Genomic DNA, 72,089 nt, shown 5'->3' with positions numbered 1-72,089 from the left:
AAATGCATTTGAATGAAAAAAAGTTCTCTGTTAAATGCCCCTATAGAAGAACTGGACCTACTAAATTAGAAATGTCAATTCCAAAAGGTTGGGGCAGTATGCAAAGTGCTAATGAAGAAAAAAGGTGATTATTTAATTACTTTTTAAATGTTATGCGTAATACACGCCCAAACGTTAGGACAAGAGCATGGTTATCACTGTATTACATCACTTTTCCTTGTGAAAGCAGTTAATAATAATTTAGGGACTGAAGATACAAACTGATTGTTTTGAAAGCCAGATTGTTTTCTGATATGTACAAGTTCACCTGCGCAAAACTGTATTTTGTGCTTCATAATGCGCCACATGTGGTGCGGACCAATTGTACGTACATTATATGTACCGACAGGTCACTTTGTTACGTCCACCTCCTTGCATGTACACTCACTGTCCATCGACTTACCTTTTACGTACCATTTAATCCATCTGTTTCTCTGCATACTTTGTTAGCCACCTTTCCTCCTGTTCTTAAGTGATCAGAACCCTCACAGGACCACCACAGAGCAGGTATTATTTGGGTGGTGGATCCTTCTCAGCACTGCACTGACATGGTGGTGGCATGTTGGTGGCTATTGTGCTGGTATGTTTGAACCCGACAGCAGTTCTGCTGGGGTTTTTTAACACTGTGACCACTCAAAACGATGCCCACAGGATGCTGTTAGCTGGATATTTTTGGTTCGTGGACTGTTCTTATTACACTGGGACACTGCCTGATCCATTCATAGCAGTGGAACACACACTAACACGCCATCACCACACCAAGGGAGCATCTTAGCATGTTACCTGTGTAAGCTATCTGCCACGCTACGCAGACTATGATTAGAATGGTTATGTGGATTCCTGCATTCACTGCGATTCTAGCTTGCCCCATCCAAGCCTATTTAAAAATGACTTAAGCAATAGAAAAGAAGAAGGAGTGTGTTGTCGTGAAATAACATCACAGCCGTGATGTTTTATGCAGGGTTGGGATAGCTACTGATTCAAGATTCAAGAGTTTTATTGTCATATGCACAGCAGAACAGGCAGTTACACGGTACAATGAAATTCTTACTTTGCTGTTCCTCCTTTCACCAAATATAATCTTAAGAGGATAAAAAAAGAAAATATAAGAATAACTCTAAAAACAGTAGTAAAAAGTAAAAGTAAGTTACACATGCATATTTATACATAAACAATATTGTTCTGTGCAGGTAATAGATGTAAACAGTGTTGTTCTAATAGCAGCAGTACAGTGTAGGTTAGGTGCAGTTATTGAGTGCAAGGTTAAAACAGTTCAGAATGGGAGAGGGGAAGAGGTAGTAAGTGAGGTATTCACCAGCCTGATGGCCTGTGAATAGAAACTGTTGGTGAGTCTTGTAGTCCTGGACTTCCTGTGACGAGGTGTGTGTTGTGAGAGCAGGTGAGATCCTCACTGATGTGGATGCTGAGGAATTTGAAGGTTTTCACCCTCTCCACCTCTGTCTCACCTATGTAGAGAGGTGTGTGTAGCTCCCGCTTCCTCCTTGGATCAACAATCATTTCCTTGGTTTTGTCTGCATTCAAGGAAAGATTGTTGTTATGACACCAGGCCACCAACTCAGCCATCTCCTTCCTGTACGCTGTTTCATCCCCACCAGTCCAACGACTGTAGTATCATCAGCAAACTTGATGCTGGTGTTGTTCTAGGAGGCCACACAGTCATAAGTGAAGAGTGTGTACAGAAGGGGGCTCAGCACACAGCCCTGGGGGACCACTGTGCTCACTGTTCTTGTGCTGGATGTGCGGCTGCCGACTCTGACTGACTGGGGTCTGTCTCTCAGAAAATTCAGCACCCAGTTACAGAGGGCGGGTGTCAGTCTGAGGGTGAGGAGCTTTTCTGAGAGTTTATGTGGGATGAGCGTGTTAAATGCTGAGCTGTAGTTGATGAAGAGCATTCCAACATACGTGTCCTTGCCCTCCAGGTGTGTGAAGGGCCGTGTTCACTGCGTTGTCTGTGGACCTGTTCCAACGGTATGCAAACTGAAGAGGGTCTATAGTGTTCAGAATGGTCTCTGGATGTGAGTTATGACAATTCTTTCGAAGCACTTCATCGCAATTGGGGTGAGTGCAACAGGGCGATAGTCATTTAGGCAGGTCACAATGCTTTTCTTTGGGAGGGGTACGGTGGTGGTGGACTTGAAGCAGGATGGCACAAAAGCTTGCACGAGAGACAAATTGAATATGTCTACAAACACGTCAGCCAGTTCTGATGAGCAAACCCTGAGTTCATGCCTAGGGATGTTATCTGGGCTGGCTGCTCTTCATGGGTTTATTCTCTTCAAGGTCCTGTACGCATGCACTGATTTCACAGCGAGTGACGTGTTCTGTGTGGCCATAATATCTCTTGGTTGGCCAGGGTTGAGGGCCTCAAAGCGAGCATAAAACTCATTTAGCTCATTAGGCAGTGTAGTGTGGCTGGTTGTGACCGCCCTGCTCATCTGTTGGTAGTTGGTGATGTGCTGTAGTCCTTGCCATATGTGCCGGGAGTCTGCGGTGGTGTAGTAGCCTTCCAACTTCAGCCTATACTGTCTCTTGGCCTCTCTGATAGATCTACACATGTCATACCTTTTGTAATCTTCAGTGTTGCCTGAGAAAAATGCAGCATGGCCAGCATGTAGCGTGGACCGAACTTCACTGTTTATCCAGGCTTTCTGGTTGGGATATTTTCTGCAGCGCCTTGTAGGGACAACGCTTTCAATGCAGCTGCTGATGTAGCCCATTAGCCGAGAAGCTAATAGATCAACAGCACAGTCCTCTCTCACAGCAGCAGTTCTGAACACATCCCAGTCTGTACTGTCAAAGTAGTTCTGAAGCACTGTCAGTTTCTTCATTCCAAACTTTGATAGTCTGAAGTGCTTACTTGAGGAGTTGTCTGTATGCTGGGTAGAGGAACACGGAGATGTGGTCGGACTGTCTGAAGTGTGGCCGAGGCATGGCCCTGTAGGCCCCCCTCACGATGCTGTAAACTTGGTTGAGTATGTTACTCTCCCTCGTCGGAAAGCTCACATGCTGATGGTACTTGAGGAGGACAGTCCTCAGGATGCAGTGGTTGAAGTTGCCGGCAACAATGAACACGGCATCCGGGCGTGTGGACTCTTGTTTACTAATGCCGTCATGCAGCAGCACCGTGGCCGAGTTTGCACGTGGCAGGATGCAAGTAGCCAGAATAAACACAGAGCTGAACTCTCTTGGGAGATAAAAGGCTCTGCACTTCACCATCAGCAGTTTTAAGTCAGCTGAATAGTGTTTTTCAACAGTCTTTACGTCCGTACACCACCTGTTGTTCACATAGATGCAGACACCGCCACCTTTGTTGTTCCCCGACGCTGCCGTGCAGTCCCCACGGTGGACGGAGTGCGTTTCCAACTGGATTGCCGAGTCTGGCGTGCTGTCTGAGAGCCAGGTTTCCGTGAGATTAAGAGCACAGCACTCTCTGATCTCCCGCTGAGTTGTTATTCTGGTCTTCAGCTCATCCAGCTTGTTTTCGAGGGAGCAAACATTATCTAGCAGCAGGCTAGGTAGCGTGGCCGTGTAGCCCTAGCCTTTAGCCTAGCATGTAGCCCACCTCTCTTGCCCCACTTCTGCTTTGGCCGCTCTGTTCGTCGGCTGGACCGCTCACCTGAGGCCGGTGCTGCTGGGCCTTGCCGGTTGGTGCCGGTGGAGTGCTTTTTAGTGCTGCTTTTTAGCTACTTTCAAAGCATGATTGTCAGAACGTTTGTGAATCTCCACCTGACACACCAAACAAGTCCAAATGACAGCGTGAACAAGACATTGCATTTAATCCTGTGCCAGAAAGAAACACACAACTGAAAAGCTGCAAACCAAACATTTCAACCAACAATCAAACTTATGCAACCAAAGGCATGATATCCAACAAAAATTAAGACTAAAGGCAAAGTCAATCATTCCAGGTTTTTCCTAGTAAATTCAACAAAAATAACCGAATACAAACCGGAGAATTTTGTGCAAAGTGTTGTAACTGTTGAAATAAAACTGTTTCAATTTAAACATTTCAGCAAGATACACCAGTCAGGCATTCACATTCAGAACAACACACACTAACACACCACCACCACGTCACTGTTACTGCAGTGCTGAGAATGATCCACCACCCAAATAGAACCTGCTCTGTGAGGGTCCATGGGGGTCCTGACCACTGAAGAACAGGGTAACAGAGTATCAGAGAAACAGATGGACTACAGTCTGTCACTGTAGAACTACAGAGCGCAGCTATACAGTAAGTATAGCTGTATAGGTGTATATACAGGTGTATATACAGACAGACATTCACATTCAGAGTCTTTATTAAACTTCAACACTTTATCCTCAAAATCCTCATCATTGACTCTGGCTCTGTTTGGGGTGAGAATCAGGCCCGAATAATCTTTCCACTGCTGCAGAGCTGCTGCAGCTCCACAGCAGAGCTAGATTTCTAGGTAAAATGACACAATAATCCTCCTTTGCTGTAAAATCGCTATAACACACAGTTTTCGCAATAAATGGTCTTAAACGCTGGAGTTAACGCTGAAGACTGACTCGCAGACTGTTGGACACACAGCAACGCAGAGAAGGAAATGGAAAAGAGAGAGATTTGAGAAGAACATCAATAATTTGGAGATGAATGGTCTTTATTATGCTGTAATTTACATTCATAATCACTCTGGCTTCCTGATATGTTTAATTTGCAGCAACTTGCAAAACTGAAATCAGTTTCTCTTTCTCCTGCTTCTTATTTAAATTCTCCTGTTCCACCTTAAATGGTGCAGCAGGACAATCTGGCGCCTCAGATACCATTTAAGGTGGAACGGGACAATTTGACGAGGATCTGGAGGATGAGAAGTGACATCAACCTCGTAAAAAGTCAGACGTTGAGAGACATTGTACAAGAAACTCGTGAAGAAGTTTCCTCAGAAGCGAGAAAAGTGGCTGCAGCTGAGCTAAAGGTTAAAGCAAAGTGAGTCTGAGTTTGGGTTTAGATTTTCAGCCTGTATATCAGCACATACTGAGACACACTTACAGCCGAGAGGGTAAAATGGACAAAAAAATGTTGTGGCTCCCAAGGTGGTTTGATTATTGCTGAAAGGACAAAACGGCTCTTCTTAACATTTCGTTTATGACCCCTGATTCAAGCCTGCTAGTAAGGGGTGATCAGTGCATGGGGCGAGTGCGTACCCACGTGCCCGCGTGCCCGTGTGCCCCAACTGTCTGTGGCTCAGTCAGGTTTGCAGAGTTGACACCAGGCCAGTGAACGACCGTGCTCTGTGGTTCATTTCGCGCAGATTAATTGAATCCTGTAGTGAAATTTAAGCTAAACTTTTCACTATAGCTGCAGAAAAATTTGTAGGCGCTACAGCTACTAGCTACTAATATTTGTAGCTAACTACAAAAAGTAGCACACTACTAGAGCAGCTTGTCGCTACGAGCAGCTTGTCGCTACGTCAGAGTATATAGGGTTCCGCCCACTCGCTGCTCAGCCGGCAGCTCGTTCTCCAGCTCCTTACACTAAACTCTCGTCACCACTGAGCAGCTTTTCTGTTTTTTACTGCTGCAGTTTTATGGCTCAGTCCGATTTGGTCAGAGCTGCCGACTGAAAAGCTGCTCACTGGCGACGGCAGTTTGGGAATTTAGCGTTGTCTCATCTTCAGAGGCTGACCAAAGCGGCTATCAGCCAAATGTGATCTTAAAAGTATCCATTTTCTGTTTCGGCGCAAAGTAAGAAGTAAAAACGTTTCAATGGCTTGAGCGTCTCCTACAGCTGTCAAGCTTGTTGCTTAGCGACGGTGTCTTAGCGGAGTGATACAGTGATTGTGAAAAACCTGTGATGTTATGGCGAAATATCAGCACGGTTAGAACGCCTCTCAACCAATCAGCTTATGTGGCCGGAACTAACTGTTGTATAATAGACAATGACAAATCTCATTTATTTTTTAAATTCTAAACTACACATCAATGAGATGTAAGCCATACAAATGCTAAACTAAGTTTGCATATCTTTATATTTGATTGCAGAAATATAATATTTGAATATCCAACCATATGAAACAATCAAATAATTTTAGAGTAGTCATAAATCATCAGTATGTACACACTGAGTACGTTGACATTGGGTCCAAACATTCATTTTACAGTGCAGAAAGTAATATACTGTGTATATTGTAAAGTCATCAGCAATCTAGCTTTTTTATATATCTGTTGTCTGGATTGCACTTTTTTTATAAAGTAAAAGTCATGAGGTTCTGATGGCTCATGTAAATGGTCGGTTCATTGATGGACACTATGAGTGGCTATATCTGCATATGATATTTCCAGTGTTCTCACCACAACATGCTAAACACAGGACAGTCGTAAGAGTAGAATCTTTTCAATGTCTAGATGTAGCTGTTAAAGTTTAAAGCCTCCTGATACATCATATGATCCAGATGAGGTAAAAAATCACCATCCAAGGATGAAGAATGATGCCGCTTATTTTTATTGTGTAAGTAAAGGTGTTTTAAGTATAGGTGTGAAGTTTTGGGTTTCACTCTGGAGTTGACGATCAGGTCTTCCACTCCATTTGTCATGAATGAATGGTTGTGACACTGAAAATCTGTCAATCTTGTTTTTACATCTACAGGGCCATGAAGAAGGAACATTACCTTGGTCAGACTTCCTACGTATCTGCTCAGAAATACAAACTCTTCAGCTTGCTCAAGGTAACCTGATAAATGTATTATGATGGATTAGGAGGTGGGTGGTTCATGCACTTATGTATTATATGGGGCCAGACAGTAGTTTTTTCATCATTGCAGCCGTGATGTGAATGAACTGCCTAAACATGTGATTTTGTAATATTGTCTTTTACCACAAGGTGGCAGTACAATGACCCATCAAATCAGGTAGGATGCTTACAAAACACTGTGTCCTTATGATGAAATTGTAATCATATAGATTTTACTAACAAGGTGATATTGTGACTAACGTAAGGAAGCGGCGTAAAGACACCCACCTGATGTAGGGGAAAGTTTTCTGTGGGTCATGATGTAGCAGCACTAAGACAGATCATATGAAAACCATGTTTCTGCACATGACTGGCAGTAATGAGTTCAGCAAGGGGTAAGCAGTCATTTTTTCTCATTTAATATTAATGGTCAGTGATCTTGGGTCTTTCACTCTGCACATTCATTCATTTTGAAAGCATTTGTTGCATTTTTTCTCGCAGAGTTTAAGGTACTTTTTTGAGCACTTTTCATTATTTACATTAATGCCATTCATCCTTTTGTGCTGCTGCTATAGGTGGATTTATATGTGAACAGCAGCTCTGCTACTGAGAGTGGATTTGGCCCATGGTGACATGGCTTGAAAGGCATATTATGAATCTGCATGTATTAAAGATATTCCTCCCACTTGCTTTCTTAGACCTCTATTGACTTCTTTATTGAGGTGCTGTCAAAATGTCAGTCATTTTCTTCATCTAGCACACTAGGCTTACTAGAAGGGTCTTTTAGGAATGTAAATGCTTTTTTCCCCTGAGATTTATTCTGGACAATAACAGTAATATTTTCTTAGTCTTAGAAACCTTATTTTTTATACTATCCTGTATTGTCACATGTTATTGTAAACATATATGTGCAAATGGGCAGTTCCAGTGATTTTTAAAACTGCTGCAAAATTCAGATATGTAAGGAAAGTCATTCAGAGAGGTTTGAAGTGTTGTTCGCTGTAAAGAAACTTACTTAAAAAATGTATATATATTATAAAATAAAACATTTTAAAATCCATTTCTTTACATAGCATCAGAATTTTGCAGCAGTTTTAAAAATAAGTGAAATTGCTTAGAAAGTGTGTGTGTGTGTGTGTGTGTGTATATATGTATATAAATATCCATCCATCCATTATCTTCCGCTTGTTCGGGTCACGGGGGCAGCATCCTAAGCAATGAGGCCCAGACCTCTCTTTCCCCAGCCACTTCCACTAGCTCCCCGGGGGAATTCCGAGGCACTCCCAGGCCAGCTAGACATTATAGTCACGCCAGCGTGTCCTGGGTCTTCCACGGGATCTCCTCCCGGTTGGACTTGCATGTGACACCTCCCGAGGGAGCGTCCAGGAGGCATCCTAACCAGATGCCCGAACCACCCCAGCTGGCTCCTCTCAACGTGGAGAAGCAGCGGCTCTACTCCGAGTCCCTCCCGGATGACTGAACTTCTCACCCTATCTCTAAGGGAGAGTCAAAGCTCATGACCATAGGTGAGGGTGGGAACGTAGATCAACTGGTAAATCGAGAGCCTTACCTTATGGCTCAGTTCTTTCTTTACCACAACAGACTGGTAAAGAGCCCGCATCACTGCTGACCCAGCACCAATCCGCCTGTCAATTTCCCGCTCCCTTGTACCATCACTTGTGAACAAGACCCCGAGATACTTAAACTCCTCCACTTGAGGCAAGAGCTTATCCCCGACCCAGAGAGGGCTCTCCGCCCTTTTCCGTCTGAGAACCATGGCCTCGGATTTGGAGGTACTGATTCTCATCCCGGCCGCTTCACACTCAGCTGCAAACCGATCCAGCGAAAGCTGAGTTCACGACCTGATGTAGCTAATAGGACCACATCATCTGAAACAGCAGTGATGTGACATTGAGGTCACCAAACCGGACACCCTCCATCCCCTGACTGCGCCTAGAAATTCTATCCTTGAAAATTATGAATAGAATCGGTGACAAAGGTCAGCCCTGACGGAGTCCAACTCTCACTGGGAACGAGTCTGACTTACTGCCGGGCCGGCCATGTGAACCAAACTCCTGCTTTGTTTGTACAGGGCCTAAATGGCTTTTAGCAAAGAGCCATGTACCCTGTACTGCCGAAGCACCTCCCACAGAATACCCTGGGGAACACAGTCGAATGCCTTCTCCAAATCCACAAAGCACATGTGGACTGGTTGGGCAAACTCCCATGAACCCTTCAGAATCCTGGAGAGGGTGAAGAGTTGGTCCAGTGTTTCATGACACCTGGGATGTCCACCACCGAGTTCGAGGATTACTGCCCCGACAGGCACCAACTACCTTGTGACCACAACTACAGTCAGCCGCTTCAACAATGGAGGAGCAGAACATGGCCCATTCTGAGTCAATGTCCCTCACCTCCCCCGATATCTGGTCAAAGTTCTGATGGAGGTGTGAGTTAAAGATCAATCTGACAGGTTCTTCTGCCAGACATTCCCAGCAAACCCTCACTATACGTTTGGGCTTGCCTGGTCTGACCGGCATCTTCCCCCACCACCTGATCCAACTCACCACCAGGTGGTGATCAGTTGACAGCTCAGCTCCTCTCTTTACGCGGGTGTCCAAAACACATAGCCGCAAGTCCGATGACACGACTACAAAGTCAATCATTGAACTGCGGCCTAGGGTGTCCTGGTGCCATGTGCACTTATGGACATCCTTGTGTTCGACCATGGTGTTTGTGATGGACAAACTGTGGTTTGCACAAAAGTCCAAAAACTGAACACCACTCAGGTTCAGATCAGAGAGGCCATTCCTCCCAATCGCACCCCTCCAGGTCTCACTGTCATTGCTCTTGTGAGCGTTGAAGTCCCCCAGTATGACAATAGAGTCTCCAGGACTCTAAGAAGGCTGGGTACTCTGAACTGCTGTTCGGTGCATAAGCACAGACAACAGTCAGGACCCATTCCCCAACCTGAAGGCGTAGGGAAGCTACCCTCTCATCCACCAGAGAAAACCTCAACATACAGGCGCCGAGTCGAGGGGCTATGAGAAAGCCCACACCTGCCCACCGCCTCTCACCATGGGCAACTCCAGAAAAGCCCCTCTCAAGGAGATTGGACCCAGAGCCAAAGCTGTGTGTTGAGGTGAGCCCGACTATATCTAGCCGGTATCTCTCAACCTCACACACCAACGCATTCTCCTTCCCCGCCAGTGAGGTAACGTTCCAAGTTCCAAAAGCCAGTTTCAGCAACCGAGGATCAGAACGCCAAGGCCCACGCCTTCGGCCACTGCCCGATCCACAAAGCACCGAACTCCTACTACTGCCCCTCCCTTTGGTGGTGGGTCGATGGAAGGGGAGACTCATGTAGCTCCTTTGGGCTGGGCCCTACCGGGCACCATTAGTAAATGCCCGGCCACCAGACGCTCGCCCCGGTGACCCTAATCCGGGCAGGGTACACAAGTCCTGCTTTTTTCTTATTTTCATATGGGTATTTTTGTCTTGCCTTGGGAGACCCTACCAGGAGCTTTTGCTCCAGGCAACATAGCTCCTAGGATCATTGAAGCATGCAAACCCCTACACCCATAATAAGGTGGTGATCCATGGAGAGGTGTGTGTGTGTATGTATGTATGTATGTATGTATATATATATATATATATATATATATATATATATATATATATATATATATATATATATATATACACACATATATAATGTTTTATGTATTATGTTTTTTTTTTTAAAGTAAGAAAGGAAGTACTATGTTTCCCAAAACTTGACCCTGTGCTGATGGCAGGAAGCAACACTTCTGTTTCTGCAAAGCATCCAGTGGAATGGAGGATTTAAAAGGAACCAGGCCTAGAAGACCGAATGTCTTACATAAGGAAACTAGTCTCTTAGTGTAATTAAATAGTTCTACTAACAAACAGGCCAGTTTGGGAGCTTCTCCTTTCACCATGACACTTACCGTAGACAATTTAGTGCAGCTGTAAGTGAGCTTTCTGCTCTCAGTCTGTGAGTCCTCCACTCGGTAAAGTCTCCAGTGCAGTTACTGGGATGAAGTGCTGAGTCTCAGCTCAACTCCAACTCCCTCTCCTCTAAGAGCACTTTTTGGAAGAGAGAGAGGGCGAGAGACATTAGCAATACATTGAGAGGGAGAATGTGTTCTAATGGGGCTCTATGAGGAAACTCAGAAAATAAAGTGTGAGAGTGCTGATTTGCATATTCATAGCTAATTAACCAATCATGTGCAGCCAAAGGGCCCGAAAATCCATGAGCCATTTATAAACCTTGTGCTATGACTAGGATTCTCCATCACGGTGAATTAGAAAAATAACAATATACAAGTTTTTCTTCACCGCGGATGAGAACACTAGCGCAACAGAATAAATAAAGAGAGTGCAGCACACCATCCTGGTGAGAATTTGTTGTAAAAAAAATATTTAAAAAAAAAGGTGCAAAGCTGACCCGCTGAGCCTCACTCCTTTACTTGGCGGTGACTCTCTCGCTCACTCTAGCAGCATCAGCAGCCATCCTGCAGGTGCTTGCTGCTAAAGCACTCTTGCTTTCAGTGAAGCTTAGAACATCATAAGATCCTGTGTTACAAGATCAGTGACGTCCCCAGCCTCTACCCATGTCGGGTTGAAAGCAAGGAAAGATAAATTTGGGACTGTGGACCCAAATTTGTCTGAGCTTGTTATCATGAAGCTGTAAGTATGTTGGGACTACTTTTCTCATCAACGGTACGTTCATCACTAGACCCATTGCTCCGCCTCAAATGGTAAAAGGAGCACGAATGAATAAATAAATAAATAAATAAATAAATAAACACCGGGGGCACTAAAATTTCTTCATATCAACATGATTTCACCCTCATGTTAATCTGGAAGCAGGACTCAGCAACTGCGACACCTTTCAGGCCTAAAACAGTTGTCATTCAGTTCAGATGTTAAACAAAAAGCTACAAAACAGACCCGCATTTATATCATGTATCAGTCTGTTTCGCTTTGCTTTCTTCACAGGTTATTGGGAAGCTTAAGGTACATCATGACTACTTTCCTAATTTATGGTAAACTCATTTCAAGACTGCTAGAGCTTCACTTGGGCGTCAGGGGCGACTACCAGGCTAGTATGATTATGAAATCTGGGCTGTCATATTAAACAGAATTAATAAAAGACAGTTCTGTTTGTCAGTTTCTTTTATGAACAGTTAAAGATTAAAGTCAATGTTAGTTTCTCCATTATTATCAAGAAAATCCATGATAATCAGCTTCATTGAGTGGGTTAAAAAACTACATGCACTATCATCATAGGCTGCATGGGTGTCCTTAAAAAAAAGACACAGCTGTGAGATCACATTAGCACTCCATCACTAGTCTTCACTTTTATGGTAACAGCTCTGATCTATCAGAGAGTGGCCTGGTGGGCCGACTCAGGAACGTCTAGTAAACGACATGCTCACAGTGTTGATTTTGTTTATGATGTAAACAAAAACCCCTCTGAACAACACCAGCTGTACTGAAACATACATATTTAATTAATAGCACTTTTATTTATGTTGACCATCACTGTGATACTGAGTCACGCTATGTTGGCTCAGACCCTCCTTGACCTGAATCCATAGCTGTTACGTAATCTTCCCACTTTGATATCTAGAAAAGCCATAGCTTGTAGCTTTTCTAGAACAACTCAAATGTTCAATTCAGACACCGAGCGTTGATTCAAACCAAAACACCAGCACGTCAGAAACTGGGGGGAAGTAAGAAACAGACGGTAAACCCAGTCAAAGTGGACTGACTCCTCATTTCAGCTCCAGTGGGTCGTTTGTTGAAAGCCTTCACATTCATGGTTGTTGCACATTCACAACAAGAGAGTGAAAGAACGGCTAAAACACAGCAATAAGCAGCGTTGACGTATCAGTGCTCGTCAAAAGCTAATCGGAGCTTCCACCTGATTTAGATCTGGACAAACCCTGTTACTGCAGCTTTTCAGCACAAGACGGCGGCATTGCATCTCCAGGCAAGAGGAAGCCGAGACCAGCAGCGACATCAGGTGAGCTCACAAAACTCTGATTTTATGATGAAATTCCTCTTGTGCTGATGTGGTTTTGCTTTATTCCAGTAGATTTGTGTCCTTTTTGAAGAAAAGATGCAGAATGCCGTCGCTAAAGCTTTCAGTTGGCCTGTTTTGACGCTGAATGTGCTCGTTTTTAGCTTAGCGCTAGAGAATGTTTGGGCCGCTGCTTTGGTTCATTTAGAGGATTTGGTTCAGCTGTGGGACTGAAGCTCCTCTGTGAACTGAGCTGCGGTTTAAAGCCCAGTTCAGTGCAGCTGTTGTGTGTCTTTTCGTCGTTTAAGAGCGATAAACTGCTCTGTTTTACTAACGTTCACTTCATTTCATGCCATGAGCCCAAAATGAACTTTGGAGTTGTTGAAAAAGTTGAACAGTCTTATACTGTGTGACACCTGCTGGTGAGTGTTGGTATTGCAGCTGGAGTTTTGGGTTTGTGTTCTTAAAATTTGACACACTACATTTCTTAGACCTGGCAGACTTTAGACGGCTTAGATTTCAGACTGAAGCTGCATTAAACGCAGTTCCCCCATAGAAGTGGACTTTTCTCCCTTCTGTTTAGCGAGTACAGGTTCTTTTAGCTTTTTTCCTGAAACACACTCTGGACATCACTAGTAGATACTTGTGATTGATGTTCCTCATGTTCTTGATGTTGCTGTTGACCAAGTGCTACAGCGAATGCTGGCTGATGTGAGTAGTCAGGGTGGTGAAACTCTAGTCCTGGAGGTCCTTTAGAAATTGACCTGCTTCAGTCTGTCTGCTAATTAGACAGTTTTATTATGAAATGAAATCTGAACATCAGAAGACGAACAAACGCGAATCTCTTCAGGACCTGAGTTTGACCCCCACTTGAGGTCTTCCTGACAGTTTCTGTGCCTATTTTGGTCACAACTGTCGCTCTAACCTAGACTGACCATCAGTATTCAGCATTTTACCGAGTCCCTGTAGAGAATATATTAACCTACATTCTAGGCATTTTAGACAGTTGATGGAGATCTTGATCAGTTCTTGGAAAAATATTACTGTCTAATCTGTTCAGTTGATCTGAGACCGTTATAGAGTACGAGCAGCTTTATATCTTCACTTTATAATTACGTGAGGAATAGGACTCAGACCTCAGTCGTCTGTTGATGGTTTGTCTAAGGTGTGTTTTAAAGGTCGAATCAAATCAAATTGATTTGTATTGCACTTTTTACAACTAATGTCACAAAGCAGCTTCAGTGAATTCCAGTAAAGACAAAGTTTTAACATGAATGTAAAAACCCACAGGTGAGCAGGCCAGGGGCGACAGTGGCAAGGAAAAACTCCCTCAGAGCTGAGAAGGAAACCTTGGGAGGATCCAAGGCTCACAGCGGGGGACCTATTCTCCTCTGGTCGAGCTGCCTACAAAGTTATTCTACTACTAATATTATTATTAGTTTTATTAGTAGTAGTAATAGCTACACTCTCAGAAAAAAAGGTACGACACGGTCACTGGGGCAGTACCCTTCTTGTCACTGTGACGGTACCCTCAAGGACACGTCTCAGTACCCTTTAGTCATTGAACATAACTGTCCCATAATCCATTGAAATGATATTTTCTAAGTGGTACTGACTCCACGCACCCCGTCTCATCGCCAGGCTTTTTATGAAATGGTTCTGTTTTAAAACATTATTTTATAAAAAGATACAAATGTCTACTTTTCTACTGGGGAATTCTTATTTAAGGTGCACAGTTGGACCTTAAAACCACTGTTGTACCTTTTGAGGGAACGTTTACACTGTTTGTACCTTGATGAACGAATCATATACCTGTGTGGTACCTTTATTTCTAACAGTGTAGGAGTCCATGAAAAGTTCAACGTAGGATGGGCAGCTAGTCCAGGGTAAGTGGCGGGTAGCTGGGGCGTGGGCAGCTGTAATAACGTTTAAAATGTTGTGTCTCTTGAGCTTTTCAGACCTTCACCTTGTGTTGATGTCAAGAAAACCACACTATCCTTCCTTGAACTGACTGAAAACGTCCAGTGCAATCAGTGTTAGAAAGAACAAGCCAGGTTTTCAAGAGTTTTAAGACCGAGTTTCTGCCGTCTGGATTTCATTGGTTTTTGGAATCTATGTGTGTGAGTGACAAACTGCTCCACTAACAGGTCAATGTGGGAGAGTTTGGCCTTCACCTCTACAGTCCTCCTAGACTCTTTATTGCAGCTGTAAGTGAGCTTTCTGCTCTCAGTCTGTGAGTCCTCCACTCGGTAAAGTCTCCAGTGCAGTTACTGGGATGAAGTGCTGAGTCTCAGCTCAACTCCAACTCCCTCTCCTCTAAGAGCACTTTTTGGAAGAGAGAGAGGGCGAGAGACATTAGCAATACATTGAGAGGGAGAATGTGTTCTAATGGGGCTCTATGAGGAAACTCAGAAAATAAAGTGTGAGAGTGCTGATTTGCATATTCATAGCTAATTAACCAATCATGTGCAGCCAAAGAGCCCAAAAATCCATGAGCCATTTATAAACCTTGTGCTATGACTAGGATTCTCCATCACGGTGAATTAGAAAAATAACTTAATATACAAGTTTTTCTTCACCGCGGATGAGAACACTAGCGCAACAGAATAAATATAGAGAGTGCAGCACACCATCCTGGTGAAAATTTGTTGTAAAAAAAAATATTTAAAAAAAAAGCTGCAAAGCTAACCAGCTGCGCTTCACTCCTGCAGTTGGTGTTCACTCTCTCTCTAGCAGCATCAGCAGCCATCCTGCAGGTACTTGCTGCTAAAGCACTCTTGCTTTCAGTGAAGCTTAGAACATCATAAGATCCTGTGTTACAAGATCAGTGACGTCCCCAGCCTCTACCCATGTCGGGTTGAGAGCAAGGACAGATAAATTTGGGACTGTGGGCCCAAATTTGTCTGAGTTTGTTATCATGAAGCTGTAAGTATGTTGGGACTACTTTTCTCATCAACGGTACGTTCATCACTAGACCCATTGCTCCGCCTCAGATGGTAAAACGAGCACAACAGAATGAATAAATAAATAAATGAGTGAACGAAGGTAACACCAAAATTTCTTCATAACAACACGACTTCACCCTCATGTTAAGCTGGAAGTAGGACTCAGCAACTCTGACGACTGAAGCAGTCTTCACTCAGTCCAGACTTTAAACAAGAAGCTACAAAACAGCTATGCATTTACTTTCAGCGCAGGTTATTGGGAAGCTTAAGGTACATCATGACTACTTTCCTAATTTATGGTAAATTCAGCACAAGAGCTTCACTTGGCCGTCAGGGGTACATGTACGGCGACTGCCAGGCTAGCACGAACGTGAAATCTGGGTGATTGTTCTAAGCAGAATCAACAAAAGACAGCTCTGTTTCGCAGTTTACCGTATAAGCAGTTAAAGCTCGAAACTATGTTTGCGGTCTCTGTTATTGTTCTTAAAAATACAGGTTAAGCAGCTTTTATACTGGTTTACAAAGCAGCACATACTATCAGCACAGGCTCAACGTGTGGCCTTAAAGAAAGATGCATCTTTCAACACTCAGAGACTCAGCTGTGAGATCACATTAGCACTCCATCACTAGTCTTCACCTTTATGGTAACAGCTCTGATCTATCAGAGAGTGGCCTGGTGGCCCGACTCAGGAACGTCTAGTAAACGACATGCTCACAGTGTTGATTTTGTTTATGATGTAAACAAAAACCCCTCTGAACAACACCAGCTGTACTGAAACATACATATTTAATTAATAGCACTTTTATTTATGTTGACCATCACTGTGATACTGAGTCACGCTATGTTGGCTCAGACCCTCCTTGACCTGAATCCATAGCTGTTACGTAATCTTCCCACTTTGATATCTAGAAAAGCCATAGCTTGTAGCTTTTCTAGAACAACTCAAATGTTCAATTCAGACACCGAGCGTTGATTCAAACCAAAACACCAGCACGTCAGAAACTGGGGGGAAGTAAGAAACAGACGGTAAACCCAGTCAAAGTGGACTGACTCCTCATTTCAGCTCCAGTGGGTCGTTTGTTGAAAGCCTTCACATTCATGGTTGTTGCACATTCACAACCAGAGAGTGAAAGAACGGCTAAAACACAGCAATAAGCAGCGTTGACGTATCAGTGCTCGTCAAAAGCTAATCGGAGCTTCCACCTGATTCAGATCTGGACAAACCCTGTTACTGCAGCTTTTCAGCACAAGACGGCGGCATTGCATCTCCAGGCAAGAGGAAGCCGAGACCAGCAGCGACATCAGGTGAGCTCACAAAACTCTGATTTTATGATGAAATTCCACTTGTGCTGATGTGGTTTTGCTTTATTCCAGTAGATTTGTGTCCTTTTTGAAGAAAAGATGCAGAATGCCGTCGCTAAAGCTTTCAGTTGGCCTGTTTTGACGCTGAATGTGCTCGTTTTTAGCTTAGCGCTAGAGAATGTTTGGGCCGCTGCTTTGGTTCATTTAGAGGATTTGGTTCAGCTGTGGGACTGAAGCTCCTCTGTGAACTGAGCTGCGGTTTAAAGCCCAGTTCAGTGCAGCTGTTGTGTGTCTTTTCGTCGTTTAAGAGCGATAAACTGCTCTGTTTTACTAACGTTCACTTCATTTCATGCCATGAGCCCAAAATGAACTTTGGAGTTGTTGAAAAAGTTGAACAGTCTTATACTGTGTGACACCTGCTGGTGAGTGTTGGTATTGCAGCTGGAGTTTTGGGTTTGTGTTCTTAAAATTTGACACACTAAATTTCTTAGACCTGGCAGACTTTAGACGGCTTAGATTTCAGACTGAAGCTGCATTAAACGCAGTTCCCCCATAGAAGTGGACTTTTCTCCCTTCTGTTTAGCGAGTAAAGGTTCTTTTAGCTTTTTTCCTGAAACACACTCTTTGGACATCACTAGTAGATGCTTGTGATTGATGTTCCTCATGTTCTTGATGTTGCTGTTGACCAAGTGCTACAGCGAATGCTGGCTGATGTGAGTAGTCAGGGTGGTGAAACTCTAGTCCTGGAGGTCCTTTAGAAATTGACCTGCTTCAGTCTGTCTGCTAATTAGACAGTTTTATTATGAAATGAAATCTGAACATCAGAAGACGAACAAACGCGAATCTCTTCAGGACCTGAGTTTGACCCCCACTTGAGGTCTTCATGACAGTTTCTGTGCCTGTTTTGGTCACAACTGTCGCTCTAACCTAGACTGACCATCAGTATTCAGCATTTTACCGTGACCCTGTAGAGAATATATTAACCTACATTCTAGGCATTTTAGACAGTTGATGGAGATCTTGATCAGTTCTTGGAAAAATATTACTGTCTAATCTGTTCAGTTGATCTGAGACCGTTATAGAGTACGAGCAGCTTTATATCTTCACTTTATAATTACGTGAGGAATAGGACTCAGATCTCAGTCGTCTGTTGATGGTTTGTCTAAGGTGTGTTTTGAAAGTAATAATGTTTTGTTCTTGAACTTTTTCAGATCTTCACCTTGTGCTGATGTCAAGAAAACCACACTATCCTGCCTTCAAATGACTGAAAATGTCCAGTGCAATCGGTGTTAGAAAGAACAAGCCAAGTTTTCAAGAGTTTTAAGACCGAGTTTCTGGCGTCTGGATTTCATTGGTTTTTGGAATCTATGTGTGTGAGTGACAAACTGCTCCACTAACAGGTCAATGTGGGAGAGTTTGGCCTTCACCTCTACAGTCCTCCTAGACTCTTTAGTGCAGCTGTAAGTGAGCTTTCTGCTCTCAGTCTGTGAGTCCTCCACTCGGTAAAGTCTCCAGTGCAGTTACTGGGATGAAGTGCTGAGTCTCAGCTCAACTCCAACTCCCTCTCCTCTAAGAGCACTTTTTGGAAGAGAGAGAGGGCGAGAGACATTAGCAATACGTTGAGAGGGAGAATGTGTTCTAATGGGGCTCTATGAGGAAACTCAGAAAATAAAGTGTGAGAGTGCTGATTTGCATATTCATAGCTAATTAACCAATCATGTGCAGCCAAAGGGCCCAAAAATCCATGAGCCATTTATAAACCTTGTGCTATGACTAGGATTCTCCATCACGGTGAATTAGAAAAATAACTTAATATACAAGTTTTTCTTCACCGCGGATGAGAACACTAGCGCAACAGAATAAATAAAGAGAGTGCAGCACACCATCCTGGTGAGAATTTGTTGTAAAAAAAAATATTAAAAAAAAAAAGCTGCAAAGCTGACCAGCTGCGCTTCACTCCTGCAGTTGGTGTTCACTCTCTCTCTCACTCTAGCAGCATCAGCAGCCATCCTGCAGGTGCTTGCTGCTAATGCACTCTTGCTTTCAGTGAAGCTTAGAACATCGTAAGATCCTGTGTTACAAGATCAGTGACGTCCCCAGCCTCTACCCATGTCGGGTTGAGAGCAAGGAAAGATAAATTTGGGACTGTGGGCCCAAATTTGTCTGAGCTTGTTATCATGAAGCTGTAAGTATGTTGGGACTACTTTTCTCATCAATGGTACGTTCATCACTAGACCCATTGCTCCGCCTCTGATGGTAAAACGAGCACAACAGAATGAATAAATAAATGAGTGAACGATGGTAGCACCAAAATTTCTTCATGTTGCAACACACCTCACCCTCTTTACAACTCATTAAAACATTTTTAAAAAACAAATAATAATCCAGTCACACACCCAACCAACAGTTCTTCTGCAGCATCGCACTGGTGCAGTGCTTGCAGCTAAAGCACTCTTGCTCTCTGTCAGGCTTAGCTCATCTACTGATCCTGCATTGCAGGAGCAGCAATGTGCCCAGCCTGCATCCATAGCTGGGTTGAGAGCAAGAAGAAGTAAAGTTGGGCTTTGGCTTTGGCCCAAATTTATGAACATAACCTGCTAAGAAGCTGTAAGTGTGTTGGAACTAGTTTTCTCATTTATGGCAGGCTCATTACCAGACACTTGCTCCAGCTATAATTTGAATGCTGCTGCTTCACAGGCTACCACAATTGTGAAGCCTGGTACTTCATTCTAAGTATAGCTTTCAGTAGAATTGCGTCTGTTTGACTGTAGTTCTCAAACCTGGGCCTTAACATATCAGGCTAGCTACTCTTGCTCTTAATGTCTTAACACACACACACCCACGATTCAAACACCTGTCAATACATTCATTCATATGCAGCAGAACACTTTGTGTGCATGTTGAGCAGAAGTAGTGCAACAAGTACTGCTACACTAGCAATATTCAAATAGATAGTTCACAGGCATTTTTAGCATTTTTCCTAGGACCATCTAGGTATTTCATCACTAGTTTTCACATTTATGGTAAGCCTTCTGGTTTACTCATTAGTATGCGCAAGACACCAGATCACATGCTCAGATATGCCTTTTATAAGGTTTATTAATTATTTGAAGACAATTTTGCCCAGGAAAACACAGCAAATCACAGCAACTCTCTGCATAAAACAGCACATCAATGACATTTTAGCATTTTCATTCTCAAAAAGAGGGCAAGGCCAATTAATCATTTTGGCACCTTTCAGTTTTAAGGTGTTTTTTGATGGTTCTTCTCACTTACGGTAAGGCTGTTACTGTAAATGTTAAGCCCAGATTTCAGCAATAGGAGGTGTGGATCTGTTTGATATTTTGTGTACCGTATCCAAAGTTGTTGCCAGTTCAACACAGTGAGGTCTTTGACCTTGTGTTGTACTGTAACTCGTATGGGTGTATGCCTAGTGAGTCATTCAGAGTGGTTTGATGGGAAAATCGTCCACCATAGAGAAACTTAAGTCTGAATTATTCGTAGCGATGGCGATAGAAACAGGCTGCTTCAAAAAGCTACCTCACAGAAAGCCGTTATTATTATTATGGTATATATGCTTATAAATATTTTGCATGATGCCTGAGACGTCGCAATGATTGCAGTAACGCAGGGCTTCATAAAGCGAACCCGCATCCCAGAAAAGGTTTTTCCCAGATTTATCGCTATTCTACCATTATCAGTATTACATATACAAACTCAAAAGAGGTGTGGGTTCACTGGTCATTTTGGATAATACAGTGGGCATGTAGATATGGTGACGCCTGGTTCCTGTCTCCAACACTGCAAATAAATCTGACTCATATCAAACGTCTCTCAGTGATGTTTCGGCTATTGAATCATTTTGAAAAATCAGTGGAAAGAGTGATTTATATGTAGGGTTCCTTCATAAACCCTAAAATACAGTGTTCAGGCTTTTTAAATTCAAATATAAGCTCATACAGAGTGAGTTTCTGCTTTTTTATAAGCCTTCTCTTGTGCAGACTCCCTCTGAATCTGAACCCGGAGTGCCCTGCCGAAGACTGAAGGACTGGGAGTTGTGACGTCAGACGCGAGAATCCTTGAACCTCTTGAATCAAATTTCAAAGAGTGGGTAAGACTACACATTTCTGAAGCCTAATGGGTTTCAAGAGCACTCAGTGTTTGGCCATGTAAAGCACTTCAGAGTGCTTTAGAAATACAAATAAACACACCCTTGACTTAAAAAGGCCTAGATGGCATTCAGAACGCTCTTAAATATGGTCCTTATCTTAAAACTACCATCCTGATTTTATCATTTGTTTTCAGCCTTTACCGTTTAAACGACAACCAATGGAAAAACCTGATATATGTCTTCATATGTCCCTGTATGTGACAGAAGTAGGCATATGTCATATTGCAAACATATACATTCCTGATACAAACAGGAGTGCTAGGTGCTGCCTTTTGTCAAATGACAGTAACATTGTATAAATGCTCATGCCATGCCATTTTATTAGTGATTGTATTCTGTACAAGTCTAATGGGACACATATGCAAACACAAAATGCTGGCCAATGTCTTCGATTCCCAAACCCAGACAGCTGTTCTTTCGCCAACAGATGGCGCCACTGTCTCTGTAACAGTTCTTTTCATTTTGTGAGGGTGTTTTTCTTTTCCTCTGCTGCTGGATTCTCTCTCAGAGAGCAGGCAGCTGTTCTTTGATCACTTATTCATTCAGATCCAGAGCTAACAAATAATAAATGTGTGGAATATGGGGCAGGGGTTTGTGGTTCCTGTGGATGTGGGGTAATTACAAAACCATTTGAGAGTAGAAATTGCCTTTTGACTGCTGCGATAGCCACACCTCTCATTTCATTGTTTATTTATTTAATTTATTCCTCTTTTTTTGGACTAATAGGGATGGCTCGTTCTCCAACAAATGCTGAAGCACTGAATACAGATTCAGGCCTTTTTCTTAAGTCAACTAGAAAAATAGAACGGCAATTAGTGGCCTAGCCTGCCGAGAAATTCTCTACTAGAGGTTCCTTTTACCTGGCTCACTTTGAAATCGGAATCATTTTCTTGATTTTGTTTTGTCTTTAGTCTTTATTGGAAGCACAAATAGATGCTGCACTTACAGAAATGGGAACATTTGCACAAACACATATGGAAATGACTACACAGCAAATTATGTCATGTACTTTATTTGTCCAAGAAAAAAAAATGCCTATCCCAGCGGTCATCGGGTGGAAGGCAGGACACACCCTGGACAGTTCGCCAGTCCATCGCAGGGCAGACAGACACACACACCTAGGGGCAATGTTGGACTAAATGGAAACTGGAGAAAACATGCAAACTCCACACAGAAAGGTCCCTGGTTGCCTGGCCAGGGAATTGAACCCAGGCCCTTCTTTTTGGGAGGCGACAGCACTACCCACCGTGCCGCCCTCAAGCCGCTACAATGGTAAACAATATCTTTTTACATTTATGTTGTGTATAAAAGGGAAACCCAATGACTTTTTTGTTATTTCTGAGGAAACAAACCTTATTCATAAAACAAATGTGTTACAGTTTCTTTTCCTGATGCACAGAACACACAAGTTACATCCACAAACAGACTTTGAAATATTACAGCAAGCCTCCCAGCATGAGTCATTAAACAGAAAGACTAAGAACCCCACAGAAAGAAAACAGCAGCACAGTTACTGTGGATTAATACAATTACACAATGAAAGCAGTGCCTAACACTTAATTGCTGGAACAACCAAAGCAAATCACACATTTCCAAATCAATTTCCATCTAAATAAGCCTTTATTGCAGCACCAGTTCATGTATTGGTACATCTGCTGTCAATTAAGTGTGTGAAAACAGGGATTCTGGCTTTGAAGCTGTTCACATCAAATGTCAATTAAGCAAAAGTCCTTTATATTCTCGATGTGATCACTGTTGTTTTGACCTAACAGCCGGTATCAGGACAACCACAGTAAATAAGCAGTGTAAAGTGAGTCACAGAGGTTGGGATATTTTCTGATCTGTTAGCTTTTCTTAGCACTTTAGCTTTTTGAATATCAAAGGTTTCAAAACACGACGACTGGTGGCAGCTGAACTGCTGTGAAGTCTAAGATGTCAACTCCTTCTTTTCAAGTGTTTACAGATGGAAGGTTTGTGAAAGTGTTTAACAGGCATTTTGAGAGACAGCCAAATGTGTTATGATGCACTTGTCATAAGAGGTTTTATCTTTATTCAAGAGTCAATGCATAAAAGCTTTGCTATATTAGAAACAGCGCCACTGTCCAACTGTATTTCAGCAAGTCAGAAGGTTTGATAAAGTGACATAATGTGCTTTTAACCTGCCTTGGTGGTAAAAAAACTCAGCAACCTTCATTTTTTATATTTTCTCAAGACTAGCCAGTCCGTAATAAAATATCACGGCAATAATCGGGATCCATTTTAAGGATAGAAGATGAATGGTGGGCTGTCAGGGATCTTCAAAGATGTATAGATTTTCAACATATGAACTGCATATATTCCATGCTGTAGCAATCACTGCAGACCTCAGTTACGAACATAATACCTCTGAAGGCATGTACATTACTAGTAAGCCACAACAGAGCTTACATTAAGCCAAAGAAGTGACAGATTTGCAGATGATAATTGGAGGAAGCATAAACAGCTGGCACACAATTTGGAATCTGAGATAATAACCAAATCAAAATATTGTTATATTTACTTACAGGCAAAACACCTTCTACTCTATCTAATTACAACCCATCAGGGAGATATTTTGATGGTGAGCCACCTGCCAGCCATAATAACACTGTATTTTTTTAAATTTTTTTTCACACCATTGGTTTGGTGACAATGGCCAAACATGGTTCTCAACTTTCAGTTACTGTTATTAATGGGCATTATTATTGGGAATTAATCTAGCATAACTTTCAGTTCATCATTCTCTGCATGTGTTTCAAATTTGGATGATCCCTGACAGAACTATAACTATAGCAAATCAGGACTTTCAGTGTTAAGTCTCAGAGTTCTCAAGATAGGTGCTGAAACATAAAAACTTGATGATGAGAAGGGACCGTGTAGAACTGCGCCATCTGCTGGTGATGAAAAGGGACAGTGTGGAAGTGTGCCATCTGCTGGTCATAAGAAGGGACAGTGTGGAAGTGTGCCATCTGCTGGTCATAAGAAGGGACAGTGTGGAAGTGTGCCATCTGCTGGTCATAAGAAGGGACAGTGTGGAAGTGTGCCATCTGCTGGCGATGAAAAGGGACAGTGCAGAACTGCGCCATCTGCTGGTGATGAGTAGGGACAGTTTTTGTCCGCTTGAATTTTCTATATTTTCACCTGAAAACGTCAGCAGTTATTTTCGTGTCAGGCCAAAATGCAGTATTAGTGGTAAAAACAACAGCAAAAAAACCAAAAACAATAAACAAATACAGTTTCCAACTGAGATTTTAACATTATTGCCTAACATTGCACTATATTATGTTACTTAAATACAAAAGATGTACAAATGAAATATAGTAAGTTACATTTAGAATAAAAATCCTTTTTCTTATCTCATTGGGTGAGAGAGTGGCCTCAGCATAACTTTCTCGACGGCCAAATCAAAAGTCAACAGAGCCGGTTTATAAGGAGTGTGGTCTCCTGCTTCCCTGTTATCTCCAAAAAACATCACTGCTAAACGGCAGACGGCACCTAAGAGCACATCCTCAGTGAATGGGGTTGAATGGATCTAAACAGCTAAAAACAAAAAATTTAAATAGTTTCTAATCAGTTACATAGAACTTTCCTTTAATTTTACAAAGTCTAAGAATAAATTTCATAAAAAAAAGCTATGAAAGAAAACTCACCTGTATTTTCTACAGGAAATAAACATTTAATATTACTGCTACTGAGAGCTGATTGGTTAGCATTACTGCTACTGAGCGTTTGCTATTTCCCCCGAGTTCATAGTATTTCAGAACTGGTCTTCACATTGATGGTAAACACTTTGCAGTTGGCATGATATTTCTAACACAGCTGTTCTACAGTATTACACAACTTTCATACAAAATAGAGCTACCTTTGAGAACTGTCTTTCTAAAACAAGAACATCAAATTATAATGTTGTTACAAGTGTAAGGAAAAGGATTTAGTCTTCACATTACGCCCCAGAGCTGGAACTGCCTCATCCTGGCTCTAGATGTTCCTAAACATGGGTAGATGCACAACCTGGAAATGTCAAAGACAAGTATCCAATCTATAGCCACCTGTAGGCCCTGTGGCTTGCTGGTATAACTGCTGTTTCTCTAACCAAAAGGTTGCTGGTTCAAGCCTTACTTCAGCTGTAAAGATGGCAAAAACAAATGTTTTAAAAAAAGAAAGCTACTCATGAGATCCTGTGGTTCACTGGTAGATGCCATGCCTCCACAGTCTGGAGGTTATCAGTTTGTATCTCTATCAGGATCCTCATGTCATGGTTGTGGTGAAGGGTACATGAGGTGTGAGGATGGCTGGAGGCCATCATATCTGAGGCCAAGGTTTTCACCACTTAGCCACCAAATTTCACACTCAAAGTCTCATTTGTGTTCCTAAACATGCATCTTCTCATGACTCCAAGCAGATGACCATCATCAGGCCAACTGCAGTTGCTTGATGTGTTTGAGTAGTGGAGAGCACACTGCACCTACCCTCCAAATTTGGTGTGTTTGCTTCATAATGTGTTTAGGCTGAGGAAAAAAAAATACTAACAATTTAGAATGTTCCAGCTCCTTTGGACCCTTAAAAATCAAAGTTATATTAAAACAAAAGTAAATTGATTTCCTAAAATTAATTATTTGGAAGAGGTCTTGTCACAGTGGATATGTCACTATCACTTTTAGCTTTATTAGACTGAAAAACTTGATTCTGTGGAATGACAATGGACGTTTATGGAAGTTCATCTACTTCTCAGGTCAAGTGTTCTGCTGAGAACAAAAATCACGCTACTGCATTTTGTACAATCTTAAAAGTAGTATGGAATGTTTACATCATGTGGCTGATTTTTTAACTGTAAAAAGGCGTGCACATCTGATTCACAAAAAAATGGTTCTTTAAAGCAGTGGTCTTCAAACCAGTCCCTGGGATCAAGCAAAAATGACCTTCTGAGGGGGTCCAGAGGACCAGTTTGTGAAGCACTGCTTTAAAGAACTAGGTTCTTCTGGAGGTCATTTCAAAGAACACTTTTTGCTGAGATACACTGACTTTCTATTTGTAGGTACAGAAATTATGGGGCATGTAGTTTGATGGGTCAACACATCGTCCTCATAGATACCAAAACAGCCGAACACTATTTGCTGTTCCTATCGTTGCGTAGATGTGCAGTTGGTCACTGCAAGATGGAATTCAGCTGTTACAGACAAAGCATGGTTAGTAAAATGACATTTGGGGAACCCACCTGAACCCTTTAGAAGGGAAGAAAAACCTTCAGGTGAGAGCTGCGGGATGATCTTCTCTTCTCTGCTTACACTACTGGATGTAACTCAGTTGGAGTGTGCTTCGAAACAGGATTTAAGAAGGATAATCTATTTCTGTGAATAAGGTTAACAAATGCAGTGGCCTAGATTTTAACGTTTGGGATCTCAGCCCAGGCCTCAGTAAGCACATGCCTGCCAGCGCAGTGGACAGAGCCATGGGAGAATGCACACTTCTGCCTCGGAGATGTTCCTGCCAGGAGGAACCTCTGTGAAACGAGGGAGGTGGAGATGGCAGCATGTAATGTGTATTGTATTTTTGAAAGAAATGACACACACACAAATCTGATAAATGGCCATGCATGTCCCCATCCATCATATGTATTTATATTTTCTATATTCAATCTCATGTAAAAAGCCTATAGATGCACAGTTTAATGGGACACATTTAAATACAGATTCATTTTAGTTCATTTTACTGAAATTTATTAGTCTCAATTACTAAATGTCCACAATTATTGGCACCCCTGGTAAAGTTGAGTGAAAAAGAGTATAAGAGCTTCCCCTTTTGCTGAATGAGCTTAATCTCACGCTATATATATATATATATATATTTTAACAAAACCACATTTACCACAGTTATTGGCACCCATGCATTTAACACTTTAATACTGTACAACCTCCCTTTGCCAATAAAACAGTACTTAGTCTTCTCCTGTAACATCTTAAAAGGCTGGAGAACATAGAGCAGGGAATTTGACACCATTACTCCTAACAGAATCTCTGCAGATCATTCAGGGTTCTAGGTCCTCTCTTGTGCATTCTCTTCTTTATCTCACCCCTCAGGCTTTCTATGGGGTTTGGATCAGAGGATTGAGATGGCCATGGCAGAAGCTTGATTTTGTGATCAGTAAACTAAATTTTTGCTGGTAACCTGGCAGACCACCAACACTGCTAAAATCATATAAACTGGAAAAGTGGATTGTGAGAAGCAGAAAATGCAACCAAGACTAAACTTTGGACGAGTGGAAAAAAATATCCACAGATTTCTTTGAAAAACAATGACGCAAGTCTCCTGAAAAGAATAGATGCTGTAATAAAGGCTTAGTGTGGACAATACATACTGATGATATGTGATACTATACACTATTATATATAGTATATACACTATACTGTATTTCTAGACGGCCCTTCTAATGAGTGAATTCACTTATTTCATGCTGCACTCATTGTTGACACTGAATCTCCACTTAAAAGCACTGACCAACAGAATGGGACCCTCTGGAGGCCTCACATGAGACTAAGCGCATCATACCCAATGACAGAAGAGGAGCAATCAAATTGTGTTCTCAAGAGTGATGGAGCTTTCTGTAGTGATGCAACTCATACCTGAGATGAGCTGGAGTGACATTTGTGATCCAGAAATAATCCTACATCAGTGCATGACCTCAACACTCTTGCAACTGAATGCAAGCAAACGTCTAGTGTAAAGCCTTGCCAGAAGAGTAGAGGCTGTTACTGCAGTGAATCAATAATTGCTGCTTTAATTGGAAACTGAATAAATGAAGAATGAATGTCTGTTTTCTGTACAGCACTATATATGACTTTCAAAATCATCAGATTAGGGTGTGAATTCAAACTGATAAAGCCGAAAACATTTAAGCTATTAAAGTAATAGCAAAAACAATAAAATCACAAACCTCCCCATGACTGCAATCCAATTTCAGAAACGCTTCAAAACCTTTTCCAATGTTTTTTTATTCACAATGAACCCAACTGTTCCAAAACGACTCCTATAAATAGCTGGGGAGGTGTGGGTCCAAGCACAGCTGGATGAGTCAATGTGGCGCTCATCTGTCAACGCATCAAACCCCCCGCCTGTAAAATGCATGATGACCCAAATTAATGTCAGAGTGGAAACTTGCTGAGCTGCAGCAGACGACAAATCCAAACGCAGTGTGTGAACAATACAAGTGCGTCCAATCTCTACTGAAAAGGCTTGAAGATTCAGCTGTTTGATAACCTGTCAAGACTGTTGAGACTTCTGCTCTTAAGAAAACGTCTATCATAATTTCACCACGACAAACACATCAGCGCAGTATTTATCACCCACCTATTAATCTGAGTTCATTTTTCCTGCATGTTCATTCTTCTTGCCCATCCGTGGTCCCGATGTCTCTTTGTCTCAATACATTTACCAATTAGTGAGCGGTCACAAATTGTGTTTGTGTGTCAGAAGCGTAATTTTCCATCCACCTTTATCGTGAATTTTGAAAATGTGCATTAAAAAGCTGGAATGAAATGCCATACATTTGAATAAATAGCTAAATGTAATGCCTACTGGAATCCTGCAATCTGATTGGCTATTTTAATCCTGTATTTTGATTTGTCTATGGAAATCCTGCAGTCTGGCTAGTTCCAACCTGCGTTCTGACTGGCTGATGGAATCTGGCAATCTGATCGAATGGTGTGGCTAGTTTAAGCCTGCATTTTGAGTAACGACTAGAATCCTATAATCTGTTCAACTGATTTGTCTAAACCTGCATTTTGATTGGCTGATGGACCTTGCATTCTGATTGGATACTGGAATCCTGTCCTTTGATTTGTTAGTTAAATCTAGCGGCTACTGGAATCCTGCAACCTCTTTGGGTAGTTCTGGAGCTCTGGTTAATGGAATCCTGGAATCTGAATGGCTACTGGAATACTGTACTCTGATAGGTTCCTGAGCTGATGTGGAATTTTTTAACTCTGGGTACCTTTGACCATTTGTATTTCTCCTGTGTTTCCAGGAACTTACAAGATTGCCATGTAGACAGAGAATGGACAGCACAGACACCCTACCCAGACCTAATAAGTGAATACATAAACTACTGCATCATGCTAGAGCAACTGGCCACCCACCAGGCACAGCACAACAAGAAATCTAGGGGGTAGCTAACAGAGTAGACTTCTATTCCGGGCTCCTCTCTTTGGACCAGGGGGTGAAGTGAACCTGATCTAGCCCCTCGCATCCTGGCCTAGACTTAATATTGATAAAGAATATTAGTAGTATATTTAGTAAAAGGCCTGAAAGTATATGAAACACAAACAAACCCAAATGTAACATAAATGACCATAAGTGAAAAAGCACTTTGAGATTCCATGGAAGAGCGAAGGGGGGAGCTTTGCACTCTTCCATAACCTTGTGGAGGAAAAAGGCACGCAAGAAGGAAATCATGCCAAGCATGTAGTGCATTTCCCTCTTGATGTAATTACAGAGTCTGGAGCTTCAAGTGTAACTCTGTTTAACTGCTGAGTGCGTAGCACAAGTAATGACAGAGCCCAGACAGTTCAGAGGATGAGAGTGAAAGTGCGGGTTTAAGCGTAACAAACACATCACCAGCAGAAAACAGTGGCAAATGAGGAGGACTGGACATGAGCGTGATGGATACATTCAGGACACCCCGACACTCACATCAGGATTACGGGGCGCAGTCACAGCAGTCCAGCAGCCCAGCATGGCAGTTAGAGTAAGTGAGTTTGATTTGCTCACCGGCTGAAGGGCTCGCATTCCCTCCCCGTTTCTCTGGCTCCCCTCGTCACTGTCACTCCGCCACACAGACCTGAGCTCAGGGAAAATTCTTGCTTGGTTAGGAAGACACCGGAAACTATTTTAGAGTGATGGGCAGACGCTGAGAGGGTGGACTTGCAGTGTTGAGTGCTGTCAGTTGTTAAAGCCACTCTTACATGCTTGTAATATTTACAACTAGGATATTATTGAATATATATCTGTTATCTGTGTGTGTGTTTGACTTATTTGTTAAAAATAAGGATAACAACAGGCCTCTAATAATATAACTTAATTATTATTATGTTTATTCATTATAGTAATTCATTCTGGAACTGTTACTTGTGCATTAATGTGTGTAACAGTTTCAATTATTACCTGTTCATTTAGTGACGTACAAATAACTAAAGCACGGAAGATGTTTTGTATAAATGCATCATAAACCTGGGGCCATATTCATGGTTATTTTTTACGTAACTACTTAACGATGATAAACTAATCATTAAGGAAAAGACAGTAAATAGTAAATAACTACTTAATCATTTATAACAGGCTGCTTATGCGACTTAGTAAACGCTTAATTCGAATTTTTGAGTTATGAATATGAACCATTATTAACAAACTTTCTTTTGTTTGAAATAATGATTGTTTATTTGTATGTCACTCAGAAAATGGCTCATAATTCAAATGGTACCATGTATTAATTCCTGTGTAGGTCATATAATAGGCAACAGTCATTAACTATTATATAAGTTGTCATTTATTAGGGCCTGCTTTTATAAAGTGTTGACTGATTTTTCTACATTTCTATATAATTCTTTTAAGATGTAAACAAAGTTATTTAGAGTGGCTGGACATGATAAATGATAAAAAAAGGCTCTTCCAGGTTGTTCATCACTGAAAATTCAATGAGTAGTTTACTTAATGAGTGGTTTACTTTCGTTTACTTAATTTCCGGTCAAAACCACCATTAAAATGATATTTCTTTAAAAGCTACAGACAAAACAAGACTCCTACTAATCATGCAAGACATGGTAGACCACCCAAACTGTCATCATCAGATTAACAGCAGAGAGGAGAAAATCAAGCTCCACTCTTACTTCAAATTCAAAATAATCCACAGGTGTTTCCACTGTGAGAAGACAACCCAACACTATGAGTCTGAAAGGACATGTAGCTGACAAGAAAATGGCACTCTATGGTCAAACCTAACTTCCAACCCTATAACTGGGAATAGCCGAAGAGCTTTGATGTGAGGAATTATTCAGAGAAACCCTTCTCAGCCGGCTGAGTGGCCGTCACTAATCAAAGCTTCAGACATATATGTGAACTGGCGCTGACCCAAAGCCACCATAACACAACTCTCCTTCTGCTTCAGAGAGATTTAAGGCCAAAGACTAGGCCATGGTTCTGTCCACACAGTGCTCTGGTCTGGTCTGAGAATGATCACGCCAGTGTGTGCAGGGCCAGAGAAGGTCAGGAGGGTTCAGGAGAGGGCAGGGTCTGAAATAGAGCACATACAGACAGGATATGATTTATCTGATATTGATAAAGACAGTATTTCAAAATAGTAGCATGATTTATTAGAGTGATGTGTGTTTTAAAGTTGTGTAGTTTTTACAAAGTAAAAGTGAAAACTGGCAAAAAGTTCATTTTTGAGCACTATTTTACCCAAGTTTACACATTCCCATCAATATCAATAGCTACCAACACAACAGGGTGAGGGTTATGCTGAAATTCTACATTTGGAGCGCACAAGTGCAGTAATACATGTCTGCATACTCACACATGCAAAAGTAAAAACAGGCTTGGGAAAAGTATAGGACTAAAAAAGCTAAAGATGCAGCAATTTCAGCAGCTTCTAAATCCTCCAATTAGTGTTAATGAGAAGCTCCTGGGGACAGCAGCTTAGTCGCAGTTAAAAGAGAAACGATGGCTCTGCTTCTTCTCCCTACACATTCCGCTCTGCCTCCTAATCACAGGCAGTCTCCCCTAACAAATTACAGCACAGATTATCAATGGATGTGGTGAAGTGTAGAGAGATGAGGCATGGCTGTATGAGAAATGGTCCTGTCTTTATTGCAGACGAGGGAAATGCATTGACAATGTGACGAACGTTATACATTCCAGGTCGAAAAATCTTGGGGCAGATCTGGCCCCTTTATTAGAAACACCTACCTTGTACCTTCTTATTTTCAGTTTCTAACCACAGAGCCATTCCCATATTTGCCAGAGCTGCTGGACATTTTCAGCTGACAAACCACTCTCAACTTAGCAGTGATATGGACGGACAAAAACACTTCTTTTATCATGTCAGTGTCACTGCTGTGCAAAGAATGATCCAATGCCCAAACAGTAGCTGATCAATATCAGTCCTGTGGTCAGAAACTGACCAATGAATCAATGAATAGGGAAGGGTGAGGCCGACAAGACTGTGCAGCATCAGATGGGCAAAAGTCTGTAACTGTACACCTATATAGTGGACCCATAGGGTAGATGATTCTAATAAAGTGGTCAGTGAGTGTAAATACAATGTAGGTGTTTCTAATAAAGTGGCCAATGAGTGGAAGTACAAGGTAAACCTCCACTCTTCCATTGCATGGCATTGCCAGCAGGGGTCAGCAAAGTTCTGCTGAAGTGTGGAACCCATATGGCAACTCTTAGACCTAGACCAAACACACACATACCCAATCTAGCACACAGAGACTTGCTTACAAATATACTGCCAAACAAACGGCAACACAAAGATCAAACAAAAGCATTACACGTCTCATTTTCATAGCCTTCCAAATCCAAACTCCAGCCGATTGGCCCGATTTGGACATGTACTGCTAAAGCGGCACTTGAGTAAACAGCTTGTTCTTTCCTGTGTGCTCATATGTATAATCCGGTTTGCTTTATGAGCCAAAAGATGAAGCAAGTGTTTCTTACTAGAGCTTTTGGCTGCAGATTTGAGATCACTTAACAGACAAAGAGGAGAGAAGATACAGGGAACTGGGGGAAAAAAGAAAACAACAGAAGTAAGGGTGAGCTTAGTATTTTTTTATATCACACACACACACACACACAGACACACACACATATGCTCCACAGTCTTCAGTTGCCATGGCGACCAGCCTCAGGAACTCAATGGTAAACTCCCTGGAGTGGACCCGAGCTGGATGGGACGAGACCAGGGTTTTGAAGTGTCCCAATTTCGAATGGGATGGACGGACAGGCCACTCTCGCAGGTGGCCCTTTCAGGGCATGGGCACAGCTGAGGAGGGGTGGGAGGGGAAGAAAGCGCCCTTTTAAAGCTGGCCGCATCCTTCTGGCAGCACAGACACTGTTTTAATAATGTGACTGTGACACAGTGTTCCTTCTATCAGATCAGCCTTACAAGAGCAATATTCATTATTTTTCATTCAATATTTTAACTGTCCGTACTGACCATCTGCATAGTGCAGTCTGAAATGGTAACTTTACAGGAGACGGGAAATGTTCTTAGCTTTGTTGTAGGGACTATATCCTACATTGAAGGGACTACATCCTACATTTTCCTTGTATTTTAATAGTTTCCTTGAGGACAACTTAGGACGTTTCCAGTAGGTTTAACAGTCATAATTTATTTTCATGACCCACTTTCCAAACCCTCAGAACCACCAGACTGTTACTGTGCATTTAAGACTGATTCATGTAAACTAATTGCATAAATATGCTTCTGGACAGTCCAGCCTGAAACACTCTTTATAACTTCAGAGTGAATGGGCAGAGCTAAACTGCCATGGGCTGAAGAGGCAGTTTTGTGTAAATGAGTTGTTTTTTGAATCTCAAAATCTTTGAATTCAAAAAATTACATACACTATATTTCCAAAGGTATTCACTGCTTCCACAGACATTAGTGAATGAATGGGTCACTCTCAGGAGCTCAGTGAAGTCCAGCGTGGTACCGTGATCGGACACCACCTGTGCAACAAGTCCAGTCATGAAATTTCCTCACTACTAAATATTCCACAGTCAACTGTCAGTGGGATTATAACAAAGTGGAAGCGATTGGGAACGACAGCAACTCAGCCACGAAGTGGTCGGCCACGTAAAATGACAGCGGGGTCAGCAGATGCTGAGGGCCATAGTGCGCAGAGGTCACCAACTTTCTGCAGAGTCAATCACTACAGACCTCCAAACTTCATGTGGCCTTCAGATCAGCTCAAGAACAGCGTAGAGAGCTTCAGTGAAAGGGTTTCCATGGCCAAGCAGCTGCATCTAAGCCTTACATCACCAAGCGCAATGCAAAATATCGAATGCAGTGGTATAAAGGTTGTCTGACTGCATTGTGCCAAGTGTAAAGTTTGGTGGAGGGAGGATTATGGTGTGGGGTTGTTTTTCAGGAGTTTTGGGATGAATTAGAGTGGAGCCTGCAGGCCTTCTTGTCCAACATCACCCCTAAACACACTCCTAAACCTTGAACGTGTATTATATAACATAGCATATCATAAAAATCATCATGTACACATAGTTATATTCAAAAGTTTGTGTGCTCCTGGTCTAATGGCATGTTTTTGTGATTTACTAAGTGAAAATAAGTGAAGACATCTTCATAGAACTTCATTTCAATGTACAATTACTGTTCATCTGCTGGGAAAAATGTAAAAACATGAAATGTGGCCCGTCTAAAAATTCTTTGTGTTTTTTATCCAATATGTTCAACTAAACTAAGAAATTGTGTGCTAAAATTTGCAGAAATATATCATACTTAAGATTGTTCCCTGTGCTAACGTTCCCTTAGAACATCTACAAAACATGGAATTTGACCAGGGAGCATTTGAACTTTTGCATACAACTGCATGTATTGTGACATGGAGTCTGTCCAGTCACATTCATACAGAGCTTTATTGGTCAAGATAGCCTCAGGCCAACACCCATCACTCCTCTCTCTGCCTCTCTTCCCTGCAGTCTTCCTGCTGTCTTAAGCATATGTGAGAATTCTGCCTAACTGGTACCATCCTTTCTTCCAGCATGCTCCTACTCACAGAAACAAGGAGCAAAAAAAAAGCTGGGAGTATCACCAACTTTTATAACACGTGATCACGTACTGCACTGCACAGGCTGCTAATGGTTCATTTTGTGCTGCATTTATACTGGAAACAGCAGAAGTCTTGTGTGATTCTCTCCTGATTGATTTATATGCTTAATTAAGGGGACAGAAAATCGGAACGTTAAAGAAAATTTACACAATGCAACATTTTCACACTTACGTATTGGAAGTTGTCATAGCAGAGAAAACATCACAGCAGTGGTGGCATTTATGAATGAGAATACAGAGGACTTTTTCATTTCAGGCTTTTGCCTCATTTTTCTGTGAAAGATGTCATTCGTTCACACACATTCAAACAGTTTGAGCTGCAGCAGATCAACAGTGAAACATTCAAACACAGACCAGTGCAGCTGTATTCTGTACAGTCTTCAACTTATATGCGTTGTAGCATGAACAGATTTAATGAAATTCTTTAATGAAAATCAAATAAATACTCACTGCAGCTCTGAAGTGTCTTGTGTGCTAACAGAGCCCCCTGCTGGAGAAATTTCAGACTGCCAGGTGGGAGTTCCAAAACCACACCCATGTGCTTCCCATATTAAAAACAAGGTGTTTTCTGTTGTTTTCTGAGTGGTTTGGTGCTCTGGAATTCAGCTTTGGATGTGTCAGGTATAAGTTGATATATAGTATAAGATAAATATAGTAACATACTCCATTATAATGCATGAAAAAAACATATTTAGAATACATTTAGAACATACTGACAAGGCACATGGGCAAACCTTCATATCGTTCTGATTTTAATGTTTCAATTTTGCTTCATTTAAATGAAGTTCTAAAACTTTTTTCTTTCTTTAATCTGCTTTAGTTTACTGCTGCTCCCATAATCCAGTACAACACAGTTGCTAATCTTATCAATTTGTGAACATCACTGAGGTAATTACTAGTCTGATCATCCCTGAATCGAGTTCAGTAATGCTGAGATTAATAACTGGCTCATCACATTGATTTATCAGTCTGCTCAGGTATTAGCGAGAGCTCTAGTGTGGGTAAAGAAGCTGTTAATTGAGTTCTACTGTAAAGGTTTGAAAATAATTCAGAAACAAGCATCAATGATGTTTCTTGTGGACATTAAATGTGTGTGTTTTGATTATTATTTCATGACTAAGAATTCTTCTAAAAATGAAAAAAAATAATTGTACTCTGAACACTGCCTTAACAAAATGTAACATGGACTGGATAATCTCAGTATTATGAATACATATTCCCAATATGTTTTCCATTACATCTCTACCCTGGCTAAGGTTAGGACTTCAGCACTGGACAGAGTACAATGTAAAGATGAATCACGTTATACAACCAAAAGACAGCATTAACTATGCTCCCAACCTGAACAACATTAACTATATTTTAGTACACATTAGACAGCTAACATTAGCTGATCTTGCAGGAGAACTCCACTGAATGTCCAAAATGTCTGCATAATATAATGGCTGAGACGTAAACAAGGTCATTCACAGTGGTTTGGTGTGAAATGCTCCATTCTAAAGAAATGTACGAGTCAAAATTGTTCAAAGCGGCGGTGATAGGAACCAGACGTCCACCTCTAAAAGCTCCTTCACAGAAGGTTATTCCATAAAATTTCTATCAATACTGATGGTATTGTTTCACAACTGTTTTGTAATAAGAACAATGCTGTTAATCAAATGCACTGTAATCTCTTCCCTTTAATCCATGAATGGTGGAAGGAAACATGAAGCATCTTCTATGGCAAAATAGCCCCTGAAAAAATTGTTTCTTTTTTTAGAATTACCACTACTTTACCATCTTTAACATCACATCTAAAAAAATTGGAAGATATTTAAGATATGTGCGGGTCCACTAGTGGTTTTGGATGGAAATAACCTGGCTATATTTGTATCGTGGGCATTGTGATGCCTGGTTCCTATCATCACCACTCTAAAGAAATCTGATTTTGTAAGCTTCTCTGCAATAAGTCATTTCACATCAAACCATTAGGAAAGACTCTGTTTACATCTCAAACAATGAATTATGCAGCTATCTTGCAAAATCATTTGAATTCTCCTTTAACTTAAAGTCATGAAATGCTTACCTTCGTAGTGATGACCTTGTCAAGCTTGCTCCTCTCATAATGAAAACTGCTCTGCAAACCATCAACGTTTCTCATGGGAAAATGAACGAAACACCTCATGAAGATAAAAACGTGAGTCCTCTATATTCTTACTCATAAACACTGCAGCTGTTGTAATGTTGTCCCTTCTGTGACGGCTTCAGCTGTGTCTTAAACAAAAGTGTGAAGTGTCCATTCTTGTCTTACCCCAAACACAGTCAGTCAAGACATGTTTTGTCTTTGTAGCTAAAAAGTAATGTAAACTTACAGCCACTAGCTTACCATGCTAGAAACTGCATGTCTAAATCACCAGACACACTGTTATCTTCTGTAACAGGGAGCGAGGAGGTGGACGCATATGCGGAGGAGATGAGCAACGTTTATTAAGGGCAAATCCAAAATCAGGGTCGAGACAGTCCAGGGTCATAGAGCCAACACATAGAGATCGCAGGACAGACATGACAATAAAGAGCACCGAACAAAACACAACGAGAGCACAATACAACCAACAGTGCAGATAACAGTACAAAGACCAACACAAACACCAGCGACCAGACGGGGAAAAACACAGGCTGTAAATACCTGAGGAACAGGCGGGAACACAGATGGAAACAATCAGGGGTGGAGTCACAAAACAAGGGGGCTGGACTACAAACCAAAACAAAGAACACGTGGGCTAAACCAAAACACAACAACAGGACTGGGGCAAATTGTGGCATCTATAAAAATAGACAAAAGTATACTGCATGGCTAAAAACAGTGGTTGTCTGCTTGAGATTACTCGACAGTGAGGATTTAGACACTATTAGGTCGTGTTTAAGCTTCCACCACCATTACTATTAGCTACATTAGCTTTGTTGCTTCAGAGCAAAAGGAAAGTGTAAATGAGGTTTTTGCTAAACTACTAACTACTTTAATATCTGAAGGAAGGTGAACTCATCGTGTCCATAAGTCTGTGTGTGGGAGACAGCAGAAAGAAAGTGATTTGTGCACTTGGTTTCCTGAATGTTCTCGCTGCTTTAGCAGAGGGATGCTAATGTGCTGGTGAAGAGGGCTAATCTCCTCTGCTGGAATCTCTACATGCTTCACTGGAGAAGAGACAGTTCTCTAGCTTTGACAGTTTGTTACACACTAATCATTTGTCTATGTGAACGATTACATCTTCCTTTGTGGCAGACAGAAGAAGGAAGCCCATTGAATGGATGGCAGGAAAATGCAAGGAAGACAAATTTGTAAGCCTGCAATTTAGCGTTTGCAGTGCACCATTTCCCACATATTCCTTGCCTAAATGTAATCGCTGAGTAATGACCTTCCGCTTACAGTGAGGGCCATCCTTATAAGAGGTAAGATTACAGAAGTAGAGGTACACCCGTCAGCAACCTCAGCCTACGTTATGTATAATATGAGCTAATTGCAAGGAAATATTTAGGTGGCGCGATCTCTCAATGTTTTTTTCCTTTTTTGTGCCTTTAAGACTGATATATGTAAATGATCTCTGTTCTGATTGGCTAATTGGATTGATACTTGATACAGTGCCACATTTGAAAAACAATATGGTGTTGTGGTCCCGCTTGCCAGGCCGGTCTGCCACTGCATCACTGATTGGCTGAAATCACCCATGTGGCTAATATGAATGTCAGAGATTGAAAAACGATGTCAATCATTATTAAGAAAATTATCAAGGAGAATCATTAAATCAATATCAAAGTGCTTTGTTGTTCACCCAAGTGCTGCTAGGTAGCTCACTATGCTGCTATGAAATGTTAGGGAAGCATCTGTTCAAAGCACAGTTCAGATAGCAGCAGTTAGCTAGCTAGCTATCATTGGTTTATACAAAGTCTGTGATAGCACCAGGGTCGATTCCCCATGAGCTCAGATAAAAGCCACTAAACATTCAGCTTGCGTCCAGTATGATATTACATGTAGCTGCAGCTGCTGTCCCCATTTAATGAGATAACAAAGAGGGGCTCTCATGGGGATGCTTTAGCTAAATACACAAAGACAGGGGCACTCATGCGCTGGAGGTTAGGGAACTGGCCCTGTGACCGGAAGGTTCCTGGTTCAATCCCCAGCACCGACAGCACATGACTGAGGTGCCCTTGAGCAAGACACCTAACCCCCAATTGCTCCCCGGGCACTGTGGATAGGGCTGCCCGCTCCGGACAAGTGTGCTTACTGCCCCTAGTGTGTGTGTCTATTCACTAGTGTGTATGTGGTGTTTCACTTCATGGATGGGTTAAATGCGGAGGTGGAATTTCCCCGTTTGTGGGATTAATAAAGTATCGTTTAACAATGCTGAATAGATAGCTAGCCTTTTATTTGAGACCTCATTCTGAGAAATGAGGTGTCAAATAAAAGAATGTGTTAAATAAGCTGGCCTTACACTAAGAGGCTATCACTGCTGTGGCTAAACAATACACTATAACAAATCCTGGATGATGTCAGGGGGACCACCGCTCCAGCCACCCCACTGGACAGAAACACTCTTTATAACTTCACTGTGAATAGGCAGGGCTAAACTCCATTTGTATAGTTTTTCAGTTTGTAGCATAGTTTGAAAATACCTGTGGTTCTTTACATTGTGTGTAAATTTCATGATGATGGACCAAAAGAAATGGACAAAAAGTACTTGGAAAAAAATTCTTCCATTAAACGTAAAGTGGGTTTTTTTCCTTCTCCTGTAAAGTTACCATTTTGGAGATACAAGGTTTTGTTCCAACAACAGCGATATATAACTGGGATGGTTTCATTCCATCACAGAAACAGTGAATTCAAAACTGTTTTTAAAGGTTAGCTTCCATATATGAACTGTATAGAGTTTACAACTTTAACAGTGGTTTCATACCACATCAAAGGCTTATTTTAAGAAAGTGTTTTCCCTTATATGACCCATTTAAGCTTTTGTCAGAGTCTCACCTGTTTTTCTGCAGATTTTTGCTGTTCTAGCTGTGCAAAGTCAAAACCTCAGGTTAGTCGAAGAATATATAAGAAAAAAGCCGACATCAATTCTTAGTGATATTCTAAACAATAGTTCCAGAACCACAGTGCTCGTCTGAGGCCTACAAACAAATGCACATCGCAAAGAATGATAGTGAAACCAAAGATGAGCTATTTTAGTTTCATTCAGTCTTGCAGCAGGAAACTGGCCTCGGCATGGACCACTCATGCAGACTAAATGCAAAAACATTTCCATTGAACAATTTATAGGCATTCTGATATTTCTCAAATACTGCATGACCTTTTTTTTCCTAGACTATGAACCAATAGCCTGGAACGAAACTATTCTGAGCACTCATAAATACAAGCCAGAAAAAAAAAGAAAATGTAGATCCTCTTATCTGCTTTTAGCTCCTTCAAATAAATCATTTAACATTGCTCGCAGAGGGGGTCAAATTAAATTCCAAGCTGCACCTATCAGTTTAAAGCTAAATTTTAATTACTCATTTCAGGTTAGTTAATGTGGGGCACCAGGCACACTAAAGATAATTCTTCTTCGTAGTTAATCTTCTGAAAGGAGCGCTTGGCCATTCTATGACAATCAGCCGGTAATTATGAGCGGGGAACCAGCCAAGCGCATCCAGACTCAATGTCATTAACAAGCCCGTGGCCTGTCTCTATGAGAAGGGCGGTCATTACTTTTTATTATATCGCTAGGAGCATCACTCATAAAGAGGTGAAAATACACACACAGGCCTTCTCCCTGTGCCATGGGTGCAACCAGCTGTGTCACACATGACAGTCGGAACTGCGCGAGGTAGTGGGGGGCAGGTGTGGAGGCCGGGGCCGCCTTGTTGGAGCCTTCATTAGGGTGTGTAATATCTTTTCCCGTGGTACAAATGGAGGTATTTGTAGAACTTTTGTTCTTCCATAAGTACTAATCAAGTTGCAGAAGAATCTGATCTCTTAGGCCTTTGCGGTGTTCTATTCAAAACACTCCTGGAAATGGTCCATTTGGGTGGTTTCTGTGACTTAGAGTACTGCATCTATTTTGTTTTATATTTTATTATTTATATTGTATTTCCTGCTTTAAAACTTGAGCTGCATCAAATGCATTTGATCTATAAAAAGTACACAATGAAAAATCATAAAACTATACAGGGAAGAGCTTGAGGACTGGAACTGGGAAACACTGACTTAGGCACTAATGGAGATGGATTCATTTTACCAGAGGAGACTGGATAATGTAGTGGGATTTGACTGGCTGAAATTCCTGGATGTTCACGCCAACATTACACAACAGGCGTCACATTCACTAATATTAACAACACACCACACACCCGGTTTATCTACCAGCTCTGGGTTCAGCCAACTACAGAAGACCACACTACAGTTATTAATGTCAGACTGTGAAACTACACACACTGCAGATTCATACTGGATTAAAATCACTCCTCAATTATTACAGTCAGACTGTAAAACTACACACACTGCAGATTCATACTGGATTAAAATCACTCCTCAATTATTACAGTCAGACTGTAAAACTACACACACTGCAGATTCATACTGGATTAAAATCGCTCCACAGTTATTACAGTCAGACTGTAAAACTACACACACTGCAGATTCATACTGGATTAAAATCACTCCTCAATTATTACAGTCAGACTGTAAAACTACACACACTGCAGATTCATACTGGATTAAAATCACTCCTCAATTATTACAGTCAGACTGTAAAACTACACACACTGCAGATTCATACTGGATTAAAATCACTCCACAGTTATTACAGTCAGACTGTAAAACTACACACACTGCAGATTCATACTGGATTAAAATCACTCCTCAATTATTACAGTCAGACTGTAAAACTACACACACTGCAGATTCATACTGGATTAAAATCGCTCCACAGTTATTACAGTCAGACTGTAAAACTACACACACTGCAGATTCATACTGGATTAAAATCACTCCTCAATTATTACAGTCAGACTGTAAAACTACACACACTGCAGATTCATACTGGATTAAAATCACTCCTCAATTATTACAGTCAGACTGTAAAACTACACACACTGCAGATTCATACTGGATTAAAATCACTCCACAGTTATTACAGTCAGACTGTAAAACTACACACACTGCAGATTCATACTGGATTAAAATCACTCCTCAATTATTACTGTCAGACTGTAAAACTACACACACTGCAGATTCATACTGGATTAAAATCACTCCACAATTATTACAGTCAGACTGTAAAACTACACACACTGCAGATTCATACTGGAATAAAATCACTCCACAATTATTACTGTCAGACTGTAAAACTACACACACTGCAGATTCATACTGGATTAAAATCACTCCTCAATTATTACAGTCAGACTGTAAAACTACACACACTGCAGATTCATACTGGATTAAAATCACTCCTCAATTATTACAGTCAGACTGTAAAACTACACACACTGCAGATTCATACTGGATTAAAATCACTCCACAGTTATTACAGTCAGACTGTAAAACTACACACACTGCAGATTCATACTGGATTAAAATCACTCCTCAATTATTACAGTCAGACTGTAAAACTACACACACTGCAGATTCATACTGGATTAAAATCACTCCTCAATTATTAGAGTCAGACTGTAAAACTACACCCTGCAGATTCATACTGGATTAAAATCACTCCTCAATTATTACAGTCAGACTGTAAAACTACACACACTGCAGATTCATACTGGATTAAAATCACTCCTCAATTATTACAGTCAGACTGTAAAACTACACACACTGCAGATTCATACTGGATTAAAATCACTCCTCAATTATTACCGGCAGACTGTAAAACTACACACTGCAGATTCATACTGGATTAAAATCACTCCACAATTATTACAGTCAGACTGTAAAACTACACACACTGCAGATTCATACTGGATTAAAATCACTCCACAATTATTACAGTCAGACTGTAAAAATACACACTGCAGATTCATACTGGATTAAAATCACTCCACAATTATTACAGTCAGACTGTAAAACTACACACACTGCAGATTCATACTGGATTAAAATCACTGATTAATCTCTAACCACTTAAAATCTAGTACCTTCCCAAGTAGAACTAATCCAGCTCCAACAGAGTTTAGAGTTAGATAAAAATGTCAAATTCAGTAAAAGTTGTCACTGGATTCTCCAGTATGAGTATCTAAACCTACACACTGGCAGTGCTAATTGATATTGAGTTGAGGACACTACAGAGATCATCAAGAGAGCAGAAATTGATGTTCAGTCAGATCTCCATTGCATATCACTGATCTCAAGCTCAAAACGAATCTGAATACTTTAAACTAAAAAGAAAAGGTAAATTCTCTCTCATGCTTCCCTCTTTTCCTATGAATACCGATGTGACTAGAACATGTACAAGAGAAGTCTTAAATGAGGCTCTACACATTTATATGATCCAGCTTAGCAGCTGGAGTTCAGTTCAGAAGTATATTAACCATCATATGAAGCAGAAGAGAAAGCATTTCAATCACGAGAAAATGTTACAAAGGGCTGCAAGATGTACTGCAGTTTTCTTCTTCAACTGCCTTGCAGCACACACAGGCTGAATTAGCCAAACAAGTGGAACTGTTCAATCATTATCAGAAGTGCTGAGCTTCATCTCAACAGCAACATTCACTCACTAACATTATGTGCTACATGCCTGCTGCTATATAATAGCATTACTGGTGTTATAAAAATGTGACATGTCATTTACAGTAACTTATGCTTTTATGACAAGCATCCATAAGCATCCAATGCAATGTAATACCTAGTTCAAAATGAAGAGTCAAGCACTACTATTAACCTCTTTCACAAGAAATAAACGCCTTCCAGTGCCTGTTGGACAGAGTTACTCCTCTGCTGAATACAACAGCTTCTTTCTTCTTGCTTTTGCTTCTGTTCCAGATGGAAACCAAGGAAAAATAAAACAGAGCAGTGAAGCAGAGATGAGACAGTTTCTGGTTTAAATGATATGCTGTCATATCAAACCAAATAATCATTTCAAACTATTACGTATACTTCATTATGTACTTCATATACTGCATTTTTCATGGGTTATATAAAAGTCCGCTACCAAAAACAGTCAATTAATTCTTACTTGACCACTTTCCAGCCTCTCATGCTATTTTGTTACCTTATTGGTTGGTTGTGGTTGGCTGTTAATTACTGCACCCCATCCCAGGAGCAATCTGCATTGAAACGCCCCTTCTAACTTCAGTGTAAATGGGCAGGGCTAAATCTCTGTATAGTGAAGAGATGGATATTTATGTTGCGTTGGTTGTTGTGACATCACAGAAAGACCATAAAGTTGGCTGCTTTCGTTTCCTTCATGGACTGGGGAGTGAAGGGAATGTTTTGAACCTATTAAACATATGAAATCATTTCAAATAAAGTGAGTTTTTTTGTTTGTTTTTCCATGATATGGACTAATTCCAACGACCATAAAATGCCATATCTTTAAAAAGTCACAGTGCAGGCAAAACAGCCTCCCTGCAGAGCACATGACAGTAGGAAACATGCATATCACTGTTGTTGGAACAAAACCTTGTATCTCCAACATGGTAACTTTACAGAAGAAGGAAAAAAACGACTTTACTTTTAATGTAAGTCATTGGAACCAGACTTTTTTCCAAGTAGTTTTGAGCCAGTATTATTTATTGTAGTCCTTTCTTCATGAAATTTACACAGTGTGCAAAGGGCAACAGGCCTCAACCTCAGATCTTCAATCTCAAAAACCTGAAAAATGACAAAAATGGAGATACAAGGTTTTCTTCCAACAGCGGCGATATATTTACTTACTTATAATCTAAACCAGGGTTGTCAAACTCCACCAACACCACTTTTCATCACTTTTTGTGATCAAAACTGCACAGTCCATCTCAGGAGCAGCCTTCCCCTCAATACAGGACATTTATCATGCCAGGGTCATCAGGAGGGCCCACAACATCATCAGGGACAGTAAATACCCCCGGCAGAGACTCTTCACACTCCTACCTTCAGGCAGACGTTACAGGAGTGTCAAGTCCAGGACTACAAGACTGACCAACACTGTACTGCTGCTGTCAGATCACTGCTGTTTACATCTGTTACCTGCAACATGCACTTCATGAACTGCTGCTCTACATACTTACACATGTGCACATGTAACTTTAATTTTACTTTCAACTTTGCACATAAAACTTTTTTACTGTTGTTTTCAGTGTTATTCTTATATTTATATCTATTTAAGATTATATAAAGATTATATTTGGTGAATGGAGGAACAGCAAAGTATGAATTTCATTGTACAGTGTAACTGCCTGTTCTGCTGTGCATATGAATGAAACTCTTGAATCTTAAAGGGCCATATTAACAAATCTTAACAAATTCATGGCCCAGCTATGTTTCCACTTAGAATTATTACAAACATGCCAAAACTGCGACAGCATAGCAGCCATTGGATACTCACACTGCTCAAAAATCATTTTAAATAAAAACAGTTGTTTAGCATAAGCTACAGATAACAGTTAAACCTCCAGAAAGTAGGTATTTAAATCCACCTATTTGCTTAAACTAGACAGCAGGCATCTTTTTCTTTTTGTGTAACCGCTGACCCATAGGTTGTCTGAGCACACATTACATTGCAGTGCATCCTGGGGACTGTAGTGCCGCTCAGAGTGAGACGAGCTAATATTAAGATAAATTAAAGTTTCACAGGCTGAACAGGTTTGTGCTACGGGCCTGACTTGGCCTGTGGGCCTTGTGTTTGACACGCTGCATCTAAACAGTAATCAGTAGGAGTGGTGATGACAGTTTCATATGTATTACAAAGAAATATGAAACATTTGATTAGAAGTATATCAGTGTAGTGCCTATCAGTGCCTATACTGTAGTGTATTAGTTTCAGTGAGTATTAATGCTTTTAACTCAGAATATTTTAATGACTATTATAGTGATTATTTTGGGGTCAAATATCATAACAAAACATTTCATACCTTTCCTTTCTTAGCGTGAAGTGGAGTGGCTAAGCGGTGGTCTCCAGTAGACACTTGGCCTCCTCATCTGCAAAAGAATATAAACCACAGTCTCGATTAATTACAGACAATTTCAGGAGGAATAAACCAAACACCTTCATTTCATCCAACAAAACGACAGGGGTGGAAATACGGTGGTTTATCAGGCCTGTTAGCCGTCATACACACTCAAGCCTGAATGAAGTCCCCTATGGCCTGGTGCAGCTGTATCGACCGCCAGGCCGCAATGATGGATAAATATTTCAGGACTTGACGGACCCGAATCCAAGCCGTTTCTTTTCCTCCACTTTTTCTCCCCCGTGTCATGTGACTGCGGCACAACTGTATCGCATTTCTGCAAACACCACACAATCTCTCAGCGCCTGCACAGCATCTCGATTCTGCGGCAATTGAGAAGAACGGCTCAGAAGCTCAGCTGTCCAGTTCCTATGTTTGCATTCGTTTCTTTAGTCTATGTTTGTGATCCTGACAAATAACATCTGAGCCAGTGACTACTGGCAGTGCAGGTGGGGCAAATGCAGTGCAGATGAGCCTCTTACTGTTTTTACTGGACTCCTTAGGTCACCCTTATGCACTGACACTTGTGAAGCCATGTTAATGCAGGCCAGTCTTCATAAGGCTACATGACACATATCGCTGTTGTCGGAAGAAAACCGTGTATCTCCAAAACGGTGATTTTACAGGAGAAGGAAAAAAACATACTCTACTTCTAATGCAAGTCAGTGGAACCAGAATTTTTTCCAAGTAATTCTGGGTCATTTCTTTTGGTCCATTCACCGTGAAATTTAAACAAAATGTAAAGAACCACAGGTATTTGGAAATTCTGACAAAAACTGAAAAACGCCAAAAATGGAGACATGAGGTTTTCTTTTGACAACAGCGATATATAAGCGCTTCATGACAACTGGCGCAGTGCTACACAAACATTTGAAAACACTCTAAAAGTCTGGGCACCCCAGGTCAAATGATGCATATGGATTCTGTTGATTTTCTATGTGAAAATAAGCGAACACATCCTCTGCAGAGAAAACACTTCTGCAAATTTTAATACCCAGTCGCTATTTATTATCTGAATTTAACATGTTGAAAACAGTCAAACATGAAATGTGGTCAGTGCAAAAGTTTCCTCCTTTATATATTTCCAGACAAAACGGCCACTAAGCATCAGATAAGATAACCAAATCCAAAGTCAGATGAAAATACGTGGGAAAAAGACAGGAGATTCAAAAAATGGAGTTTGATGTGTCTCTTTAAGGATGTATATCCATCAGGAAGAAATATAGACAAAAAAGACCCCAACATCACTAAATGTGGGATTATTTGGATTGCGAGAAGCAGAAAATGCAACCAACTTCTAGTACTGAACTTTGGAGGTGTGGAAAAATACCCCTGCAGATTTCTTTAAAAGACAGAAAAGAGTCGAAGCTGATGAAAGATGTGCCTGAATGCCAAGCTGAAAGGATACGGATTGCGTGAGCGTGAGACAGAGAGCATATGTTACAGTTCACGTGGACGGTCTATACAGACGTCATGCAAAATTAATCGTCCGTCTGTGGTCCTGCCGTCTCATCACTGCTGACTGGAGCTCCTTCGTCTGTTTTCCCTCATTCAGGCGAGACGAGCGCGAGGTGTTGGAGTGTGTGGAGTGACAGCTGCAAAGCAAAGGGAAAGGTACGTGTGCACATGTGCATGTATGAGAGAGAGCTAGTGAGAGACTGCGTGCTGTGACGATTTGCTGTAATTGTACTAATTAGACCTGCTGGGGGGTTTAATTGAATGAGTTTGGCAGCGTGATGGTGAGGATGCTTCACACACACAGATGCAATCAGGTCAGTTCCGCAAGAACGCACCTGTCTGATGCTGTCTGTGACTGGGGGGTTTCACGATAGAAGAAAGGAGGGGTCCTGGAGGGAAAGAAGCAAGATTCCTCAGAACAGTCAGCTAGATGAAGCCAAACATCAACACAGAAGGCACATACTCTGCCTGTCACTTTGCTTTTCAAGAACTTTCAATAGACGTTATTGTAACGAGACTTTATTAGACATCATTTTGGACCATTTCTATTTGCCCCTTTGTCGTGAAATTTTGACACAATGTAAAAAAGCAGCTGATATTTTAAAAAAGCAGCTGGAAATAAAGTCTAAAAAAGGAGGTCAGCCAAAACGGACAGAGGTTTTGTTTAAATAACATCAATATGAATGTGTTTTGTATCATTTTGCAACAACGTGCAACTTTAGACAACGTACACTTACTTTCGCATTGCTTTCACTATTCAAAGCTAATTATTTAATTACATTTGTAATTACTTAGTAACATAATCCAAGTTCTGTCCATTTGATTGGAACATCCAAATATGTGCATCTTTACATATTAAAATATGCAATCATAACCACGCCCACAATGATGATGCCAATTTTATAAACTGATTCCAGAACTGCCTTTGGAGATGCATTATGAGCTGAGAATGAAATCTCCATTCACCTTACATGCTATGAGACATGGAGGTGTCATGCTGTGGGATGTAATAATACAACCTCCACATTCACCACATTGTATTGAAGCATGTTAGCTAATGTCTAACATACTATCCTGTGGCTATAGGCTATGGCATTAGACCACAGCTTTGGTTTCAAACGCTACTAAATGCTTATTCTTGCTTCATAAAATGTATCAAATAAAATGATACGTTTTGAGAGTGATTATACCTTTATGTCATGTTGGTCTGCATTGATGTAGTGTTCCCGATATAGTGTTCCTCTCTTCACACTTTGAAAATGATTCCAAGTTCAACTTAAAAAGTCAGTAACCTGGTTACCTTCAATTTTGGATTTAATTCAACTTCGATTAAAAATAAACTATTATTTTGTTAAACTACTTACAGAAGCTCAATAAACTCAAACCTGAATCTTTTATACGCAAGCTAAAATATTATTGTTTCATACTTCATTAGATAGATATATAAAGAATATGGCAAAAATGGTTCAATAGCCCAACTTGCCTTTTCTGGAATGTCCCCTTAGACTTCCAGGACACTTTAGCAATGTTCTCATTGTTTCAGGGTATCTTCTACGACTAGAATGCTGATTTCAAAATTTCCATTTTTTTTCCAGGATATGTAATGGCTTGAAAATCAGTACAGAAAAAACAGAAACTAACAATATCATTAACAGGAATAATGGGATGTATTCTCTCATACACAACCCGTATACCGGGTTCGGCCATTTACAGAGGCAGGTTTTGTTCTAATGTTTATCTTTGACATACACTGAAATACAATACATTATTTATGTGATCTGCATGTTGTGATACATATTTTACAAAAATATTTTGGTAATGAAAATGTACTAAAGGAAAGGACTGTATATGAGCACCCTGCAGTAAGTCAGCAGTTACTACAGTTTCATAAATAACAATTAGAAATGGCTACAAACAATTTAATGAAGCAGGTCAACAGGTAGCCAGTCAGACAAAAAGTGGTAGGCTGGCTGAGTGACAAAACGCAGCTAGGCCACTGAATGAGTAACTAAAATTGCTTTTCATGTCATGCTGATAACATGACCCGATAAACCCACTGTATCTATTTCATTTGCTTTGGTTGATTTCACACCAGCTAAAGTGGACCAAATTACACACGAAGGTGTTTGTTTACTGGTCAGAAGTTCTGCAGAGCTCCAATCATTCTACTGTCACATCTACCACCATGAAAATATAACACTCTAAAACAGACATGCTTAACGTCTAGTGCATCCCAAAACAAGGCAATAATAAACCTGACTTTGACTCTTCTTCACGATTGGTTTATCAATTAGAAAACAACCAATCAGGTTGCTGATGCTTGGCCAAATACACGCTCTGCATTCCAGCTGCCAAATTGCGCATCTTCTCTATTCTGTAATTGCTTGTCTGCTGTTATTATCAGCAGCTCATGGTGGAGAACTGTCAGAACTGTGAGAAGAGTAGCTTAGGATGTTAAATTCGCTCGGTTGATGTGGACCATCATAAAAAGGCATTCCCACCAGCAGTGAACTCAAGCACCTTGAGGGGGTCACGAGTCCACGGTTCTGTAAGCTGGTTTGGACCTGAATGCAGGTGTTCACACATTAAAACGGACCAAAGTAGTTCAAAGAAAAAGTTCTATAGGTCCACACCAGACAAGGTAGGTGTGACAGTGACCTTAGTACAGTGCGTAGCAGTATGAACAGTGACACTGAGTAAATGAACGCAGTGCACTAGTTTGTGTACTCCAGTAAAAACATGTTTATTAGATTAGTCCAGCTCCTCTCACTGAATACCAGCTCCTGCAGGATTTACTGCTTGGGAAATGTCCCGCCCTCAAGCTGAAATGGAGATTTTCATTGGTTCTGCTGATGAGTTTGGCTCTCTCTACGGGTCGGTGCTCAATGTAGTTTAATTTCTTTATGATGTACGCACCCAAACCCAGTCAGAAAGTGGTGGGTCGTTGCCCCACTGCTTTACAAAGTGGTGGGTTAAATGCCCGCTTGTCCTCTTTGCTTCCCATGGGCCTAAATCAGAGTTCTGTTGTTCATGACATGCAAAACCCCAGTCTTGACCCCACTTTGCTTGTGTACTTCACAATATTTCACATCTGTCAACAGGAAAAATAGCTGTCAATGACACTGAAATGCATTTATATCATTAATACTGCAATTATTCTAATTGACAGCCACCTTTGATCATCATCCTCTTGACCTGACGTCTGCCAATGAACATGCTATGCTAACATTTGACGAGAGCCGACGAGGAATGGGCTGAATCTGCCAATAAAGGTGAAGCTCCAGCGCTAAACAATAAATCACCATCAATCCCTACTGACTGTCATTGCCATTATTTGTCCCAGTGACAACAATATACAGAATCCTGCAAGTACACTACAGCACTACCAAACCCATTATATGAATTGATAATCAACAGTAATTATAGTAACTTTCATTTATAAGCACTCACTCATTCAACACAGCTCAATGCAGCGCTGGATGTAGACTGAATTACGCACAGCGAATATCAAGGCTGTGCTGTTTTATTCATGGACATCTGTCTGCTTGGATCATGCAAGGTCTTGGCTGTACGTTTCGCCTGTAAATCAGTCCTTCACTATCAGTACCAGCTGTTCTATAAGCTCGAGGTGTGCGCAGATGTCACTCTGCGCCTCTAGCCATTCCCAGCCATGCTCCAATCTTTCTCCATCAGCCAAGAAAAGCCAAGATTACATTAACTGCTGAAGTCTTCTCAGGTCAGGAAGACTTCCACAGGGAATGGCCAAGAGGTCCAGAAGGCCCACTGACTGTGTTTGTACACTCTTAACAATCAAGGTACCAAAAATGGGTATTCAGACAAAAGGTCTAGAGAGGTGGTTCTAATTTTGGTCCTGGAGTACCACTGTCCTGTACGTGGGAGTACCTTCCTCCCTTCTGCCTGATGCATTTAATAAACTATAGAAGTATTGAACTGAAGCAGGGGGACCACTAGAACGTGCAGTGCAGTGGAACAGAACTGAGAAACGCAGGCTCCCTGAGGAATCTTTCCATGGATGGTTCTGTAAATGAGATGTGCACACGTGAAGAAACATTTTGAAGTTTAATGAGGCTCTATATACTGTAATTGTTAAAGTTAGCCAAGATTACATTTCCTGGGAAAGTGTCTTGAGTTATGATGACTTGCACGCACAAGAGAATCGCCCTGAGGTCTGACAACCATAACGAGTTAAGGAAAATAAAGGTTTCAACAAGGGTTGTTTGGAGCAATGCTATACACCCTTAAAAAGGGGTTCTCAATAGGTTCTTCAGCAATTAAGGTTCTTAAACAGTTCTTCTCCATAACCTATATATATATAACACCACCAAAAAGGGTCATTGATTAAAGACAAAGAACCTGCCTGAGTCGATACACAACCCTTTCTGCTAAAAGTGTAGAAAACCAACTTTAGTTTCCCTGAAGAACCTTTCAATAGATGGTTCTAGAAGAACCATTTGAATAAGATATGTGTGTAAATTTGAATGTTTAAAGAATCTCCAAATAATGGAAAGTTTTTCTGTACGCTTTCAGGAACAGGGGTTCTAGCACCAAAAAAACACCCCTTAACTTATAACAACATTCTATATATTCTATATTTTTAAGCTCTTTAAACAACCATATACATAAGGTTTTTCCTTATAGAGCAGAACCAGTTACAACATGTAAAGAACCATTTAAACCTTCAAAGGGTTCTCTGAAGTGCCATGGTTCATACACTTTTTTGAAGAACCATTTAAACATATAAAGAACCTTCACAGGATATAAATGTTCTCTCCCAATCAAAGGGTTTTTTTAAGAAGGTTTACATCATGTAAAGGTTCTTAAAACTGTAAAAAGGTTCTTCACACTCACATCTTATTTACAAACAGAGGTGCCAGGTCCAGAAAGTAAAAACCCTCCTCAAGATTTTGTTCCAACACCTTTGCAGCTGGTATGAGCAAAGGAGAGGGGGACAGTCAGCTGGAGCAAAACCCTGGGAAGGATTTTTACTTTTTGGATGTGGATTCCTCACCTCTATTTACAAAACCATTGAAAGGTTCTTCAGTGATCCACAAATGATCTCTCTACGACATCACACAGAGACCCCAGTGACGTCTGTACACTCTTAAAATTCAAGGCGTCAAAATGTTTTTCTCAGAGAAATGGCCTAGATAGGAGGTTCTAATCTTGGGTCTGGAGTACCACTGCCCATGTTTATATATACTCTTAAAAATAAGGGTGCCTTTCTGGCAGCTTTATTTTTAAGAGCATAAATAAACATGTAAGAGCATAGTCCAAGCCAAGAACCAATAAGGAACATTTATTTTTAAGAGAGTAAGAGGGCAAATTTCTGTTTTTTTTCCACAAACAGAGATTAAGAAAAAGGAAGTGGGCTGATACAGAACGATTGGGTGCCAAATGCTGCACAATGCATTATTAATGAGGCCTGAACCAACTCTCACATTCTAACTTATGCATTAAACTTAACGGCATTTGGAATTACTGGATAAAACGCTTGCGTGAAAAGGGACGTAGGTTTCAAACTTTCCAAAGTGGGTTTTTTTTTTTTGCATTTTCTTCCAGTTTGTCAGACTTAAGTAAGCAGTGGAGCTGCAGGCCTGTTGGAAAAGCAAAGGTCGGTTCACACCTCCTCCACAAAAGCTCTCCTTCATAAAGTCAACCTATATGTAATCCCTGTCCTGAAAACAGGTTCATCAGCTTTGTAACTACATTATGAAGATATATTTTACTTTGACATGGCTTCACCCTTTATCATCATTTACTTCAAATCAAACTTGAAAGATATCTTTTCAAATCTTTTGCTCTGTTCAACTTTTTACAGTATGTAACATTTCAGAACATAATTATGCTGTTGGGCCTGCGCTGACTCTTTAAATCTGATTAGACAGGTCGAGATTCCTCATTAGGAACTGTCAGCTGGTGACAATTCCAGAGTGTAATAAATTCTCTGACTCACCAAACCTTGTGCACACACTCAGTAACAACGAACTCCTCTAAGCAGCTGGCTGATGATCTGAAAATGACGTTTATTGACGCCTACAAAAAAGGGAAGTGCTACAAAAAGATATTATGGTGCTTCCAGCTTGCAATATCCTCTGTCCAAAAGGATAATAAGAAATGGCAGTTAAGAGAGACTGGAAGTCAAGGCAAGATCTGGAAGAGCAGACAGAGCAGTCAAATGCTGGCTAGAAAGGCAAAGCAAAACCCCCACATGACAACAAATGACTGACGGGAAGGTTTAGCTGAGTGGTGGTGCACCATTCTGAGCTGCATAATAGAATGAACATTTAGCTAAGCCAGAAGCATTCTGAAAACAAGTGCATGGACTGTTGAACATGAATGTTCCTCTCTCGCTACAATTTGTAGCATTTGATGATAAGAACACCTTGGCAAGTCTATTGACTGAACTGTCACAACCACCACTTAGAGCAGGGAAAAACATTAATAGAACATATAGTATATACAGTACTCAGCAAAAGTCTTTGATAAGCACCCTAGGAAATTGTATGAAACCACTCATCTCTGACAGCAAAAACATTATATAAAAATGAAATAAGTACAATCATCCAATACACAGCGGAAAATGTAAGAATACTTTCAAATATTTACTATCCAAACCTGGTTTTAAATGATAACTACAAAAAAACAACTACAAAACGTTTTCACAGGGAGATGTTGGGAAATGATTAAATAAACATACTGACATACATAAAATCACTACTTACTGTATTACTTTCATTTGTATTTATGCTAGTATTAGTGTGGTTCTGAGGAAAAATCATACATTACTTTTAATGTAAGTCAATGGAACCAGAATTTTTTTCCAAGTCAATTTTGAAAATTTCCATTTGTTATGGTTCAGCCTTCATGAAATATGAACACAATATAAAGGCCAATATGCATTTTTAAATTATGTTGAAAACTGAAAATGGACAAAAACGGAGATATAAGGTTTTGTTCCGACAACAGATATATATATAGATAGATAGATAGATAGATATATATATGCATAGTACTGAAAGAGACCATCAGATGTATTTTATTTTTACTAATCTTAAATGACACACAAATGTCACTACCCACTTTCTTATTCATTAAATTTCATTGTTGGCATCAATGTCAGAAGCATCTCAATAACACAGCATGCAATGTTCTTTTAGAAAAATAATCGCACTACACAATCACATCATTCTACCTTCTTAAAAAACTAAAATGTTTTCTTTCTTTTACATTTTCTTTCCTGTTGTTGTAATTGTAACACTATAAAGTCTGATCAGTAGGGGGAGCAGTGAAACCTTCGCCTACAAGCACAGCCATTGGCTCATGAGCTGCTGAATGTTGTTGTTTTATTGGCTCTCCACCAAAACACCTGCATTAGGGTGTGCTTTGTGTAAACGACACATAAATGAAGTACTTGTGCTTGATTTCACACAGTTTGACAGTACCGTCAAATCTGCGCTCCTTTCACTCAGTTTTAATGAATAAGGGCCACTGACTCTAAAAGGATCATGTTCAGTTTAACAAGGTCAAAGGAAACAACGGCAAAACCTCTGAATGTATCACCGATAGGACGTCAGCTAAGATCGGGCACCAGTACATTACAACAGTCTGGGGAAATAGTACTGATTAATGATGTCATGCAGGCTTAGTGGGAAGCAAAGTCTTTGAGAGATTCCACAGAGCAGAATAACATCTCAGTTTAGCAATTGTCCTCCCACTCAAGAGACCTGACCAACACAGTCACAATTCTCGAACTCATAATGTCACAGAAGTGGACTCCAAAGCAATCTATTATAGCCTTCATCCAAGAGACTGTGTAGAACAGACTTGGCGGCTTTCGGGCTGTAGAGTTTTCACCCCAGCGCTCCTTTGAGAAGTAGATGTTGGGTCAGGGCCTAATTTAGAGCTGCGCTTTTAGGACCGCTGTTGTAGTGGGAAAGGCTGTCACAATAAGATTGATTTGATTGAGCCGGTGGGAATGTATGGCTTAGTGGTGGTGGTGCTGCGTTGTTTGCAGCGCAGATTCCCTAAGGGATTGCTCTCGGTTCCACCATCTGCTGCCACCAGTCGATAGATCCCTGAGCTCTGCGCATACCTGTCTGCCGGCTCCAATTGACTTCAAAGGGCACAAGCCAAGATCCATCAAGCATAAACAGCCAATCAACATGCATACATTATGAAAGTACCAATAAATCAAGGGCTACTTTAAGCTTTTGTTGGCCATTGCGCTGTTTTGCCTACTCCCAGAGAGCCATAGCAATGGCCATCCCCAAACAGAATTCACAGGGGCACCTCAATCTCATGGCAAAAGGCTTCAAGGTCAAGGTTGTATAGGCGCTTATGCTGTCAGTTCAAAAGACTTATAGAGTACAGCGCATTCTTCAATGTACAGTAGCGTGCAAAAGTCAGAGACCACCTTTTCTTTTCTTCAATTTCCAGTCAAAACAGCCATTTAGTAGAAGTTATTTATGTGTCAGTCCCAGAAAAAGCAGGAAACATATATTTAACAGAAAGAAATCACAAAATCTGCCAAGAATGAAAGCTATCAGTACTTAATCTGTCCACTCTTCCATCCTTTCAACCTAAACTAAATTTCTGCACATATTTATTCATTCAGTGTGGTCATTATGTGCCGTTACCTGTGCCTCCTTGTACAGTCATTACTGCACTGCGCCTTTCATCTCAGGTTTTGTTTCTATATACGCCTGTAGATAGGATCTTTTTATATTTGTTCTTCCTGTTATATTGTTTATACCCTTATTACTATTATTGTACTATGTTGTGTGTCAAATTTCCTATAATCTATCTATCTATCTAAACTGGCTAAAGGAAATATTTCTGAAGAGAAGATTAGATCTAGGATAATCCACTTGTATAAGAAAAGAGTAAGTCAAAGGGAAAAAAGACGAGATTCAAAAAATGAAGTTTAAAACACATTTAAAAGATGCAGAGAAAATGGATCTCCTAACAACCACCTGGAAGACCTGGTAGACCTCCAGCAGATAAAAAAATGTTTATGGTAGTCCTCATTAGATAAACAGTAGTTTATGGCAGTCCTCATTAGATAAACAGTAGTTTATGGCAGTTTCCATAAGATAAATAGTAGTTTATGGCAGTTTCCATTAGATAAACAGTAGTTTATGGCAGTCTCCATTAGATAAACAATAGTTTATGGTAGTCCCCATCAGATAAACAGTAGTTTATGGTAGTCCTCATTAGATAAACAGTAGTTTATGGCAGTCCTCATTAGATAAACAGTAGTTTATGGCAGTTTCCATAGGATAAATAGTAGTTTATGGCAGTTTCCATAAGATAAACAGTAGTTTATGGCAGTCTCCATTAGATAAACAATAGTTTATGGTAGTCCCCATTAGATAAACAGTAGTTTATGGCAGTCTCCATTAGATAAACAATAGTTTATGGTAGTCCCCATTAGATAAACAGTAGTTTATGGTAGTCCTCATTAGATAAACAGTAGTTTATGGCAGTCTCCATTAGATAAACAATAGTTTATGGTAGTCCCCATTAGATAAACAGTAGTTTATGGTAGTCCCCATCAGATAAACAGTAGTTTATGGTAGTCCTCATTAGATAAACAGTAGTTTATGGCAGTCTCCATTAGATAAACAATAGTTTATGGTAGTCCCCATTAGATAAACAGTAGTTTATGGTAGTCCTCATTAGATAAACAGTAGTTTATGGCAGTTTCCATAAGATAAACAGTAGTTTATGGCAGTTTCCATTAGATAAACAATAGTTTATGGTAGTCCCCATCAGATAAATAGAAGTTATGGCAGTCCCCATTAGATAAACAGTAGTTTACGGCAGTCCCCATCAGATAAACAGTAGTTTATGTTAGTCCCCATCAGATAAACAGTAGTTTATGTTAGTCCCCATCAGATAAACAGTAGTTTATGGCAGTCCCCATCAGAAAAACAGTAATTAACGCTTTCATCTTTGAAAGAGAGTAGAAAATCCAGCTCCTCTCACTGTGAAAACGCTAGGGGTCAGAAAAGAAGTGTAGCTTCAATAAGCTGTGATAAGCAGCAATAAGCAATAAGCTAAAAGAGGAACATTTGCAGTAGAACACCTGAGCTAGACAGCTGAGAAGTGAAGTAAGGTTTTATGGACTGCATGTCTTATGGACTGCAGTCCATATTTTTGTGTTTTATGGACTGCAGTCTAAATTTGTAATTGACATCATTTGGATTGTGAGAAGCAGAAAATGAAACCAACTTCTAGGAGTGAATATTGGAAGAGTGTAAAACTAGACAAAGGGTAGAAAAAAACAATATTATATTTAGTTAAACAGGCTTCTGTGCAATTTTCTGTTTCATTTTTTGCTATTTTCTACTTTTTTGCTGATACAAAAAAATAACTTATACTTATTGCAAATGAAATAAATGAAGGGACGGTCTCTAAAAATTCACACAGTAGTGCTGAAGTAAGCATAAGGCCTGCAGAACACCTTCAGAGAAATAATGGAAGACGGCTCAGGGGAAACAGTACAGTAACTTTATGAATCTGACTTTACTTCAAAGTACACAATTATTCATCATTATAGTGGTTCTGATGACTTTTGCGTAAAAAACATACTGCAAACTGACATGCAGAGTCAGACAGATACTGTAAATACTGCAACTTTAATTTTATGTACTTATCTCATGACACTTGCTTGACTACTGAAGCAATGATTGAGAAAAAGCAGGTTCTTCAGGCTGGAACCACGTTATCTGTACTTTATCAATATTCCCAAGGAACTGTGCTTATTTTTTCATTAGCTTCTGCAGGTATATCCAGCACCAAGCTATCAGCTCAAGTTGTCTATATGCTGTCATAAACCTCTTAAATGCCTTCTGAATGCTAACTGCTCCAGGACAAGTAGGTGTTCCTGTGTCAGAGCTGAATATCTCGTGACATGTTGGGTGAAGTCTGCTATATATGCATGGCAACACTTGCAATTGTTGGAGGAAAATGGCAAAAGATTTTATCAATTGCAGGTTTCAGAGATTTCAGCTGGAATTTGGAAGTTTAACCAATCATAACTTAAATGTGTCTAGCCTACAATCTGGAATGACCTTAGTCTGAATTTACAACAACCTAATCAAAACAGACAGAAATAGTTTCTATATGGACTGTACAGCTTTTTAGCAGCCTGATGTTGCAATAGTGAGTTACGCAATATTGCATGATGAGTTTTCCACTTGATTTGATCTGATTTTCTTTATCAACAGTTCAGGTTTGCACCTGTGACGTGTTTTTCATTTGTTTAAATGTGAAGAAAAGACAAAAACAATGCAAATCATGTTTGTTCTTCCTGCAAAACAAAATTGCATGCACTTCAAATAAAAATAATAATAATATATCTACCTACAAATATAAGTGTGGTAGTGATCTAGTGCAAAAATGAGCAATCTCTCATACAATAAGCACTTTGAATTAATAAAATAGGCTTACTCGCTATTGTTATATCTCAAAAACGTTGATGCTCTCAAGGCATGTCCACCCTCCCCCAGCATCACACAATAGCCTAAATGTTTACTTTTTTTGGGTAGGCCTGCTTTTAGTTCCTTAAAGAAATCGGTGGGGATATTTTTCCACACCTCCGAAGTTCAGTCTTAGAAGGTTGCATTTTCTTATTCACTCCACATTTCAGATGTCCAGTTTAGGTGTTCTAACACAAATGTTCTTTTTTCTTCTTCTTGAGCTTCTTGACACATCCTTTTAGACCCATAGTGTTTAGTTCTCACAACAGAAGGACAGACAAATCAGAAGCAAGAGAGCTTGATTCTCCTCAAAGATGAAAACTTTAAGTGCTGTTCATCTGATGGGGATAGTTCTGGTCTACCAGCTCTTGCACAGTTATCAGGAGTGCCATTTTCTCTGTACCTTTTAATCATTTTCAGAAGTTTGTGAAACACCTCCTTCTTCACACCTAGTTTGTTTGCCAAAGCCTGAACCAGAGTTTGGGTTTTATGACACTGTATGGCTTTTATTGGAATGGTTGGTTTCACACTGCAATGACTAAATTGCAGCAAATTATACATGTGAGTGTTTACTGGTCAAACAAGCCATCTGTTACTCTCACATTGGCACTATGTGAGCCAGAAAACTCCTACTTTTCATGAAAATAGTGACACTTAACATCCACAATCACAGCAATAATAGCAAAGTTGCAAAACCACTTGATAGCTGCTTCTCTTTGATTGGTTTATCACTTTCAATGTAACCAGTCAGGTCGCTGGTGCAGAATGTATCATGTGCCACAATCAAAGGCTTCGCTAGGAACTTGGAGCTCACCTGTGAAGAGTAAGACCTCATAACAGGCAGATCATGCAGGCAGTACAGTGCTGATGTGCTGCTTGAAGAAGCATTTTCTGATGTTGATTTCCTCCTATTTGGTGCAGACCAGGGGTGCCAAATCCTGGCCCTGTAGAACTACCACCCTTCACCCCTGATCCAGGTAATGACAGCCTTCTGAATAACAGAGCCAGGTGTGTTATATCTGAACTGTGCAAAGTGATAGAGCTCCAGGACCAGGATTGGGCACCCCTGGTGCAGACCATCACAAAAAACATGTTCCCACCAGCAATTCAAATGAACCAAGGTTCACTTGAAAGCAAACCTTTTTCCAGATGTTTACCAGACAGTCATTCAGTCATTACCAGACAGTGGTTCTGTTGTCATGCCCTGCGATGGACTGGTGACCTGTCCAGGGTGTATCCTGCCTTCTGCCCGATGACTGCTGGGATAGGCTCCAGCACCCCCCCGCGACCCTGAGGGAGAAGCGGCTTAGAAAATGGATGGATGGATGGATGGATGGTTCTGTTGTTAGGTTTAATGCGTGTGGGTGGTGTGTTAATGGGCTGAAATGAAGGAAAAGTTCAACAGGCCCACCAAACAGCCTTATTTTGCTTTGACTTTCAGTTGCACATTATTTGGATGGTCCACTGTGGATGCTTTGTGTCTAACAGTCAGTATCAGTTTCAGTCTCAGACTCAAGTAAATATCTATAAAATGCAACTGATTCTATTAAATCTATCCCTAATCCTAAACCCTAACCACAAGGCTAAACCTACATCTAACTCCTAAACCTAAACCTAAGCTTCACGCTGTTGATAATCAACTGACTATCCCCTGAAAGTTTGTCAATAATTTAAGTATCTCTAGATCATCTACAGGGGACCATCCAAATAAAGTGTGACCAACTTCCTCCCCTTCCTCATGTATGTTGGTTACCTTATATCTAAACACATCAGAAACACCTCCTTTAGACATTTCAGATGCACTTGAGACCACACCCCCAACGTTCACTCCTAGAAGTTGGTTGCATTTCCTCGCAAGCCACCCATCAGAGGATTTCCACACTTTTTATACTTTATAATTCAAGAAAAACGACAGCCTACATATTATATTCTACAGCCTAACGTCATCGACTGAGCATTTCACACTTTACCTTTAGTACAGCTTCCGTTCTTTTTGGTAGACTTGTGCTTTCCCCTTCCTTTTGCAGGCAGATTTTCTTATATTTCATTTCCTTAGAAATATAACATGCAAATGAACAGCTTGTACTTAATGGCTGTATGGCCTGAAAACTAAAAAATAATGAACTGATCATGTTGCAGGTTGTCATGGGTCTGTGTGTAAATGTTTTCCATGGATGAGCTGTATTATGAGTAGGAGGGAGATAAACAGATGTCAGTTCTGCCTGTGTCGTCTTGATGGCAGCTAACTGGTGAAGTATGCTGTTAAGAAGTTCTGGCTGAACAATTGTGTCAGTATCTATATAAGATGGCTTAAGATTTACGGGGGCCTGGCCACCAAGAACCACCCTTGCGTCATCACTGATATGGTCTGAACGTTTAGAGCAGAATTTATGTGCTTGTTCCAACAAGCTATGAATGAGAAAGATTTCCTATAAAACGACAGCATGGTTTTGTTCCCAGGCAATAACTGCAACCTGTGAGGGTTAAAGCACTTCCAGCTCTTACAGCCAGCCTTCTTAATGGCCATCACGGTAAATCTGTGGGTGGACCAATTTAAGTATGCCAAGAACTTATGGCCACTTTCCCTGAAAGTTTATTTCAGAGTGAAGTTGCAGTCATGCTCTTTCTCATGAGCCCTAGGCAATGGCACCACTGTAGCAAATCTAAGTACGATGTTGCTTCTACGGTGCAGAGGTGATATCTACCGCTGAGAGCCAAGGCAAAGTTCCAGCACTGCCATATGTCAGGGATTCTAGTAGGGTAGTGGGGGTTGTCATTCCCATACTAATGATCCTTTAATAAAACAGCAATTATTTTAATCCGAATCAAAAACCTTCACACAAACACCTACATTGGAACAGTGTGATGAAGTAGTGTGAGGAATATGGTGCACAAATTTAATAATCCGTTCAACAGAAATAATCACCAGGTACACCATGTAAATCTGTTCACATGCGTTTTTGTGTCAAGATGAACAAACTTTACGTTGCAAACTTTTAAAGAGTAAAATTATTACCATACTGTATGAACAAATGTTTTATAACAGTGAACGAGTGTTTGTGGAAATAGTTCTACCAATCTGATGGATCTAAAAACAGATATCATTTTTGAGGAGAACCCTCGAAGCCTTCTAGTGATTTCTGTTTTATATATATAACAATTTTTACTTTATTTTTATCTAATACTTTCATCATGCTTCTTGTATTAACTCTGTAATTATTGTGATAATATCATACCAATTTCATTCTTAAGTTTAAGTTGGAAATGCCCAAAGGAAATTCATCCAATCAGGATTTTCTTCTCAGTGGTAGAAACAGCAGAGCCAACCCTTTCATTGGTTAGGCCTTCAGCAGCTAAACTGCAGTCCTTATGTGCCAAAATAACCACCAACATAATTAGGAAGTAACAGAGGAATCAACCAATCAGGTTTAGATTTAAAATGAGTAGAAACAATTTTGTGGGAAAAAAGCATCTCTGGTAAAATATCCGATATTATGTCTATTGCAAGCTTTAAAGAATGAATGCCGGTGTTTAATCTACAATAGCCAAAAATATTAATGTGATTCACAGTTTATCATTAACATACTACTAAAACCCCACAGGCGCAGAGTTTTGACAGACATGGCCCAAACCGAAGACATAACTCTGATGATCACGGTTCACCACTACATATTACAAAGGTAAACATAAGAAATGTTAAAACCTCAATCTGCATTTCTGAGCAATAAGTGGTAAAATGGCAAAAGTCAGGTACAACTGCCCCACCACACCTCTTCCAATATATTTCCACCACATATATACTCAAATAATATTCCTAAAGAAAACTTCAACTGAAGGACTACTGATAAAGAGTTAACATAAACACAAACATTTGTACTATTTCACACTGTGTTACCTGGAACTTTAAACACAAAAGTACCTGAACTGATCACTCTGGAAACAAGATGAGCAGGACTCAAGCTTCTGTGCCACACTCATGCATTTACATTTGGTAAGGTTTATGAAGATACATATTTTCTTCAGATTGTGGAGATGAGGTTATGTATAAACATATTTGCAATCTGAATAAGTTGATTCAGATTAACAAACATCTCTGCATATAAATGTACAGCTGGTGTTTGCGACATCTCAGCCAGTCTGGGAATCTGCCAGTGTTCTCCTTCCACCATGTTCAGCTGTTGAACAATGATGTGCCTCCAGTAGATAGATGCAGTGGCAGGCTTATGCACTTTGGAGGAAAGCATGTGCGAGATTTCGCACTTTCGCTTTGCTGAGGCTGCTGCATGATGGAAGAGAGTTCCACAACAGAAGTAATTGGCTACGGCTAACAGTGGAGGAAAATAGCGTGAAGGAGAGAAAATGGTGTGGCCTAACTTGTTGCTGCAATAGGCTGCACTAGCTTCAGCTCTGTGTAGTTGATGCTAGTGCCATATGCATCTAACAATATGCACTATATTGCCAAAGGTATTCACTCACCCATCCAATTAATTGAATTCAGGTGTTACAATCACTTCCATGGCCACAGGTGTATAAAGCCGAGCCCCTAGACCTGCAGACTGCTTCTACAGACATTAGTGAAAGAATGGGTCGCTCTCAGGAGCTCAGTGAATTCCAGTGTGCCAGTCCATGATCGGACACCACCTGTGCAGCAAGTCTAGTGGTGAAATTTCCTCACTACTAAATATTCCACAGTCGACTGTCAGTGGGATTATAACAAAGTGGAAGCAATTGGGAACGACAGCAACTCAGCCATGAAGTGGTCGGCCACGTAAAATGACAGAGTGGATGCTGAGGGGCATAGAGCGCAGAGGTCGCCAACTTTCTGCAGAGTCAATCATTACAGACCTCCAAACTTCATGTGGCCTACAGATCAGCTCAAGAACAGTGTAGAGAGCTTCATGGAATGGGTTTCCATGGCCGAGCAGCTGCATCCAGGCCTTACACCACCAAGTGCAATGCAAAGTGGTTGAATGCAGCGCCACTGGACTCTAGAGCAGTGGAGACGTGTTCTCTAGAGTGACCAATCACACTTCTCTGTCTGGCAATCTGATGGACGAGTCTGGGTTTTGCGGTTGCCAGGAGAACGGTACTTGTCTGACTGCATTGTGCCAAGTGTAAAGTTTGGTGGAGGGGGGATCATGGTGTGGGGTTGTTTTTCAGGAGTTGGGCTCGGCCCCTTAGTTCCAGTGAAAGGAACTCTTAAAGCTTCAGCACCAAGAGATTTTGGACAATTTCATGCTCCCAACTTTGTGGGAACAGTTTGTAGACGGCCCCTTCCTGTTCCAACATGACACAAAGCAGGTCCATAAACAATTATGTAGGGTTATGTCAGTTGTAATGACAACCTTATGTAAGTGTCATGTAGCCTTATGAACAGCACCCTACAGTAGAACACTTACACCCTAAGTGTTACCGATCTCCCTTTGCTGAGCTTTTGGAGGAAAAACATACCTAAAACATCAAAGATCCTCCACTGTACTTAACAGTGGTGATGAACATCTTTTCTACAAACTATCCTGCTTTTTACGGCAAACTCACCTTGAGTGGTTGTCGAAAAGCTCTATCTTTGTCTCTTCTGACCACGGAACCCAGTTTCATTCAAAGCTCTAGTAGTATGTATTGACCTCCAGGTGCTTATGGTAACGGTTAAATGAAATAAAAGTCTTTCTTACAGCATACCTTCAAAATAGCCAAATAGTTATATGACATGGAAGTGGCATCTGTAGTTCTGGTGAACTGGTGGCCTCAAATTGTTGACCTCTTCCAACCATGATCTTTTCAAAATGTTTGCCTCTATAACGTTCCTTCCGACTGTGTATCGGTGTAAATAAACATCCATCCTCTTTCCAGGCAGGTTCACTACAGCTCTGGTTGTTCTAACCTTTTTAATGATTGACATAACAGTGGAAATGAGCATGTTCAAGCGTGTAGCTTCAAGTTGTTACGTGACTAAGAAGGCTCAACTGCTTTTATCTTATTTACATATTCCTTACTATTCCCTGTATCACCTTGCATTTACACCCCAATATAACAACAAGTCAGGGACGACAGCTAAAGAGTTTCTGAACACAGGCTTAGGTGAAAATGAAGTATACATGTGAAAATTCCTCAGGTATACTTTGTTCACAAGCACTTCTAAGGGTGCCAATAATTGTAACACATGGTTTAGTTTTTTAAGGCAAATTTAACTTCGGCTTTTTCAAATGTATTTAATGTGAGATGAAACTAATTAACCACACTTCTCTCACTGCGTTTTTACACATCTTTATCAAAGGTGCCAATACCTTTGATGCTGACTGAATAAAGAAGCGCAAGAAGCTTATAATCCACTTCAAACATCACAGGCAGACTGACACAGCTCAAACTTAAAACAGATGCAGGCTTTAAAGAGATGTTTTATAGCTGTAATTATATTATCATTGTTTGTAAACAGCGGACTCATATATTGGCTCATAATGGAGCAATTTGTCCTCAATTTGGTGCATCTGAAGGGATGAACGTAAAGTTGGGGTTAACAGAACCAGCTTTGAAATTTGTCATGCAGTGTTTTAAATTGGATTGGCGTAAAAATTGGGTGAACACTCCTTCACAGGCCAGTGCACTCCACTGACCCTGTCATCAAATCAATCGGCCGCTCATTAACTTCAGCGAAATGAGAGCTGATGTGACCGTGACAAAAGTTACATTGACTGCATCCTCACTCGAGCACACATAGCATATGCTCTTCCTTCCTCAGAAACTGGGTTGCACTCGCCTTAAAGACGCTACCATTCTTATGCCATTTGTAAATATCAGGCAGATTTAAGGGCAGAATTTGTAATGTGATCTATGTGGTAAATGTCTGGACAGGAAAGAAAGTTGCAGAAAGAATAAGCTGTAACACCCCCCCAGTTAGTGAGTCGACCTGACTCTGGAATTGCACTCGGCAAGCGGCGGATTGTAACTGCAGCGCCGCTCAAGGTGGAAAATATGAATAAGAAGCCAAGCTCAGCTTCTCTTCAACAATCTGTGAAAAAGAATGCTTATCATTGTTTTTGTTCCAGCTGTTTCTTGCAATCTGAATTATGAATAAGATGAAGAGTTGCAGCGTTAGGGTGCAGAGTGGCAGTGCAGAGGCAGACGTAACCAAGACGTTTTTGTCAGCAGCGTTTGTGTGTATAGTGGCTGGCTAGCAGTGCAGGCACATGTAAAGGGTGGTAACTAATCATGCTACTTAAACTCTTTCCTGCATGCCTCCATCAAACTGTCCCTCAAGAGTTGACAGAGTTTAAGAGTCGACTCCAAGCGTTTCCACTCTCAGAGTCGACCCCGACTCCCAGACGCACTTGTGTCAAAGAATCGACTCTTTTGGAATCAACTCCTCATCACTAGCCCAGCTGCACTAATCAGAAATAAACTTCAGGGGTAATATTACTATTGCACCCACCACGCTCCTGAGCGGAGAGAAGCAGCTCTGCTGTGATCTAAATAGGCAATTTCTCAAATCTGTACGTTGAAACCCCAGCAAACCTAACGACCGACCAGAGCTGGGTGAGTTGTGAAAAAATTCAGGTGGGAATTGACAACCAGGCCGACAACCAGAGGGAGGTTAGGTCACTTTGTCAGACACGGTGTCTTATATCGATTAGACTGCCATTTGATATTTCTTTAGAAATTCAAAATGATTCATTTCAAAACGCTATATATCCCCGCTGATGACATCCTATATAAATAAAAAAAATAATGCATGGCCACGCCTTATTAATCACTGGGAACGAGATCCTAATGCATGGCCACGCCTTATTAATCGCTGGGAACGAGATTGTGGCTTACTAAGTCGTGGCCGTGCATTAGGATCTCGTTCCTATGCTTTACTAAGTCCTGGCCATGATTTAATCATCTCATTCCCTCGCCTTACTAAGTCGTGGCCACGCATTATTTTTATTTATACAGGACGTCACCAGTGGGGCTCTGTAGTTGGAACAATTTGGAACAATTTTGAAAAGAATAACATTCTCATCATCATCATCATTAAACGCTTAGGTCCAGATAGGGTCGCGGTGAAAAGAGTAACAGCTTTTACTTATTTATATAAAGGTGGTATTAATCATACTAAAGCACTGATATTATTATTTGTGGAAATCTCACTCTCAACAACTTCCATAAAAAGAAACAATAGAATGGAATACCTTTATTTCCATAAAGCACAAATGCCTCTTTAGCGCTGTCCCACAGGCAACTCCTTGGTGAGTAAGTACTAGACTTTCACACTGTTGTTATCTGTAATAGATAAATAGGGGTAACTTATAGGAAAATCTGCAAGGAAGAGCGCAAACAATAAGATACAGCCCTACCCTGGACCCTACAGTTCTACAGTAAATGTGTCTGAAAATCAGCATGGAGCATTATGAACTGTCACGACTGAAGCGCTTTCTGCAGTGTTTTAATAAAACATAATATCATTTGATGCGTGTGCAGCTGTTCAGAGCTGTGTTTGAGTCATGTACTGGCTAGTGTTTCTCAGTTCTGCTCCAAATAGGCAAAAAATTGTCTCTGCTGAAACAGCCGCTACTAAAACATCTGGTAAAGTTTGGGCGCTGTTATGACTGACAAAATTGAATGTTCAGTCATTAATTTTGATAATACAAACCAAGCTAAGTTATAGACAAATGATTTCAGTCCAAGTCCGAGTCAAAAAATCCGAAATCTATTTTGAACTCCAACTTTAAACCAATTCAGTAAAATGAACCATATGGCTTAACTTTAAACACAGTCCCCAAAACCTCGCAAATACTCATGAATGTCTAATACAGTGGCCCTAAACTATTCCCCAGGAGATTTACCTTCCAATCATTATTTTCCACACCTGCTCCCGAGCGTCTTCCTGATTTGTTGGATCATGTGCATCCCGTATGGGCCCAAACCAAACAGGTCCATTATTCTCCCTCTGCAAATCAAATAACCGGCAATCAGCAAATCAAAGGAAGCAGGTAGTAAACAGTGCAGTTCGATTTACTGCCTTTCTTTCTTTGTCTATTGAGTGTGCAAGCAACCACATCGCTCCATTCTGCTGCAGCGGGAAATCAGTCCAGCTGCAGACGTCACATTGGAATTTGCTACGTCTCGACTTGATGCTTTACGTTGGTGCATAAACAGCACCAGTAGAAACCTAAGAGCACTGCTCACAATTACTCAGTCAGAGAAATAATTCTAGAGAAATGAAAGGTTTTGAAGTAAACCTCAAATGCTTTGCTTGCGATATCACGCGTACCTCCAGAGTGAGTTCACTTGCCACTAAGAAACACAGCAAGGAGAAAAATTCCACTTTTTAAATAAAGCACCAAGGAATACAGTGGAGCCGATGTGAAGCAGCACTTTTCCATAGCGCTTCTCATGCCTTTTGGCTTCTGTAACAGGACAATGATCCAAAACATACCTCAAAATCCTCCATCAGCTTCTTCAAGAAAAGCCAATTTTCCTCACAGTCCATAAAAAACAGTATATTCTAATTAAACTATCAGTTATTATCACCTACTGCACATCCTGCAGATAGGATGCCATAATGCTGTGATATGTGAGGGAAATGTAGGCTATGTTGGCGAAGCCTCTGCACCCTTCTTTCTCATCACCATATGCTCCTGCTTCTGCGTCCATTTGTGCTGGCATGCAGATGGACAGACATCCGGCTGAGACATCTCTCTCTCTCTCTCTCTCTCCCTCCCTCCATCCCCCCAAATCAAGCGCTGTATGCTGAGGAGCTGTTTCAGTGGTGCAAATCAGCTAGAAGTCCATTGCTCATGCGTCTCTCTGTCTCTCTCTTTCTCTCTCTCTCTCTCTCTCTCTCTCTACCAGTATGAGCAAAGGGAGATGCTCGCTGAATTACCCCCTCAGGCAGCTGGAGGGGATCCAGATGCACAGGCGGCTCAGCACACAAGAGAGTGAGAGATAGAGTGAGAAAGTTAGAGAGAGAGGGAGCGAGACAGAGCGAGAGGGGGGGGGTTCGTTTGCCTCCTGCATTCACATACACATCCGGCTTCATCTCCCCTCATTAATATTCATTCCCTCTTCGCCCAGACCCCTCGCGCTCTCCCTTCGCTCTCAATTTACACTTCTGTTTTTTTCTTTGTCTCTCTCTCTCTCTCTCTCTCTCTCTCTCTCTCTTGCTTTCTCCCTCATAGTTTCTGGCGACATGCTTAAAGCATCCAATAATGGCATTTTAATGCTTCATGTAACTAATCTCTCTCTTGGTATAGCTTGAGAGAAGCGTGCCGGTCCTTGTTTAGAGTGGGCTGAAAAGTGCAGGGGGCAGTGAAAAAGCCGAGTTAAGAGCACGTCCTCTGAGGTTTGCTCAGAAAGGCAGGCCTGCGCTGTTCCTCTAATGACAGAATTTTCATGGATGTCTCATTAATAAAGGACCGAGGTTTCTATGAATATTCAACCGTCTGTCCTGTGTGATCCGCTGCTTACAAATCATCTCTGTGTCCTCGTTTCAGTGGACAGCCACAAATAACAGCGGCTCACACCTGCATGCCATTACGCAGCCCATCCTCTCCCTCACTGCTGTTTCTTATTCATCATGTTCATTACATTTATCTGTTATTTGGCAGCTGTCTCAAAGTAATGATAGACCTCAGTTATAAAAGCCTGCAAATTAACTGGTAAATCGCTGCACTTAATGCTGTCTGGAAAAAACAAAACTCTCCTAAGACAGTCAACAGCAAAATTTTATATGAAGGCGTGAAGGTTTTACTTTCTGCACATGACTTAAAAAGCGTTACACATCAGTTCATAACTCATTATTACAGCACTAATACAAATAGTACTAAAAAGCTGATGTAATTAGAATATTTAATGGTTGCATCTTAAGATGGGACAGCCAGGAAACTGGAGAGGGAACAACCTGCCTAATGACACACTGTGCTGGACTGGCTCCCTGAATCCTGCACCCTGACTGGCTACACTGATACTGCAATCTGATTGGCCAGTTGCTTCCTGTGCTGTGATTGGCTAGCTGAATCCTAAAGACTGGCTATTTGCTTTATGTACTTTGATTGGCTACATGGATATTGCGGTCTAATTGGCTAGTTACACACTCTGCTCTGATTGGCTGGTTAGACACTCTGCTCTGATTGGCTGGTTACACACTCTGCTCTGATTGGCTGGTTAGACACTGCTCTGATTGGCTGGTTACACACTCTGCTCTGATTGGCTGGTTATACACTCTGCTCTGATTGACTGGTTACACACTCTGCTCTGATTGGCTGGTTAGACACTCTGCTCTGATTGGCTGGTTACACACTTTGCTCTGATTGGCTGATTACACACTTTGCTCTGATTGGCTGGTTACACACTCTGCTCTGATTGACTGGTTACACACTCTGCTCTAAATGGCTGGTTACACACTCTGCTCTGATTGACTGGTTACATACTCTGCTCTGATTGGCTGGTTACACACTCTGCTCTGATTGGCTGGTTACAAACTCTGCTCTGATTGGCTGGTTACACACTCTGCTCTGATTGGCTGGTTACACACTCTGCTCTAAATGACTGGTTACACACTCTGCTATGATTGACTGGTTACATACTCTGCTCTGATTGGCTGGTTACACACTCTACTCTGATTGGCTGATTGAATCCTGCAGACTGGCTAGTTGCACACTGTCTTCTGATTGGGTATATGGATACTGCAATCTGACTGGCCATATGCTCCCTGTGCTCTGATTGGGTTTGTAGGTAATACATCTGATTGCATACTTGATCTCTGATTGGCTAAGTGGGAACTCTAATTTGATTAGCTAGTTGAATCCTGTGTTCTGAATGGCTGCGTGGAAACTGCAATCTGATTGGCCGTTTGTATGCTGCAGACTGGCTAGTTGCATCCTGCAATCTGATCAGCTAGTTAGACTACACGAATTTCACATGCGAATAAAACACTGGTGGTTTTTTGCACATAAGAAAAGGTTATGTAATATATGTTTTACATATATATATATATATATATATATATATATATATATATATATAAGTAATGTTATGTAAAAAGTGACCGTGTGAAATAGCATGTGGTTACTTGTAATAAACAGACAAACAAATAAACAAACAAACAAATAAAATAATGGTATACTATTACAGTAATAGACAGCCTGTAATGCTGAACCTGGAAGTGTTGAATTATAATAGCCTGATTAGGACTGGTTAGTCACTATCCACATCCATAGCATGAAAGCAATAAAAGGTTAATCTTATTTCACATGAGTTTAAAATGCTCCCAATGTTGATATATTACATAATAATAAATGGTGGACTTTATTAGAACATTTAAAATATATAGACAGGCAAAATGCTAAACAATAACTCTTGGAATCAATGAATCAGTTTACTACACAAACTCACAAATGCCCTTAAACACATGCAAGAACACCTCAGCTGCAGCCTGGCGTCCACCACCACTCTGCAATGTCTGAGGGCTTTGGAAATTGATAACAGTGGCCTGGCACTTTTATTATCCCATTTGCTCTCATTGAATTTACTATAATGAATAACCTGCCTCCACTAACTCACTAAGAAACGGCGGTGTTTCAGGACAATTTCATCATCGTTCATTAGGAGTTTACATGTTTCCATTAGACAGGTCAGCAGGCAACAGGCGGCCATGGAGCAAGATGTAGACAGGAAATAGTACGGTAATGAATGCCTAGAAAAAAATCACCCAAACAGCAACATTTATCTTACGAAGGAAGACACAGAACTTGCCATATTAAGAAGCGGATATAAGTTTCATTCAGGAGTTAAGCTTGGAGGGCACGTTCTGCATATTTAGCAAAAATCAATTTGCCTCAACTGCACTAATGACTCCACAAAGACCACGGATAGAAGGTTTATTCACTCTAGATTCTAATATATATATATTT

At 40.8% G+C, this 72,089-nt stretch overlaps 2 long non-coding RNA genes across 3 annotated transcripts; one reads left to right on the top strand and one right to left on the bottom strand.

Moving 5' to 3' along the window:
* The first annotated feature begins 6,669 nt into the window (after positions 1 to 6,669).
* On the top strand, positions 6,670 to 7,418 carry LOC108412987. Its single transcript, XR_001856715.1, has 4 exons — positions 6,670 to 6,749; positions 6,905 to 6,932; positions 7,021 to 7,149; positions 7,330 to 7,418. It is a non-coding gene; the product is annotated as an uncharacterized LOC108412987 (long non-coding RNA).
* A 23,749-nt stretch (positions 7,419 to 31,167) lies between these two features.
* LOC108412206 lies at positions 31,168 to 68,118 on the bottom strand. Of its 2 annotated transcripts, XR_005129335.1 has the most exons (5): positions 68,022 to 68,118; positions 67,368 to 67,458; positions 48,031 to 48,084; positions 46,142 to 46,208; positions 31,168 to 31,521 (listed from the first exon to the last, which is right to left on the bottom strand). It is a non-coding gene; the product is annotated as an uncharacterized LOC108412206 (long non-coding RNA). The 2 variants fall into 2 exon arrangements; XR_001856627.2 differs by lacking the exon at positions 48,031 to 48,084.
* Between the last annotated feature and the right edge of the window lie 3,971 nt (positions 68,119 to 72,089).

Source organism: Pygocentrus nattereri, chromosome 22 (assembly GCF_015220715.1).
Source record: "Pygocentrus nattereri isolate fPygNat1 chromosome 22, fPygNat1.pri, whole genome shotgun sequence".
In the NCBI taxonomy this organism is placed as follows: Eukaryota; Metazoa; Chordata; class Actinopteri; order Characiformes; family Serrasalmidae; genus Pygocentrus; species Pygocentrus nattereri.
Note: the sequence above shows the minus strand (reverse complement) of the source record. Positions and strands in the feature narration are given on the sequence as shown.